Source organism: Erythrolamprus reginae, chromosome Z, assembly GCF_031021105.1.
Source record: "Erythrolamprus reginae isolate rEryReg1 chromosome Z, rEryReg1.hap1, whole genome shotgun sequence".
Taxonomy (NCBI): Eukaryota; Metazoa; Chordata; class Lepidosauria; order Squamata; family Dipsadidae; genus Erythrolamprus; species Erythrolamprus reginae.
Window position 1 is genome coordinate 132,408,423 of NC_091963.1, and position 72,089 is coordinate 132,480,511.

At 42.7% G+C, this 72,089-nt stretch overlaps 1 protein-coding gene across 1 annotated transcript; it reads left to right on the forward strand.

Annotated features, from left to right (window-relative positions):
- The first annotated feature begins 5,682 nt into the window (after positions 1–5,682).
- On the forward strand, positions 5,683–58,546 carry GRIN2D (glutamate ionotropic receptor NMDA type subunit 2D). The gene is made up of 12 exons (XM_070727884.1): positions 5,683–6,104; positions 6,955–7,547; positions 12,541–12,655; positions 13,343–13,539; positions 14,107–14,260; positions 16,502–16,655; positions 18,958–19,083; positions 19,724–19,953; positions 29,792–29,952; positions 38,161–38,348; positions 48,365–48,597; positions 57,104–58,546. The coding sequence occupies exons 1-12, from the start codon at positions 5,706–5,708 to the stop codon at positions 58,544–58,546; spliced, it is 3,993 nt and encodes a 1,330-aa protein (XP_070583985.1). The 5' UTR covers positions 5,683–5,705.
- The last annotated feature ends 13,543 nt before the right edge of the window (positions 58,547–72,089 follow it).

Sequence of the window (72,089 nt, forward strand, 5' to 3'; positions counted from 1 at the left end):
TTAGAAATGATTTTTGCGTATTTTATTAAGGGTTTTTAAAATTGATTTTAAAATTGTTTTTAGATTATATTTTTGCTGTAAACTGCCCAGAGTCCTTTGGGAGTTGGGCGGCATATAAATTAGATAAAAAAAATAAATATGTTTATATATTAAGAGATAAACTTTATGATCAGCAGGATTATACACTGCAAATTTTCCTGGGTTGTGTTGCTGAATAAACGGGAATTTCATCTTTGAATGCTGCTTGTCTCGAATATTAAAATATAAGTATATTTTCATGAGGACAAAAAGTAGAGTACTCTCTCATCCCCCCCACCATCTCCCTAACCATCTTGTGAAGTAGGTCTGGTTAAAACCAAGTGGCCCAACATCAGTTAAATGAGATCCATGATCAAATTTGGTTGGGTGTCGGATAGGAACAATGGTAGAAGCACAAATGCATGTTTGAAATTCAGACATGTGGCCTTTGTTTGTGGTCCTCTGATTCTAAAGTAGCATTTCATAATGTCTGAATATCCATTTTTTAAAAAAAAAAACTTTATTAAATATATATTAATAACAAACATAGAAAAAAAAAGAAAGGAACACATACAATAAAGAAAACCAAACAGGACCAAACAGAAAAACAGTAATAGTAAAAACAAACAATAAAGAAAAAAATACATTTTCCATAGTGTAATGTAAATCAGTGTTTCCCAACCTTGACAACTTGAAGATATCTGGACTTCAACTCCCAGAAGTCCCCAGCCAGCATTCGCTGGCTGGAGAATTCTGGGAGTTGAAGTCCAAATATCTTCAAGTTGCCAAGGTTGGGAAACACTGATGTAAATGATAAACATCATAAAAGGGGTACTAAAGAGACAATTTAAAGCGTTTTCATTACATAAGAGTTTGTTCATAGTAATTTAGTCAATATATAAGTAAGTGTATAAAATATATTATTATTATTTGTATCTTCATAATGCAATTTACATTTCCCCCCTCCATTTTCTCTGTGAGTGAATCATATGTAATCATAATCATACTAATCTCCTTAAATTTATAACGTTACCATCCAAATCTTCCACATATAAAACAATTTTGTTCATCATACTGTATTTGTTGACAGCTATGTTGCGACTTGCTTTTATTTATTTATTTATTTATTCATTCATTCATTCATTCATTCATTCATTCATTTATTTAACTGAATACAGTATTCATTTTTATGTGGTGAAAGTGATGATATTATATACAGACAGTCCTTGTCTTACAGCCATTTGTTTAGCGGAAGGTTACAAAATGGGACTGACGAAAGAGAGCGTAATGGCCTCACACTGTGATAGCCAATCACAGCATCCCTAAAGTCATGTGATCAAAATTTGGATGCATGGCACCTGGGGTGTCTTTACAATGCGCCATGCATTCCGGGGACATGTGATAGCCATTTGCAACACTTTCCCAAGCAAAGACAACGGCGGAAGTCAGATTTACTCGGCAGCCATACAATTCACTTAATAACCATGGTAAAGAAAAGTTCATAAAATTGGGCACGAGTCACTTAGCTTCCACCTTGCTTAGCACTGGAAATTCTGGTCCCACTTATGGCGATAAGTCAAGGACCATCTGTACTTAACCAGAGTTAAGTGGTTATCAGTCCTATGTCATTTTAATCAACTCCATTGATCTACATTCAGCCCATGTTACGGTTAGCTTGATTTCCTTTAATTGGCCTAATCTTCTCCACTGCTTAGTAGTACAAATGTAGCAAAGGACTGACAACTGACGTTCAGGCTCTGAATTAGGTTCCATAGATTTGGGGTGAACGGCTCAGTTTTAGTTGGAAATGATGGGGTTTCAATCATATTGACGAGATTACTTACGGGACCGCCTTCTGCCACATAAATCCCAGTGGCCGATCAGGTCCCACAGAGTTGGCCTTCTCCAGGTCCCGTCGATCAAACAGTGTCGTCTGGCGGGGCCGAGGGGAAGAACCTTCTCTGTGGTGGCCCCGCCCCTCTGGAATCAGCTCCCTCCAGAGATTCGAACTGCCCCCACCATCCTTGCCTTTTGCAAGAGCCTTAAGAACCATCTATGTTGCCAGGCATGGGGCAACTAGTACATGCCCCCCCCTTCTGACCATTAAACGTTATGTGTGGATATGATTGTGATATATTGATTATTTTTTTAAGATGATGGGTTTTTAGTCATAGTTTTAATTATTAGATTTGTACTTATATTGTTGGGGTCTGGATGGGTGTCAAACTCAACTCTGATAAGACGGAGTGGCTGTGGGTTTTGCCTCCCAAGGACAATTCCATCTGTCCGTCCATTACCCTGGAGGGGGGGAATCACTGACCCCCTCAGAGAGGGTCCGCAACTTGGGTGTCCTCCTCAATCCACAGCTCACATTAGAGAAACATCTTTCAGCTGTGGCGAGGGGGGCGTTTGCCCAGGTTCGCCTGGTGCACCAGTTGGGGCCCTATTTGGACCGGGAGTCACTGCTCACAGTCACTCATGCCCTCATCACCTCGAGGCTCGACTACTGTAATGCTCTCTACTTGGGGCTACCTCTGAAAAGTGTTCGGAAACTTCAAATCGTGCAGAATGCAGCTGCGAGAGCAATCATGGGCTTTCCTAAGTATGCCCATGTTACACCAACACTCCGCAGTCTGCATTGGTTGCTGATCAGTTTCCGGTCACAATTCAAAGTGTTGGTTATGACCTATAAAGCCCTTCATGGCATCGGACCCAAATATATCCGGGACCGCCTTCTGCCGCATGAATCCCAGCAACCAGTTAGGTCCCACAGAGTGGGCCTTCTCCGGGTCCCGTCGACTAAACAATGTCGTTTGGCGGGACCCAGGGGAAGAGCCTTCTCTGTGGCGGCCCCGACCCTCTGGAACCAGCTCCCCCCAGAGATCAGAATTGCCCCCACCCTCCTTGCCTTTTGTAAGCTCCTTAAAACCCACCTCTGTCGTCAGGCATGTGGGAACTGAGATATTCCCTTCCCCCTAGGCACTATACAATTTATGCATGGTATGTTTGTGTGTATGTTTGGTTTTAAATAAGGGTCTTTTAATTATTTTAAATATTAGATTTGTTATATGTTGTTTCATTATTGTTGCTAGCTGTCCCGAGTCTACGGAGAGGGGCAGCATACAAATCTAATAAATGAATGAATGAATGAATGAATGAATAAATAAAATATTGTTGTGAGCCGTCCTGGGCCTCCGGAGTGGGGTGGCATACAAGTCTAATAAATAATAATAATATACAGGGAGTCCTCAGCTTACAACCATTCATTTAGCGATAGTTCAAAGTTACAATGGCACTTACAACCATTTTACACATGACCATGGCAGCATCCCCTTTTGTGACCTGACAAACAAAGTCAGTGGAGAAGCCAGATCCATTTAACATCTGTGTCACTAACTTAACAACTGCAGTGGTTCACTTAACAACTGTGGAAAGATTGTAAAGTAGAGAAGATTAGCTTAACAGCTGTAGTGTTTAGAAACTGATATGTTGGGCTCAATTGTGGTCTTAAGTCGAGGACTACCTGTGTATCTACAGGAGTGGAGTTCAGAAGGACTGATCTTCAGGGCAGAGAAATTGGGAAATATGAAGTTTGGGAGGAAGAATTACTTCGTTTCATTTGTTCCATGGATTCTCTTTTTGGTAAAAAAACAGAATCTGTTGAATATATGAAATTCCCAAGCTGGTCCGTTTAGCAAAGAGCAAGAATGATATAAATTTGGGGGTGGAAAGAATGTACCACCCGAAAATGGAATAATTAAGAAAAATTTAGGCTGTGTGGTATTAGATAAAATGACAATGGAATTAAATGAAAAAGAGGATTTGGAATATTATGAAATTTGGAATACATTTTATAATTGGCTTGAAAAGAGAAAGTAAAATAAATCTGTAAATAATCAATTTAGCAATATATGTGTGATTTTGATCCACCTTACTATAATCATGTATGAAGTAGAAAAGTAACAAGAATTATAGAATTATATTAAATATAACATTATATTTAATATAACTCTATAATTCTTGTTATTTTTCTATTACTATATTTAATTATATTATATTTATTATATTATTATATTTAATATAATTCTATAATTCTTGTTACTTTTCTACTTCATACGTGATTATAGTAAGGTGAATCAAAATAGGAACTGTATAAGCATGTTGATAGGAATTGTTGTATGATAACCTAGAGCACTGATGGTGAACCTATGGCACGGGTGCCATAGGTAGCACGTGGAGCTATATCTGCTGGCACACGAGCCATTGCCCTAGCTCAGCTCCAACATGCATGTGTGTGCCGGCCAGCTGATTTTTGGCTCGCACAGAGGCTCTGGGAGGGCGTTTTTACTTCCAGAGAGCCTCCAGCCCAGGGAAGCCTTTGGAGTCTGGGGAGGGCAAAACATGAGCCTATTGGGCCCACCAGAAATCGGGGGAAATGCCATTTCTGGCCTACAGTGGGCCTCTGGGGGGTGGGGGGAGTTGTTTTCACCTTCCCCGGGAATTGAATTATGGGCGTGAGCACTTGCACATGTGTGGTAGCGCATGCGCATGCTCTTTCGGCACCCGAGGAAAAAAAGGTTTGCCATCCCTGACCTAGAGGTTATAAATTGTAGATGTATATATGTTAATCTGTTGCTTTGCTTTGTTTATTGTTTGTATGTATGTTTTCTTTCTTTTTCTGTGTTGAGTGATTTTTTTTTAAAAAAAAGTAAATAATCAAATAAAACAAGGGTGGGGAACACCGGTCCTTTTATGACTTGTGGATTTCAACTCCCAGAATTCCTGAACCAGCCATGCAAGTCCACAAGTCACAAAGTGTTCAGGGTCCCCCACGTCTGATATTAAAAAAACTGGACACCCTCAAGTGATGCATGCTTTATGAGAAAAAAAAAAAGGCTAGAGTAGCCCAAACACCTTTCTGGCTGCCAATCCAAATTCTTTCCACTTGAGTTCTGAGGTCACAGTTGGCCTCTTTGATCATTTAATTTGTTTGTTTGTTTGTTTGTTTACTTACTTATTTTCTTTCCTTCCTTCTTTCCTTCTTTCCTTCTTTCTTTATTTACTTACTTACTTATTTTCTTTCCTTCCTTCTTTCCTTCTTTCTTTCTTTCTTTCTTTATTTACTTACTTACTTATTTTCTTTCCTTCCTTCTTTCCTTCCTTCTTTCTTTCTTTCTTTCTTTCTTTCTTTACTTACTTACTTACTTATTTTCTTTCCTTCCTTCTTTCCTTCCTTCTTTCCTTCCTTCTTTCTTTCTTTCTTTCTTTACTTACTTATTTTCTTTCTTTCCTTCCTTCCTTCCTTCCTTCCTTCCTTCTTTCTTTCCTTCCTTCCTTCCTTCCTTCCTTCCTTACTTACTTACTTACTTACTTATTTATTTATTTATTGTTATGCCGCCCTTCTGCTTAGACTCAGGGCGGCTTACAACATGTTAGCAATAGCACTTTTTAACAGAGCCAGCCTATTGCCCCCACAATCTGGATCCTCATTTTCCCCACCTCGGAAGGATGGAAGGCTGAGTCAACCTTGAGCCGGTGGTGAGATTTGAACCGCTGACCTATAGATCTACAAGTCAGCTTCAGTGGCACTCTCCAGCACTCTACCTGCTGCGCCACCCTTTGCTTCTCCTTCCCTAGTCTCTTCCTTCTTCCAACCTACTACAGGGGGAACATAGAGGTCCTGCGAGATGAGCCTGCCCCCGGGCACCCCCGCTGCTAGGATGCTCTTTGTGATGGCTCTGGCCTGCGCCAGCCCTTTCCTGGACCTACGGCGACGAACCATCAACATTCCCATTATTTTCAGTGGCTCAACTTACACACCAGAAAGTGCCCGGTTCTCACCTGAGGATTTTCGCAATTTCTCCATGGAGATCAACCCCATCCCTGTCGTTCTGAACGACACCAATCCTCGAAGCCTCATCGTACGGCTCTGTGATGTCCTCTCCTCTTTGCATATCCATGGAGTCGTTTTTGAGGACGATACACGGACGGAGGATGTGGCCCAGATCCTGGACTTCATCTCAGCACAGACCTCAGTTCCAATCATTGGCATCAATGGAGGATCAGCCATTGTTCTCACTCCCAAGGTAACAGAACGCCCTGTGTCTATTCCGCTACATGGATATGCATGCAGGCTCGACCACTTAGCAGGAATCTGCTTACTCGGTAGGCAAACAGTTAGGAGAAAAGGCCCAAAGGGGATAATTTAACTGGTTAGGTGTACAGAAATGCCTATACAAAGGAGAGGGGATATGGTAGAGATTAGAAATAATAGCAGAACTGGGGGGGAAAAAATCAATATTAACCAAGATATAATAGAATTACACTGCATATTCATTTTCAGTTAGAGGTAGGAATTAGTAGATCTAACAAGATGGTCTAATTCTGCTCATAAAGATTTGGGAATTGTTTTTGTAAAAGACAAGTTGCTGGGGAGGGCTGGGTTGATAGCAGAACTTAAAATGGAAAGCTTTTATCTCCTCGGTTGAAAACATTTGGAAAGTTTTAGGCTTTATTTAAATCTGGGTAGAAAATGAGTGGAAAACCTGTTTCATGATTGCAAGGTGTCCAGAGTTACCCTGTGATAAGGTGGGTGGCCAATAAAGTTTAGAAATAAACATTTGGAAAGTTTTATACTTTATTTGAATCTGGGTAGAAAATGAGTAGAAAACTCGTTTTAAGATGGTAAGCTGCACAGAGTTACCCTGTGATAAGGTGGGCGGCCAATAAAGTTTAGAAATAAACATTTGGAAAGTTTTATACTTTATTTGAATCTGGGTAGAAAATGAGTGGAAAACCTGTTTTAAGATGGTAAGCTGCACAGAGTTACCCTGTGATAAGGTGGGCGGCCAATCAATTTTAGAAATAAATATATGTGTATATAAAACCATTTCTGCTTTTCAGCCTGATCTCACTTTTCCCCTTTCTAAAATCCAGGAGAAAGGATCCACATACCTGCAGCTTGGTTCCTCAACCAAACAACAGTTGCAAGTGATGTTTGAGGTCCTGGAACAATATGACTGGACAGCATTTGCGGTCATTACTACCTTGTTTCCTGGCTATGAAGATTTTGTAGATTACATTGAGGTCCTGACCGATAGCAGCTTCATCGGTTGGGAGCGCCGCAGCACTGTGACCCTTAACCTCACCGATGACCCGGATGGAGCCCGCCTGAAACGCCAGCTCCGAGAAATAAATGCCCGTATTTGCCTTCTCTATTGTTCCCGCGAAGAAGCAGAAAGCATCTTCCGCGCCGCTCGTGAAGTCAAACTCACTGGTCCTGGGTATATTTGGTTCATGGCAGGCGCCAATTTTGGCAGAACTGCCTACCTGCCTGAGGAACTGCCCGAGGGTCTCTTCATGGTGCTTTCAGCAGGGTGGAAAGATGACCTCTACCACAGAGTGCAAAACGGTGTGGCCATAATTGCCAAAGGCGCTGAGGCCCTCTTCCAAGTCTACGGCTCAATTCCAAAATTCAACAGTGACTGCCGGGCACCCAACCTCACCCAATTCAATGAGAATATACATCGGTTAGCAGGGAAAAGAGGCTGGGTGGGATGTGGGGCGTTTTGGGTGGGAGGGTGGTGCAATTAAGAGGGATCTACTGTTCCCACCCACGAACAACTCTGACCTGTTCCCACCCTTTTTTTGTGCCTTTTTCTCCACTTCCATTCTTTTCTTGATTTGTAGATCATTCCACTCATTGAATTCCAAAAATCTGATGCCTGTTGGATGCAGCTTTTGCCTTTCCCAGCTGGCATAAAATTCTGTTGTATCCAATAGCCTCAGAATGGGTTTGCAATTTTGGTGTCCTCCTACACCAGTGATGACGAACCTATGGCACGGGTGGCAAAGGTGGCACGTGGAGCCATATCTGCTGGCACGTGAGCCGTTGCCCTAGCTCAGCTCCAACGTCCATGTGGGTGTTGGTCAGCTGATTTTTGGCTCGTACAGAGACCTTGGGAGGGCGTTTTTGGCTTCCAAAGAGACTCCAGGAGGATGAGGGAGGATGTTTTTACCCTTCCCCGGTTCCATGGAAGCCTTTGGAGCCTGGGGAGGGTGAAACACGAGCCTACTGGGCCCACCAGAAGTTGGGAAACAGGCCATTTCTGGCCTCCAGAGGGCCTCCGTGGGGCGGAAAAAGCTGTTTTGAATTGAATTGAACAGGGGAACGTGATCAAAACATTTAAATATGTTAAAGGCTTAAATAAGGTTCAGGAGGGAAGTGTTTTTAATAAGAAAGTGAACACAAGAACAAAGGGACACAATCTGAAGTTAGTTGGGGGAAAGATCAAAAGCGACATGAGAAAATATTATTTTACTGAAAGAGTAGTAGATCCTTGGAACAAACTTCTAGCAGACGTGGTTGGTAAATCCACAGTAACTGACTTTAAACATGCCTGGGATAAACATAGATCCATCCTAAGATAAAATACAGAAAATAGTATAAGGGCAGACTAGATGGACCATGAGGTCTTTTTCTGCCGTCAGACTTCTATGTTTCTATGTTTCTATGAACTGAATTATGGGCGTGGGCTCTCGTACATGTGCAGTAGTGTGCACATACACTCTTTCAGCACCCAAGGGAAAAAAGGTTCGACATCACTGTCCTAGAGACTCACAGCTAAGATTAGACCAACATTTGACAGCTGTAACTAGGTGGACCTTTGCACAGGTTCGCCTAGTGCACCAATTGCGACCCTACTTGGATCAGGAGGGTCTTCTCACAGTCACTCATGCTCTTGCCACCTCACGGCTCAATTATTGCAACATGCTCTACCTGGGGCTACCCTTGAAGGGTGTTTGGAGGCTACTGTTGGTCCAGAATGCAGCTGCATGAACTGTTATGGGGGCAGTTAGGTACCCTACATTACACCAATCCTCCACAAACTGCACTGGCTCCTGATTGGTCTCTGGATGCAATTCAAGATGTTGGTCATTACCTTTAAAACCCTACATGGCTTAGAAAAGCGGTCTTAGGAAAGCGAACATAAGAACAAGGGGACACAATCTAAAGTTAGTTGGTATCTTCAAGACTGCCTTCTACCACATAGCTCCCAGCGACCCGTAAGGGCCCACAGGTCTGCTCCCATTAACTAACAGTGTCAGCTGGCGGGTGTGCGGGGAGGGCCTTCTCTGTGGCTGCCCCAGCTCTCTGGAACTGGTTACCTCCTGAGATGCGGACTACCCCCACCCTGTTGGCCTTCCAGAAAGGAGTAAAGACCCGGCTTTTCTGATAGGCCTGGGACCGTTGATCTTATGGTAGTAACCAGTGAAATACGGACATGAATGTTATGCAGGGGTTTAACTGTTTGTATTGTAAATTGTTTTAAAGTTACTTTTAAAGTTTTTTGTACTATTATTGATAGTGTTGGGCGAACCGAACGGTGTTCGGGTTTGGCAAGTTCGGACAAACTTTACGCAAAATTCGGCCAAACCCAAACCAAACCCGAACTGGGAATCCCACCAAGAGATTCCGGGGGCGAAGCTTTGACGTCACGTATACTGGCAGGTTGCTAAGGACGCCAATGTGATCACTTCCTGGATTCCAGGGAATCCAAGAAATGATCACCTTGGCGTCCTTAGCAACCTGCTAGTGACATCAAGGCTCCGCCCCCGGAATCTCTTCGTGGGAGGGATTCCCCAGCTCCTTCAAAGGGAGGTCTTCACGTAAAAATAAACATTGTTATTTTTATGAAAAAGGATGCCGCAGCGGCGCTGCAAGAAAAGGGCGGTCCTTTCACGTAAAAATAAACATGTGTTCGGGTTCGGCAAGTTCGGACAAACTTTACACAAAATTCAGCCAAACCCGAACCCGAACAGGGAATCCCACCAAGAGATTTCAGGGACGTCACGTATACCGGCAGGTTGCTAAGGATGCCAGGATGATCACTTCCTGGATTCTAGGGAATCCCGGAAGTGATCACCTTGGCATCCTTAGCAACCTGCCAGTGACGTCAAAGCTCCGAATGCCGAACGTGACCCTGAACTTTGCCCGAAGTTTCAAAAAATTTCAGGTTCGTGTTCAGCATACTGAACACTGCAAAATTCAGTATGAACCTGAATTGTGCTGGTTCGGTTCGCCCATCACTAATTATTGATGTTTTATATTTTTGCTGTGAGCCGCCTAGAGTCCCTAGGGCAGTGATGGCGAACCTATAGCACGGGTGCCACAGATAGCATGCGAAGCCATATCTGCTGGTATGCGAGTTGTTGCCCTAGCTCAGCTCCAATGTCCATGTGTGAACAAGTTGATTTTTGGCTCACACAGAGGCTCTAGGAGGATGTTTTTGGCTTCCAGAGAGCCTCCGGGAGGATGGGAAGGGTGTTTTTACCCTCCCCCAGCTCCAGGGAAGCCTTTGGAGCCTGGAGAGGGTGAAACACGAGCCTACTGGCCCCACCAGAAGTTGGGAAACAGGCCATTCCCAGCTTCCAGAGGGCCTCTGTGGGAGTGGGGGAAGCTGTTTTCGCCCTCTGCAGGCATTGAATTATGGGTGTGGGCACTCATGCATGTGCAATAGTGTACTCACACTCTTTCAGCACCCAGGGTAAAAAAGGTTCACCACCACTTCCCTACACCATATTAATTTAGTTGGCAGACTCACAAATGGAGACTCCTAAGAATATGAATCCCAAAGTCAGAATCAAAAGAATTTATTTGAAAAAGAAGAATAGAATAGAATATTCCTTACTGGCCAAATGCGATTGGAGCCATGAAACATAGAAACATAGAAGACTGACGGCAGAAAAAGACCTCATGGTCCATCTAGTCTGCCCTTATACTATTTCCTGTATTTTATCTTACAATGGATATATGTTTATCCCAGGCATGTTTAAATTCAGTTACTGTGGATTTACCAGCCACGTCTGCTGGAAGTTTGTTCCAAGGATCTACTACTCTTTCAGTGAAATAATATTTTCTCACATTGCTTTTGAAGAATTTGTCTCCTGTGCATAAGCTCTCCGGGGGGGTAGGAGAAGCTGTTTTCACCCTCCCTAGGCATTGAATTATGGGTGTGGGCACTTGCGCAAGTGCAACAGCGCACACCCTCTTTCAGCACCCAAGGAAAAAAAAGTTCGCCATCACTGCCCTAGGAAGTTGGGCGGCATAGGAATTGAAGAAACAAACAAATACAATTGGAGCAGGATCATCTTAAACAATGAAAAGTCTTGCATTAACTTTGTTCCTCTGTTACATTTTTGAGCATAATCATACCATGCTCCTTCCTTGGCACTGCAATACCGCTTCCATTATGGAATTCCAAACTGTATTTATACTTTCAGAACCAGAATAAGTGATGTCAAAGTGGCTTTGTTTGCTTGATTACAAGCATTGCTTGATTATTGCCATTCTCTAATTTAGGCTAGGGAACGGGATAAGGTCAGGAATGCCTTCCTTCTTCTCTGGTCTGATTTGCTCCTCTGGACCTTCTTTAATCCACATTATTTTTACTTGAAGATATTCAAATGCAGAAGAAATAATAATAATAATTAATAATAATTTATTGGATTTGTATGCCGCCCCTCTCCATAGATTCGGGGCGGCTAACAACAGTGATAAAAACAGCATGTGACAATCCAATAATAAAACAACTAAAAACCCTTATTATAAAACCAAACATACACACAGACATACCATGCATAACTTGTAATGGCCTAGGGGGAAGGAATATCTCAACTCCCCCATGCCTGGCGGTATAAATGAGTCTTGAGTAGTTTACGAAAGACAGGGAGGGTGGGGGCAATTCTAATCTCTGGGGGGAGTTGGTTCCAGAGGGCCGGGACCGCCACAGAGAAGACCCTTCCCCTGGGGCCTGCCAAATGCACCACTGGAGAAAAGACAGGAAGAATGTTGAAGCCAGACCCAGGGAAGTTCATGTTTTTCCCATTGGCCAAGAATAAGAGGATAAAAAGGGGATAATAGATGCAAAATCTGGACAGGAACACAACTCATGTGGTCTATAATGAGTGGCACATTCACAAATCAAGACAAAACCATTTGACCACTAGGTGGAACAGATGGGAGGAAGGCGTGAGATGGATTAGCAATGGGCACAGCGTGTTGAATGCTGATATCTTTTTCGCATTGTTTTTAAAGTGGGTAGAGAATATCCTACATTATTAGTGGGAAAAGTTGCTAAGATTTAATTGAAGGAGGGCCAAAAATTAGCTAGCTTTTCTGCAGAAGTCAAGGAATAGATCTGTTTTTTTTCACGCTGCAATTTTATCTGTTTCACCTCGTATTCGCAAATCGAATTCCTTCCACATGTCATCCATTTATACTTAAAACTTGGTTTTTTTCTTAGTTTCTTTCAAAATTTGTTTTTCCCCCCTTAGTTTCTTTTAGAAGCGTAGTTCACATCTTCCCAATCCACATTTTTTTAGAAGCCTGGTTCATATCTTCCCAGTCTCAGACATAAGATAAAAGACTTTGGGATGAGGCTTGGGGACAAGAGAAAAAGTAGTGGTTAAAACCACAGATTGGGGTTGTCCGGAGATATTTTATTCTGTCTTCTCACACAGATATTTCATGAATGTCACATGGGGTGACAAGGACTTCTCCTTTAACGAGGACGGCTACCTGATCAATCCGTCTTTGGCTGTAATCTCACTTAGCAAACATCGGACTTGGGAAGAGGTGAGTTTAAAGAAGGGAGGGTGAAATGAGCTGTAAGTTGGCAGGAAAGATAGCTGAAGGGCAGGAAGGTTTAGAGAAGAAGTAACATGGAGTGAAGGTGACTTTGTGGAAAACATACATGTGAATTTGGAGTTGGGGCAGGTTTCTGGAAGCTTCCGACAAGTAGAGGCAGAGAAAGCGCCTTCCAGTCTCATTCTGCCCTTGTCACATTTGCATTCCCTGCAGATAAAAGAGACCAAAGAACTTTTTAATTACATAAACAAGCTAAATCAAACCAGATTTTATAACCACTATGTGGCTTCTGGCCAGTTAAAAAAAACGTAGTGGGCTAATGTATACAGTCCTGACTCCAGCTTTGGAAATTGCTGAGGCTGGACACTGAGCCAAGTTAAATCACGGAGCGATGCCAGAAGACATGTTTCTTGTCTACCCAATATTTTTACCTCAGTCAGATGTTCCCAGAGGACATTTAGTTGAAGGATGAATGTGATTTTACGGGAGAGGGGCTGAGGGGGAAATCCAAAACTTAATATAAGAAGCCGAATTTGGGAGCTTTTTTTCCAAAAGAAATGCCTGTTTGTTTTGATGGGTTGAAACAGTCCTTGTGTGTTGAATGAATTTGGCATCACCTTAGGGACTGTGGAGATTGGGATGTATCTAATTTCTTTTCTTCGCCTTGGGAGGCAGGTGGGAAGGTGGGAACGACGAATCCTGAGTATGTCACGCTATAGGAAGTTCCTGCAACCCGTAGATGACAACAAGCACTTGATGGTGGCAACTTTGGAGGAAAGGCCCTTTGTGATTGTGGATGACATTGATCCTGCCACTAAGACTTGTATCCGTGACTCGGTGCCCTGTCATCACCCTCTCAACCTCACTGACAGGTATTTTCAGTATGTTTGAGAAGGGTTCTTACAAGCATAGCAAATTATTCCTAGACTTTAATACTCTTCTTCCTGAAAAATAGCAGAGCACCTCATGGAGTTATGTACATAATTCCAGTTAGATTCCACTTTTTTCTTAAGAAATCTAGAGAGGTACATGTTATTTTCTTTTCTAGCTCCATATTTTTATCATTTTTATTTATTTATATCCCACTTTCCTATTTTTTATAAATAATTCTAGTTAGTGAACATACTAATACTTCTTCCTCTTCCTGTATTCCTCATAACAACAACCCTTTGAGGTGGGTTAGGCTAATAGAGTGTGACTGGCCCAAAGTCCGTCCCCTAGCTTTCATGCTAAGGCGGGACTAGAACTCACAGTGTCCTAGTGATTGGCCCAAAGTTACTCAGGTGGCTTACCCAAAGTCCCAGCGAATGAAATTTATGATTGACTGAGGAATTGAATTCCACACTAACTACAGTGCTACGCTGATTCTTATTTAATTTCTGTGACGTTCCTAAATTACTTGCTGAGTTCCTTTTTCCCTTTCCTCGTCCTGTTCGCAGCAATCAATTAAAGAAGAGATGTTGTAAGGGGTTTTGCATCGACATCTTGAAGCGTTTGGCGAAAACTCTGGGATTCACCTATGACCTCTACCTTGTCACCAATGGCAAACATGGGAAAAAAGTCAACGGCATGTGGAATGGCATGATTGGAGAGGTAATTAGAGAACTAGGTGCTTCAATTTCCACACAAAATCTAAGAAATGCAGGTTATTCCTGTTCCTGTTCTCAATTCCTGCTGAACACTAGCCATTCCTATTCTTCTCGACTCTTTAAGTCCTTCTATGTCAGGGGTCCCCAAACTTGGCAACTTTAAGACTTGTGGACTTCAACTCCCAGAATTCTCCAGCCAGCATATCCGGATGGAGAATTCTGGGAGTTGAAGTCCACAAGTCTTAAAAATGCCACGTTTGGATGCCTCTGTCCTATGTAGTAGCCCTCCATTTGTTTAGCATCCATTCGAAGTTAAAATGGCATTGGAAAAGGTGAGCAATATTCACATTTGCCTTTAAGAACAATCACAACACCCCCCCCCCCAGTCACATGATTAAAATTGGGGTGCTTGGCAACTGGCGTGGTTGCAATATCCTGGAGTCACATGACCGCCATTTGCGACCACCTCGCCCAGTTTCCAACAAACGAATCCAGTGGTGGAAGCTGGATTTGATTAACAGCTGCATAATTCACTTAACAATTTCAGTGATTTGCTTTACAACCATGGCAAAAAAAAAAAGATTGTAAAATTGGGTGCGATTTCATTTAACCCCCTTGCGTAGCAACTGAAATTCGGATCGGGGGGGGGGTTCATATTATTATTATTATTATTATTATTATTATTATTATTATTATTATTATTATTATAATATATGCCCATGTTACACCAACACTCCGCAGTCTGCATTGGTTGCCGATCAGTTTCCGGTCACAATTCAAAGTGTTGGTTATGACCTATAAAGCCCTTCATGGCATCGGACCAGATTATCTCAGGGACTGCCTTCTGCTGCACAAATCCCAGCGACCAGTTAGGTCCCACAGAGTGGGTCTCCTCCGGGTCCCGTCAACCAAACAATGCTGCTTGGCGGGACCCAGGGGAAGAGCCTTCTCTGTGGTGGCCCCGACCCTCTGGAACCAACTCCCCCCAGAGATTAGAATTGCCCCCACCCTCCTTGCCTTTCGTAAGCTGCTTAAAACCCACCTCTGCTGCCAGGCATGGGCGAAGTAAGATATGCTTTCCCCCTAGGCCTTTACAATTTTATGTATGGTATGTTTGTATGTATGATTGGTTTTTATATAATGGGTTTTTAACTGCTTTTTAGTATTGGATTTTGTTATACTGTTTTACTGCTGTTGTTAGCCGCCCCGAGTCTGCGGAGAGGGGCGGCATACAAATCCAATAAATAAATAAATAAAATAAATTATTTATTAGATTTGTATGCTGCCCCTCTCCGTAGACTCGGGGCGGCTCACAACAGTGATAAAAACAATACATGGTAACAAACCTAATGCTTAAAATCTAAAATAACAGTTTTACATTACAAAGTCTAAAAAAACCCCCAAAACCCCAGTAGATAAAATACATACACACAGTCATATCATGCACAAGGTTACGTAGGCAAGGGGAGATGTCTCAGTTCCCCCAAGCCTGACGACAGAGGTGGGTTTTAAGGAGTTTACGAAAGGCAAGGAGGGTGGGGGCAGTCCTAATCTCTGGGGGGAGTTGATTCCAGAGTGGTCAAAGACTACCTATAGAGCTCTCTGGATACCATATGAAAGAAACGGACTGCCTTAACAGCTCATTGACAGTGATGGCTTATCTAATTTTCCGCACAGTTTATGGGAATTCTGCCCCTGCCTTTCTTAAAACCATATACAGTGTTCCCTCGATTTTCGCGGGGGATGCGTTCCAAGACCGCCCGCGAAATTTGAATTTCCGCGAAGTAGAGATGCGGAAGTAAATACACTATTTTTGGCTATGAACAGTATCACAAGCCTTCCCTTAACACTTTAAAGGCCTAAATTACAATTTCCCATTCCCTTAGCAACCATTTAGACTATTACTCACCATGTTTCTTTATTAAAGTTTATTAAAAAAAATATTTACTAAAGGCAGACGAAAGTTTGGTGATGATATATGACGTCATTGGGCAGGAAAAACTGTGGTATAGGGGGGAAAAACGCAAAGTATTTTTTAATTAATATTTTTGAAAAACCGTGGTATAGGCTTTTCGTGAAGTTTGAACCCGCGAAAATCGAGGGAACACTGTATTCCTACTTCTTAACATATTATGCCTTAGGCAGCGTTAATCTTTTCATCTGGCTCACAAATCTCAGGATATTTATTTGTCTCCTGCCTCTGAAAAACAAACCCGCTCTCCTGTGCTGTCTGTTTCCCCACCAGGTGTTTTACAAGCGAGCTGACATGGCAATTGGATCCTTGACCATCAATGCAGAAAGAGCCGAAGTCATAGATTTCTCCGTGCCCTTCGTGGAGACAGGCATCAGCGTCATGGTGTCCCGCAGCAATGGAACTGTTTCACCTTCTGCCTTCCTAGGTGAATGGGCGGGATGAGGTTTGAGCAAAGGAAAAAAGCAGGGGTGGGGCTGGGGGTGATGGACAAAGAGGCTGCATGTCACTCTTATTCCGAAACATTACACTAGTGATCGGAGGTAAGACCCTTAAACTGCCCCATGGTAACATTGACCGATTTCCGAACAAGGGCTTAAGTCAGTCTCGGGGAAAGCACCGGAAGGCAAGAAACAGCGGATGGAAACTAAACAAGAATAGAAGCAACCTGGAATTAAGGAGAAAGTAATAGTGAGGACAATTAAACAGTGGAACAGCCTTCTTTCAGAAGTTGTGGGTGCTTCATCACTGCAGCCACCAATTAGAATAGAAATAGAAATAATAGAAATAATAGAAATAATAGAAATAATAGAAATAATAGAAATAATAGAAATAATAGAAATAATAGAAATAATAGAAATAATAGAAATAATAGAAATAATAGAAATAATAGAAATAATAGAAATAATAGAAATAATAGAAATAATAGAAATAATAGAAATAATAGAAATAATAGAAATAATAGAAATAATAGAAATAATAGAAATAATAGAAATAATAGAAATAATAGAAATAATAGAATGGAATGGAATAGAATAGAATAGAATAGAATTCTCTATTGGCCAAGTGTGATTGGGCACACAAGGAATTTGTCTTTGGTGTACAGTGATCCCCCGTTTATTGCGTCCCCAACCATTGCGAACAGGGTACTTCGCTATTTTTCAACCCGGAAGTCAAAAATACCATCTACGCATGCGTGCCGGGCACGCATGCGTAGATGGCAGCGGCTTCCCTGGGTCTTCCCCCTCTTGCTGGCGTCAGCGAGGAGTTTCCCCACCGCCCACGCAAACTCCTCGCTGCCGCCCGCCCTTCGCCCGCCCACGCCGTTCATTCTCGCCGCTTTTGAGCTGAGTCCGGGAGCGAATTCGCTCCCGGACTCAGCTCAAAAGCGCCGATAGCAAGCGGCAAGGAACGGCTTGTCTCGGCGCTTTCGAGCTGAGTCCGGTCAGCTCGAAAGCACCGAGACAAGCCGTTCCTTGCCGCTTGGTATCGGCGGTTTTGAGCTGAGTCCGGAAGCGAATTCGCTCCCGGACTCAGCTCGAAAGCGCCGAGAGCCAGCGCCCCCCGGACCCCCAACCCGGGTTTGGGGGGCTGCTAGGAAGCCCTCCATGCCGGCGGCAAACAGCCGCCCCGCCCCCAATCTTCGGCTCCTCGCTAGCGCTGTGGGAGTAAAAACGCCATCTGCACATGCGCAGATGGTGTTTTTACTTCCGCAGCGCTACTTCGCGAAAACCCGCTCGTTGCGGGGGGTCCTGGAACGGAACCCTCGCAACGAGCGGGGGTCTACTGTATACGCTCTCAGTATACATTTATGTATACTGAGAGCATATGCACCAAAGACAAATTCTTTCTGTGTCCAATCAAGAATCATGAGGTATAACACTTAATGACTGTCAAAGAGGTTAAATAAGCAATGAAGAAATAATCAATATTAATAAAAGTCCTAAAGATATAAGCAACAAGTTACAGTCATACAGTCATAAGTGGGAAGAAATGGGTGATAGGAATGATGAGAAAAAACTAGTAGTAATAGTAGTGCATTTGTGAACTTGTCTTGGTGCATATGCTCTCAGTGTACATAAAAGGAAGTATAGATTTGTCAAAAATCATAAGGTACAGCACTTGACAATTGTCACAGGGGTCAAATAAGCAATGAAGAAATAATATTAATAAAAATCATAAGGATACAAGCAACAAGTTACAGTCATACAGTCCTAAGTGGAAGGAAAAGGGTGATAGGAATGATGAGAAAAAAAACTAGTAGAAATAGAAGTGCAGACTTAGTAAACATATATATATATATGAAATGGTATAGTCTGCTTCAGCAGGGTGTTGAACTAAAAGACTCCAAGGTCCCTTCCAGCTCTATTTTGATTGATTGATTGATTGATTGAATGAATGAATAAATAACAGAATAGCAAAAATTGGAACCCCCTGCCCAAACAGGAAACCCAATACCACTTCAGACAAATGGTCGTTCAATCTCTTCTTAAAAACATCCGGTGTTGGAGCATCCAGAACTTCTGGATGGCTGTCATTCCACCGATTTAATTGTTCTAACTAATAAGCTTGTGTCTCAATTTTTTTTGTTAACCCTCTGTAATTTGGTATCCGTAATCTGATTGGGAGACTGGAAAATGGCGGAGGTGAGCATCTTAATTCAAGAAGGAAAGGGGATTTTTTTTAAAAAAATTGCCAGTTGAGCATCCGTTCCATTTCTCTTTCCACAGAGCCTTACAGCCCTGCTGTTTGGGTGATGATGTTCGTCATGTGCCTGACGGTCGTTGCAGTGACTGTCTTCATCTTCGAATATTTCAGCCCAGTGGGCTACAACCGCAGCCTCAGCAATAGCAAACGTGAGTATACCACTGCTTCAGGGAGAGAGAGAGAGAGAGAGTGGAAATTTGGACTGCCCCTGGAAGTCCCCCTGTTACTTACGGGACCGGCTTCTGCCGTATGGATCCCAGCGGCCGGTCAGGTCCCACAGAGCTTGCCTTCTCCTGGTCCCATCAACCAGACAATGTCCTTTGGCAGGGCCTAGGGTAAGGGCCTTCTCTGTGAGGGCCCCGGCCCTCTGGAATCAGCTCCCTCCAGAGATCCGCTCTGCCCCCACCCTCCCTGCCTTCCGTAAGAGTCTCAAGACTCACTTATGTCGCCAGGCCTGGGGCAACTAGATCCAGACCCTCTGACCAAAAAAAGTGATATATAGCTGTGATTGAATTGGTTGATTGATTTTAATATACTGGGTTTTTAGCCCCGTTTTTTTTAACTAATTAAATTTATTTTGTATGCACTGTTTTATATCGTATCCTGTGAGCCGTGCCAAGTCTTCGGAGAGGGGCGGCTTTCAAATCAAATCAAATCAAGTCAAGTCAAGTCAAGTCAAGTCAAGTCAAGCAGTGCATCTTATTGGTTTTCAAACTTTTCCAGATCAGTTTAATGTTTTAAAGTTGTTTTCTCCTTCCGTTCCCTTCCCCCCCCCCCTCTGCTTTCTAGGCACTGGAGGCTCCAAGTTCACCATTGGAAAATCAATCTGGTTGCTTTGGGCATTGGTGTTCAATAATTCTGTGCCTGTGGAGAACCCCAAAGGCACCACCAGCAAGATCATGGTGCTGATCTGGGCATTCTTTGCCGTAATCTTCCTTGCCAGCTACACAGCCAACCTGGCTGCCTTTATGATTCAGGAGGAGTACGTTGATACGGTGTCTGGGCTGAGTGACCAGAAGGTGAGAAGGAGATGGGTGGTTGGGATTCATGAGGAAAACCCCTCCGCTTAGGCCAGTGTTTCCCAACCTTGGCCACTTGAAGATATCTGGACTTCAACTCCCAGAATTCCCCAGCCAGCATTTGCTGGCTGGGGAATTCTGGGAGTTGAAGTCCAGATATCTTCAAGTGGCCAAGGTTGGGAAATACTGGCTTAGGCCTTCAGTCTCCAGGCAGATTATCTATACACAGTTGCACTGATTCCATTTCACGTTTCCTCATTTATTGGGCTTTTCCCCTTTTCTTCATCCTTAAAACTGTTTTGCTTTTGTTAAAATAAAATAAGATCCCAGGTAATGAAAGGTGGCCTTCTGTCAGGTCAAATGGATTGAAAATTCTGTTACTTTTTTTAAAAACTGAGGTAGAAATGAAGGCTCTGGTGATTGAAAACATGTGTAGTCCATTGCTCTGATATTTTGACTAACTTAAACATCAGGGAGAGGTATGCTACTGGTGTAGTTTAAGATTAAGAGCAGGGTTGCCTCTTTGTTTCTCTTTACCGTCCGTTTCTGTTCTGTCGGGCTTTCTGGTAGAATCCTCCTGAAAATTCACAGGTACAAATTTCAGACACACACACGTTTGAAAATTCAAAACAATGTTCTTTATAATGAAAATTCACTTAAACTAAGCCCTCTTTTGGTATAGCAAAGAGCACTCGTCTCCAAACAAACTGGTAATTTGTACAAGTCCCTTATCAGTTCTGAGATACTTAGCTTGCAGCTGTGAGGCAATTCACAGTCCTTCTTCTTTCACAAACTGAAACACCCTTTGCTCTGGTTTAGTTTCAAAGCGGGGAAAAAGCAACACACCAAGGTCGAAGTCAGCAAGGCAGGCACGAAACACAACAATCAGATAATCCTCTACAATGGCCAAACCCACACACTGCTACTTATAGCAGCCTCACTAATTACCACAGCCCCACCCAACCACAGGTGGCCTAATTTTCTTTGATAATAATCTCTCAGTTGTTGCTGCCTATGCATCGCTCTCCGCATGCGTGGCTGTATCATTAACTCTTGTTCTGAATCCAAGGAGGAGCTAGATAATTGATCTCCTTCTGAGCTGTCTGCCACACTCTCCTCCTCCCTGTCACTCATGTCTTCTTGGTCAGAGGAGCCTTCATCATCAGATTCCACCGGGAGCAAAACAGGCCTGCGGCATGTGGCTGTCTCCCCCACATCCACAGTCCTTGGGGCAGGAGCTGGGCCAGAGCTAGCCACAACAGTTTCCATCTAACATTCCTGAAGAAATCAAGATCTTTTTTTTCCCAGTCTGCTCACATTGTCTTAGATCTGAGCTCTGTGAATTGTCTTGCAAAGCAGCTTGTCTTCCAAGATAACCTTCCTTTGATTGAGCTATTCAGACTTTGCAAAGGTTATTTTAAATAGTGTTTAGAAGATGTACCTGGCTGTGATCAGGCCAGCTCGGAGAAAGGGAGAACTTGCTCTGTATTCTAAGGAGAGGCTCAGGAAATGTCAGTCAAAGAGAAGATGGAATTATCCTGAATAAGACAGAGAGGCAGGGACCTATAAAGATTTTTGTTTCCCATTGCAAAATACCAGAAAGTTAGAAAGTCTATGATTGTTGGAGAACTGTTTGTAAAGACCTTGATGATATTGAATTTCAGACTTCCTCCATAGAAAGCAAATGTGTTCATCATATTATAGTTTGCACTACCCATCATGTGCTGCCTTGAATTCAGTAATCTTTCCTTTGGAGAATCAGAAGAGGCCCTGACGTCATGGCTATTTGAAAAACAGAAGAACTCAAACTCTGCACCTGCCACAAATCAAAGATGGTTTTGTATTTTTAAAATATTATACCCTTCTGTCTGTCTCATGAAAAGGCATCTCAGTAGCCAATACAGGTAGTCCTCAGCCAATAACAGCAACTGTGACCAACTATGCTGCCAGGTCTCAGGCCATTAGACTCTAACCCCCTGGTCAAACGAATGATATGTACGTTGTTGAGTGGGTATGATTAATTTTTAACAATGAGGCTTTTAGTTTAGATTAGTGGGTTCATATTAATTGGATTTGTATTTGTATTGCATTTTAAAAAATATTTTTTTATATGTCGTGAGCTGCCCCGAGTCCTCAGAGAGAGGTGGCATATAAATCCAATGGATGGATGGATGGATGAGTGATGCAATCATTTAATGGTCATCTTACATAGCAATGGCAGTTTCAACAGCTCTTGCTGTTGTTAAGCAAATTCTATGCCATCATTATGTGAGGAAGTCACACTATCACTCTACTAACAAATAATTCAACACTGTCAGACTTTCTACTAAATCTGCACTTCTATTCTACTAGTTTTTCTCATCATTCCTATCACCCATTTCCTCCCATGTTGACTGTATGACTGTAACTTGTTGTTTATATCCTAAGATTTTTATCAATATTGCTTCTTCATTGCTTATTTGACCCCTATGACAATCATTAAGTGTTGTACCACATGATTCTTGACAAATGTATATTTTATTTATGTACGCTGAGAGCCTATTCACCAAGACAAATTCCTTGTGTGTCCAATCACACTTGGCCAATTCTATTCTATTCTATTCTATTCTATTCTAGTCACTATTGTGACCTCCTGCAGCTTCCCCGTTGACTTCTCTTGTCGGAAATTAACAAAGGAGTCTCGGAGAGGGGCAGCATACAAATCTAATAAATAAAAATAAATAAATAAAATAAATTGGCAACTAGGTGACCAATGTAGGGATGCTTAAGAGCCGAAACATCTAAGACTGATCATAAGTACCACTCATTGAAGTGCAAGTTAAAATAGCCATTGAACAAGTGGTTGTTAAGTGCTTCTCATTTCAAACATTGAGAATATATATAGAGAGAGGGAGAGTGGAGAGGAAGAACCTAGAACTAAGGAGAAATTTCCTGACAGTTAGAACAATTAATCAGTGGAACAGCTTGCCTCCAGAAGTTGTGAATGCCCCAACACTGGAAGTTTTTAGGAAGATGTTGGATAACCATCTGTCTGTAGGGTTTCCTGCCTAAGCAGGGAGTTGGACTAGAAGACCTCCAAGGTCCCTTCCAACTCTGTTGTTATTATTATTATCATTAAGATAATTATAAAAATATATTAACTTTGTATGTAGCTTGATTGGAGTGACACTAGTTGGCTCACAATAAACAAAGAAATTACAATAAAAGATTAAAAATGGCAAACCTGACAGGAAGGGGGAACAATCTGAGGTTAGTTGGGGAAAGATCAGAACCAATGTGAGAAAATATTATTTTATTGAAACAGTTGTAGATGCTTGGAACAAACTTCCAGCAGACTTGGTTGGTAAATCCACAGGAACTGAATTTAAACATGCCTGGGACAAACATGTATCCATCCTAAGATAAAATACAGGAAATAGTATAAGGGAAGACTAGATGGACTATGAGGTCTTTTTCTGCCGTCAATCTTCTGTGTTTCTATGGAAGGAAGGAAGGAAGGAAGGAAGGAAGGAAGGAAGGAAGGAAGGAAGGAAGGAAGGAAGGGTTGCCTCTTCTCATATCCGTTTATTAAAGTGTAAACTCCCAACCTGGTGCCTTCAAATGCTTTAGGCTTCAACTCCCTTCCTTCTTTCCAACATGGGGACTGAATTCCTTTGGAACATACCATGTTACTGGAGATGGACAAGCTGTTGGACCCATTTGTCAAATTTAGAAGCTCCACAGGGCCCTCCACCGGAAACCTTGTTGGTACCCAGCATGTATTGGATGTATTTATAAACCAGACGTGGCTGATTATCGCCTGGTAATTAGCCCCTGACGAACAACCACAGCTGTGGGAAGGAGGGGGCCACGCAAATCGGACCAGCTGTAGCATGGCAGCCCAGTTCCCACTGAATCCCTTTCGTTAAGAGCTAACAAGCTGGGGTGTAATTAATAGGCATAATTAATGTCCAACAAGAAACGCAATCTCAGATAAATATTAAACAGCTCAGTTTAACAAATTCACACTGGGTGGGGAGGGAGGGAAAGTTGGTAATTGGAACAGAGAAAGGAAAGTTTTGCGAAATGTGCTTGAAATGGGCATCGCTGGATAGATTTCATACTCTGAATTAAGCCACACAGAGCCGGGTGGCTTTCTTCCTTGGCAGGCGTATCTGGGACTGCAGATTTAGTGGTGTAAAATTCCACAGCGGAGGCCTGTTAATGTCTTACAACACTCCAGTGAAGAATCTTTCGGTAGCAGTGAGAAACAAACAGATAAAATTGGAGATGTTAGCTTTGAAGGAGCAGCATTGCTCTTCTGGAACTTGCCATGGGGAAAGGCACTGGATTTTGTTCTTTTGTGGCTGAGGTCTCAATCCTCCGGCCTCGTTTCAAAGCCCCCAGAAAAGAGTGTACTGTAATCAAGAGAAATGTGCCCCAGAGGTGGCTGGGGCAATAAAAGAAGGAAATGGGGGAAATTCTTGCTTTGGCTCTTACCCCACTATTTGCTGGTTTCTGACCCTGCCATATGTGTCTAAAACTTCCCCAGTATTACTGTCTATTAAAACAGAAGCCTTGGCAAAGCTGTGCAGTCCATAAAACTTAACCAGTAGTGATGGGCGAACCTAACCTGCACAATTCGGGTCCGTACTGAATTTTGCGGTGTTTGGTATGCCGAACACGAACCTGAAATTTTTTCAAACTTCAGGCAAAGTTTGGGGTCATGTTCGGCGTTCGGAGCTTTGACGTCACCGGCAGGTTGCTAAGGACGCCAAGGTGATCACTTCCTGGATTCTATGGAATCCAGGAAGTGATCACCTTGGCGTCCTTAGCAACCTGCCGGTGACGTCAAAGCTCCATCCCCGGAATCTCTTTGTGGGAGGGATTCCCCGTTCAGGTTCGAGTTTGGGTTTGGTTCCGGTGAATTTTGCATAAAGTTCGGCCGAACTTGCCGAACCCGAACACTACGCCTATCACTACTAACCAGCCAGTTCATCTCAAAGGTATCACAAGCCTCTTCCATGTTCTTCGAGGTCACAAACATTTCTCCATCTCTGCCATCCTGCCATCTCCTCCTGCTATATATTCTTAGCCACCTCCATTGGTCTTTTCTCTATTCCTTTTTCCCCTTGTTCCTTGATTATATCCACAGTTCTATCAAATTCCAGATAATCTGAGCCATCTCCTGTATTCCTTTCCAGCCTTCTCTAGAGACGTTTCTTCCTCTAATGCAGTGTTTCTCAATTATTTTCTGTTATGCCCCCCCTAGGAAGAAGTAAACATTTTGTCCCCCCCCCCAACTCTCTGCCAGGACAATTGTTTGCAATATTTGGCACATTTTTGCTGAAAAAACCTATCAGTGTGATAGGGGTGTAATGTGTTTAAGTGACACCTTAATTTATTTGGCTTCATGCTATCCATGGCCAATATTTTAAAACCCAATAAACCTATTGGTCTTTCCTCGTCTCCCACTGTAGTCACAGTGAAGCCAAGTGCTACATATGATTCGTCACATTTCTTCATTTTCGCTTTCATGAGACTTACGTTTGTCTCATTATCTCCGTCTCTCTCCTCCTTTCTTTTCATCCCTGTTAAATATTTTTCAATGGTATCTCTTAAGGGTCTGTTATATGTACTTCATATCTCCTGCTCTGTGCTGCGTGCTATTGTTTAGGGAAAAAAACCCCTACTCCCTGTAGCAAAAAACCCCATATTCCTTGGGGTCCCCCACTGGCATTGCTCCGTGCCCCCCACCAAGGGCCCCCCGCCCTACTATTTGAGAAACATTGCAAGTCTAATGGAAGGCTGGTAAACCATGGCCATTTTATGACTTGTGGACTTCAACTCCCAGAATTCCCGAGGCAGCATGGTTGATTCAGGAATTCTGGGTGTTGAAGTCCATAAGCCATAAAAGGCCCATGATGCACCACTTCTACTCTAATGGCTCCTCAGCCATTTGCCACAAAAATTAACCTTTTTTCCATGACCCTCATTTAGAGGAATCGATCCCTTTAGAGTACTGATGCTCTGACTTTTGTCCCCAACTAGGGTTGGGTTTTTAAATTGACCGCTTCTTCCTTATCTGTGCCATGCTGAAGAAGGGTCCCAGCAACCGGTTAAGCCCCACAGAGTAAGCCTTCTCCAGGTCCCATCAACTAGACAATGTCGTTTGGCGGGACCTAGGGGAAGAGCTTTCTCTGTGGGGGCCCCAGCCCTCTGGAATCAGCTTCCCCAGGAGATTCGCACTGCCCCCCCACCTTCCATAAAAACTTAAAGACCTATTTATGCTTGAGGCCATTAGACGCTGCCCCATACGACGAGTGTAGTATGTTTCAATATGTGAATGATAATGGATGATTTTAACTATTAGTATTTTTTAAAGTCTTAAGTTATATTAATTGGATTGTTTTAGTTATGTATACTGTATATTGTTTTTCGACATGTTGTGAGCCGCCCCAAGTCCTCGGAGAGGGGCGGCATACAAATCCAATTACATAAATAAAATAAATAAATAAGGGCTCTCCAGAAGGGCAACTTGTTATAGGCAACCAACTTGATGAGGCTTGAAATGTGACGAGGATGTTTTTCTCTACAGCTTTCTGAAAGTCCCCTCTTAGAAGAGAACAAACAGTTTGTCCCTGCCCTTGATCCTTCTAAATGTGTCCCTGTCTATTTCCGTATTGCTGATCTCTGTGCACCTCTCTGTCAACAATCATTTTCTGACAACTGCTGAATCCTTTTGTATCCAGAATTTATCTTTCTGTGGCATCCATCTATTTTCAAGACCATTGGAGGCTTCGCTTCCACCCGTATGTCCATCCCCTGCTTGGCTTTCTAAATTATTTGCTCTCCTCTTCTTTTGAATAAAAGACAAAGTTAGCTGTTCGCCCCAGAGTTTAAATATAGGTATACGAGTGTCTTGAGTTTAAATGCATGTATGTCTGTATCTTGAGTTTATATGTATGCATGTATGTTGAGTTTAAACGCCCATATGTATAATATATAGAATGCATCTTGTTTAAATGTATGTATGTTGAATTTAGATCCATGCATGTAGAGTATGTATGTATCTTCTTTAAATGTATGTATGTATGTACGTATGTATGTATGTGTGTGTGTGTGTATGTATGTACAGTATGCAAATGAAAAGAAATGCAAAAAAGTTACAATATTTATACAGGTACTTACCAGGACACATCTAAATTATATTAAAATAACCAAAATATCCCCATTACATGTCACAACTTTTGAGCAATCCTAGATTTTGGAAATTGAAAGTTGAAAAAATTGACATGCCCTAGACTATGCATGTACCTTTGAGTTTAAATGTGTATATGTAAATTGAGGGGGGTTGTGTTTGTGTGTGTGTGTATGTATATATATGTACATATCAAGTTTAAATATATGTATGCATGTATGTTGAGTTTAAACATATGAGTGTATCATGGCTGGGTTCCAGTTATCTTCCCTACTGGTTCGCATTGCATTGAAACTGTGTGTTTTCAACATGCATGCTTTGTGTACATACCTGTGTACATCACACCTACATCAGGTTAAGGAAGTGACCCTCTGCATATAGGCAGATAATTTTTTGCTAGTCATTTTGCAGTAGTGGTGACCAGAGAACCAGTTTGGGGGCAAATTCTCTGCCGGTTTGGGGGCAAATTCCCGCCACCAGTCTGAACTGGCACCAACTCACCACTGGTGTGAATGGAGAGAGAATCAGATTAGATTAGATTAGATTAGATTTATTGGATTTATATGCCGCCCCTTTCCGTAGACTCGGAGCGGCTCACGACAATGATAAACAATACATAATCTAATCACAAATCTAATATTTAGCAATCTAAATTACAGTTTTAAGTTAAAAAATCCAAAAGAACCCCAATATATAAAAAAACAAGCACACAGTCGAATCATACACAGAAACTACATGGGCAAGGGGGAGATGTTTCAATTCCCCCATGCCTGACGGCAGAGGTGGGGTTTTTTTTCCAGCCTGGAAAAGCTTTATACAAATTTTTAGCAGCCTCAGACTACCTCCAGAATTCAAAGTCTGTCTAGGCTTTTCCTAGACACCACTTTCCTAAGTGTTCTTAACTTTTAAGCACCCAAATTGTAAACCTAGTAATTGATTACAACCTGTAGAGCTAATAGCCCGTTGTGCTGAATGAAACTGACATGGAGAGCCATTTTGAAGTACAAAGTAGATTCAAAATATAATATTTACAGCAGTGAAATGCAATCAACAGTGTTTATCTTTCTTTCTTCCCGACTGTTACTATGTGACTTGGAGTTGCACATACAGTATAGGGCTGAGGTTTTTTTCTGCTAAGGGGATACAAAAGCTTATTTGGCCTCATGTATCTTGACTCCGAAAGCCTCTTTCCCAAAGCTGTTTTTAATTACAAAATGATATTGGAGCTCAGTTATACCTGCTTATATGTGACAAGTGAGGAGCCCCTGGGACTTTTTCTCAGATATGCTTTCAAGAAATACTAACATCATTCACCTGGATTGCCAGAAAAATTAAAAGGAGAAATTCTATGACTAAATCCTTGGAAAAATCTTTCCTAATAGCTGATATTTCTCAACATTTTTTTTCTAACCCTCAAAGTCTTTTTGTCAGAATAAAATATAAATAGTAAAAAGAGAGATTAGATCAATATATAAACATATATTATGTGTGTAAATAAGCACCTTTGAATTGGACACAACTAGTGGAGTAAAAATCCACAGGTACATCTATCTATCTATCTATCTATCTATCTATCTATCTATCTATCTATCTATCCATCCATCCACCTACCTACCTTCCACCCACCCACCCACCCACACATACACACACACACCTATCTATCTATCTATCTATCTATCTATCTATCTATCTATCTATCTATCTATCTATCGCCAACCCATCCATCCATCCATCTCTCATCTCTCATCTATTTCTCTAGCTTTATCATCTATATATCTATCTATCTATCTATCTATCTATCTATCTATCTATCTATCCATCCACCTACCTTCCACCCACCCACCCACCCACACACACACACACCCATCTATCTATCTAATCTATCTATCTATCTATCTATCTATCTATCTATCTATCTATCTATCTATCTATCTATCTATCTATCTATCACCAACCCACCCAACCATCCATCCATCCATCCATCTATCCATCCATCCATCTAGTCTGTCTGTCTGTCGGTAAAGAAGGGCCTATGGATTTTTACTCTGCTAGTACCTCCATTTCAAGAAGATTGAGCCAGCGCTGAACCCCAAAACTTCTGTAGTCATGTGCCCAGCATGACATCACAGAGCGCACTTACCTTCCAGCTAAAGTGGTACCTATTTATCTACTTGTATTTGCATGGTTTCAAACTGCTAGGTTGGCAGAAGCTGAATCAAGGACAAGAGCTCAACCTATCATCCTTGCTTCAACTTGTATATGTGTGTGTGTGTATGTATGTATGTATGTATGTATGTATGTATGTATGTATGTTGTGTGTGGGGATACACACAGTCATATATTACAATTAAGATTAATAAAACTTTTTTTTTTAAAAAAACCATTCCAGTAATGTGCTGTCCTTTTAACCATCCATCTACCAAGCCAGCCAGCTCTAGATTTACCCCGACATAGCAGGAATCTCCTAATATCTAGAAATCCTGATTTTGGATATGATTTCTATTGTAATCAGGGCTAGCCAAACTTCATGTGTTTCACTCAGCCAAAACCCAGGAGCTTCCAATCCTCTCCGACAGGATTAGTCTCTTACTTCCTGAGTGTGTTTCCATTTCTAAGGCTGGGCTGGCAATGCCTGTTTCATTTGTCTACTCTCCACAGTTCCAGAGGCCCCAGCACCATTATCCTCCCTTGAGATTTGGCACCGTTCCTAATGGGAGCACCGAAAAAAATATTCGGAACAACTATGGAGAAATGCATGAATATATGGGCAAGTACAACCAGCGCAGTGTGGAAGACGCACTTCAAAATCTGCAGACAGGGTAAGTGAAGGGGGAATGGCAGGAAAGACCAATATAACATTGTGAGAATAGGAGTAGGGAGGGAAGACAAGATTGTTGTTGTTCCTACCCATGTCTTCATTTAGCCACTCCACTTTTAATACTTTCTCCTGCGATCTAGAGTAGATGGTCTGTGGTCACTAACATACCAGCTGGTGTTGTTAAGTACAAAGAATCATATTGATCATGCCTATTCATCAGAAGCTAGTCAAGTACCATATTTTGGGGGGGGGGTATAAGATGCACCTTATTTTGGGGGGAGGAAAATAGGGAAAAGAATCTGCCTACCAGATATTCATCTGGCTAGTGTCCTTAGTCTGTTCAGCTTTAGCACATTGTTATCCCCTGGTTAGGGCTAAAAAAAAACCTTTTTCAGAGGGAGTAGGAATGAAAACAAGCCTGCAAAGGGCAGAAAAAACTGCTTAGGATGGAATAGGACTAATTATTATTATTTATTATTATTTATTGGATTTGTATGCCGCCCCTCTCCGTAGACTCGGGGCGGCTAACAACAATGATAAAAAACAGCATGTAACAATCAAATTAATAAAACAACTAAAAACCCTTATTATAAAACCAAACATATACACAAACATACCATGCATAACTTGTAATGGCCTAGGGGGAAGGAATATCTTAACTCCCCTATGCCTGGCGACAAAGGTGGGTCTTGAGTAATTTACGAAAGACAAGGAGGGTGGGAGCAGTTCTAATCTCTGGGGAGAGTTGATTCCAGAGGGCCGGGGCCGCCACAGAGAAGGCTGTTCCCCTGGGGCCCGCCAAACGACATTGTTTGGTCGACGGGACCCGGAGAAGGCCAACTCTGTGGGACCTTATCGGCTGCTGGGATTTGTGCGGTAGAAGGCGGTTCCGGATGTATTCTGGCCCAATGCCATGTAGGGCTTTAAAGGTCATTACCAACACTTTGAATTGTGACCGGAAACCGATCGGCAGCCAGTGCAGGCCACGGAGTGTTGCAAAAACATGGGCGAATCTAGGGAGCCCCACGATGGTTCTCGCGGCCGCATTCTGCATGATCTGAAGTTCCCGAACACTTTTCAAAGGTAGCCCCATGTAGAAAGCATTTCAGTAATCGAACCTCGAGGTGATGAGGACATGAGTGACTGTGAGCAATGACTCCCTGTCCAAATAGGGCTGCAACTGGTGCACCAGGTGAACCTGGGCAAACGCCCCCCTCACCACAGCCGAAATAATAAATGCTGCAAGCCAGGAATATCATTAGTACCACATCAGGGCTGAAAAAGCCTTTTTCAGAGAAAGTAGGAATAAAAAGAAGCCAGCAAAGACTTAGGGCAGGGAAAAACCTTCTTTGGAGGGAATAGGAAGCCGGGAAGATTATAAGTACCCAGTTAAGGGCTGGGGAAAAATGCTACATTCGGAGTGTAAGACACACCCAAATTTTCAGCCTTTTTTAGGGAGGAAAAGGGTGAGTCTTATACTCCGAAAAATATGGTAATACTACTAAATTGCCACTAGATCAGAGTTAATGGAATTCAAGAGGGGCTGGATTTAGATTGTAGGAATTTAAAGATTCCAGGCTAATTACTCACTTGACTCCTCCTCCAGGGTCTGCCTGCTCTTCTGCTAGAGGTGTAACATCTGAAGATTTTATCAGCAACCACATTTAAGGAACTTTTAGACCGTTACTCACATTCTTTCTACTAGCTGGCTGCTTTTGGAGTGCAGTCATACACCCTGAAAAAGGGGCCATGTTTCCCCCTGCCTATGCAACTCACAGCTGCAAAGGGATATTAATTGCTGTGGCGATTATAGTGTGACATTTGATTAAGCAAGTGTCATGGGTGGCTGTTGGATGTGGCTGGTGACATGGCTGACTCTCACACCCATATTATTTTGTGACCTTGTAACACAAGTTTGTTAATTGGTTTTTATTAAATAAATCTTAGTCAAGTTAATAATGTGAGTTTTGGTCAATTAATCAGTGAGCCGGTTGAAAGACTCATAAAAAAAGGAGCTCTAAAGGCAAAAAAAAAAAAAATGTTTTCAGAGCATACACAATTGGGATAGAGAAAAAAACTTCTTAGATGTGTTCTTCCCTTGCAAGAGGACTGTCTTCAAGGATTTGTGTTATTTAAAAACTAAAAATGTTAAAACCTGCCAGTTTATTTATTTATGAGATTTTTATCTTGGCTTTATTGCTTTATTGCCCAAGGGGGTGAATATAGATACAGTGATTATGATTGATTTGATGATTTATTAGATTTGTATGCCGCCCCTCTCCGCAGACTCGGGGCGGCTCACAGCAATAATAAAAACAATGTACAATAACAAATCTAATATTTAAAAATATCTAAAAAACCCATTATTTAAAAAGAGACATACACACAAAAATACCATACATAAACTATATAGGCTAGGGGGAGATGTCTCAATTCCCGCATGCCTGACGGCAGAGGTGGGTTTTATGGAGTGGTACCTCTACCTGAAAATGCCTCTACTTACGAACTTTTCTAGATAAGAACCGGGTGTTCAAGATTTTTTTGCCTCTTCTTAAGAACCATTTTCCACTTACAAACCCGAGCCTCCAAAACTGTAACTGGAAAAGGCAGGCAGAAGTCTCTATGGGGCCTCTCTATGAATCTCCTAGGAGGAAACAGGGCCAGAAAAGGTGGGAAGAAGCCTCCGTGGGGCCTCTCTAGGAATCTCCTGAGAGGAAACAGGGCCGGAAAAGGCGGGCAGAAGTCTCTGTGGGGCCTCTCTAGGAATCTCCTGAGAGGAAACAGGGCCAGAAAAGGTGGGAAGAAGCCTCCGTGGGGCCTCTCTAGGAATCTCCTGAGAGGAAACAGGGCCGGAAAAGGTGGGCAGAAGCCTCTGCGGGGCCTCTAGGAATCTCCTGGGAGGAAACAGGGCTGGAAAAGGTTGGCAGAAGCCTCTGTGGTGTCTCTCCAGGAATCTCCTGGGAGGAATCAGGGCAGGAAAAGGCGGGCAGAAGCCTCCATGGGGCCTCTCTAGGAATCTCCTGGGAAGAAACAGGGATGGAAAAGGTGTGGAGAAGCCTCCGTGGGGCCTCTCTAGGAATCTCCTGGGAGGAAATAGGGTTTCCATCCTCCCTGTGGTTTTCCCAATCACACACATTATTTGCTTTTACATTGATTCCTATGGGAAAAATTGTTTCTTCTTACAAACCTTTCTACTTAAGAACCTGGTCACGGAACAAATTAAGCTCGTAAGTAGAGGTACCACAGTATTATACCTTCCTGCTTCAATTTTCCCCACAACAACAACCACGTGTGGTGAATTGGGCTGAGAGAGAGAGATTGCCTCTAAGTCACTAGTTGGCTTTCATGCCTAAGGCGGAACTAGAACTCACAGTCTCCTGTTGATTGTTCTGAAATCACCCAGCCGACTTTCATACCTAAACCAGGGCTAGAGTTTATAATCTCCTGGTTTTTAGCCCTACATCTCCACTATACTAGACTGTCTCTTACCATTTTTATCAATGATAAATGGATGCTTTGGGACAGTTAAAATATTCCGAATCCTTTCAGTTCAACCAGGTGTCCCCACAAATCTTCTGAATACAGTACATAGGAGTAAGTCTGTTAAGAAATAAACAAATCTGCGTGTAACTTTCTTGAGTCTTGCCATGAATACATGTTTGTCCAACAGTGCCTACTACTAAACAGGCTTCCTACTGTTTGTCACAACAGTGTTTTCTGTGAATGTCTATGAATTCTGGCTGATTTCTTTTAGAAAGGAACTAAATAAAACGAGCCCTACCCCATGTGGTACCCATTGCTAAAGGAATTGTGCTGCATTATGCTTTTAGTAAAACTGCTATGGGGGGTTTATACATCTGAATTTTTTATATGTGAACATTTTGCAACTTAAATATTATTTTCCACAATGCAAGAGGGATTATAGCTCATTCAGCCTCCTTTGAGCAGACATATGGGTAGGGCCTTCATTGCTATTGGAACAGCTGTCAAGCCTGCTATCAATTTAAAAAGCCAACTGGCTGGGTTATTATAAATATATGATTTACTATTTAATCCTATATACCAAGATCACATTCATATATGCTGCTAATTAAGACAGATTAACAGCTACTCCATGATTCTGTAGAAAATTATGAACACTCACTCACTCACTCACACACACACACACACACACACACACACACACTAGTCTCACTAGTTTAGTCAAATGTGAATTTTATCCTGAAGGAAATTTGTTACATTTTATTATTTGTATTGCTTTTTAAATTCCTTCAGACTTCTTTTGATTCTGTATGCAGCTCAGTAGCATTTCTAAACCCTCCCCCCCGCCCAGACTTCAAATCCAGAAATGGTTCTAGGCATGGCAGTGTTGTGGTGATGTGCAAAAATATTGTAGAACAGTGTGTCAGAGTTCCAAATAGCATCTGAAATTTAATCAGAATCCGAGGCATAGTGTTCCTCAAAGTTTATTAGCAGAATATTCCCAGAGCACGAATACAGTCGAAGGCATAATTTGTGGCAGCGCAAAGTCTCCAAATCAAACGATGGTTTCGGCCTGGCACAGTGTCTCCAACCTTAGCGATTTTAAGTTGTGTGGACTTCAGCTCCCAGAATGCCCCATTCTTCTCATTTCTGATTGGGGTATTCTGGGAGTTAAAGTTCACACATCTTAAAATCGCTAAGTTTGGTCTTGTTATAAGGAAGCAGAACTTTAGATATCTCCCCAACCCGGCCTTCCCAAAAGTTCATTGTAATAAGAACATCAGGCTACTATGCATACAAGGCAGTAGTGGGTTCAAAAATCCATTTCTACTGGTTCATGCGCATGGGCAGAAGCATCCCGGGTGGGTAGCCTCCCGCTACCTGTGCTACCTTTTCATAGAACCGGGCTGAACTGGGAGCAACCAGATATAAGGAACCAGAAGTGGCAATATTGTATTAAGAGGAGATAAAAAGATGGAGGGGTAGTAAACATCCTTGAAAAGGGGTCATGTTTCCTCCTGCCCCCTGATTCATGGATATATCAGTGAATCAGTCAAATTGAGGAAATAATGAAGAACAAAATGGAGGACAGGATTTATTCTAACAATAAATACATTATTTATTTATTTATTTATTTATTTATTTATTTATTTATTTATTTATTTATTTATTGATTGATTGATTGATTGATTGATTGATTGATTGGATTTGTATGCCGCCCCTCTCTGTAGACTCGGGGCAGCTAACAACAATGATAAAAACAGCATGTAATAATCCAATACTAAAACAACTAAAAACCATTATTATAAAACCAAACATACACACAAACATACCATGCATAAATTGTAATGGCCCAGGGGGAAGGAATATCTCAACTCCCCCATGCCTGGTGGTATAAGTGAGTCTTGAGTAGTTTACGAAAGACAGGGAGGGGGGCAGTTCTAATCTCTGGGGGGAGTTGGTTCCAGAGGGCCGGGGCCGCCACAGAGAAGGCTCTTCCCCTGGGGCCCGCCAAACAACATTGTTTAGTCGACGGGACCCGGAGAAGGCCAACTCTGTGGGACCTTATCGGTCACTGGGATTCATGCGGTAGCAGGCGGTATTATTATTATTATTATTATTATTATTATTATTATTATTATTTATTAAATTTATATTTCAGCATATAAAAACAGTATACATTGAGATATGAATAGATATAATAAGATATATTATGAATTGTATTCCCAGTGCTTTAAATCTCTGCCTTTTAAAAAATTATTTGAGAGATATTAGTCATAAAAAGAGCCAGTTTAGTAGTTAAGGCACCAGGCTAGAAAGTGGGAGACTTTGAGTTCTGGTTCTGCCTTAAACACAAAAGCCAGCTAGACGACTTAGGGCCAGTCACTCACGCTCAGCTGAACTCATCTCATACTGTTATTGTGAGGAAAATAGGAGGAGGAAAGTGTCTTGGATATGTTTGCTACCTTGAGTTGTTTGTAAAAATAATAAAGATGAAATACAAATAAATAAAATATAAAAGTGGGATACAAATAAGTAAAATAATATTTTTGTGTGCTGTTTATTAATATAGACTGAGGATTAAGATATAGTAATGTAGGTTGCAAGATTATATGCTAGCTTCTTCCTTCTAGCCATCTATAAACCAGCCACATTTTGTCTCTCAAGAGAACAATTTTGCATTTTCTATGCCTCTATCAAACCAACTTACTTTTAAACTCTGTGGATTAGACGCCAAGAAAACTATTCTTTCAAGATTCAAAAAAGTATCTGTGGGGTTCCTGGTGCTCTCTGAGTCTGGTTGTTTTCTTCCAGACATTTCATTACCCAACTAGGTAACATTATCAGTGCTAGGTGCATCATGAGAGCTAACAGTGATTTATGTTATGTAATGAAACCTCTGCAAGGAAATAACCAAGCTCTGAGAGCATCAAGGGAAACACAGTTCAGCACCTGAGCTACAAATATTGTCTTCTATTAAAAACAGGTGTCAGGTTTATTTGGAACAAATACAGTGATCCCTAATTTTTTGCTGGGGATGCGTTCCAAGACCACCCATGAAAAATGAATTCTGTGAAGTAGAGGAAATATTTTTTTAATGTATTTAACGAGTATTTGGGACTTTTAAAACCCACCCTTTGCATTAAACAGTCATTCTATAATGTTTCTCAGCTTAAACTACATGTGATATCATACCAGTTTCTTTATAATAGAGTACAGTAGTACTGTAAAAATTTTTTATGAATTTTTAATGGATTAATGGATCATCCAAGGGCATGGGGTGAGGTATCATCAATATGCGGATGATACCTAATTGTACATCTCCACCCCATGTCCAGTCAGCGAAGCAGTGGAAGTGATGTGCCGGTGCCTGGAGGCTGTTGGGGACTGGATGGGTGTCAACAAACTCAAACACAATCCAGACAAGACGGAGTGGTTGTGGGTGTTGCCTCCCAAGGACAATTCCATCTGTCCGTCCATTACCCTGGGGGGGGGAACTACTGACCCCCTCAGAGAGGGTGCGCAACTTGGGCGTCCTCCTCGACCCACAGCTGACATTGGAACATCATCTTTCGGCTGTGGCGAGGAGGGCGTTTGCCCAGGTTCGCCTGGTGCACCAGTTGCGGCCCTATTTGGACAGGGAGTCATTGCTCACAGTCACTCATGCCCTTATCACCTTGAGGTTCGATTACTGCAACGCTCTCTACATGGGGCTACCTCTGAAAAGTGTTCGGAAACTCCAGATCGTGCAGAACGCAGCCGCGAGAGCCATCGTGGGGCTTCCCAGATTCGCCCACATTTCTACAACACTCCGTGGCCTGCATTGGCTGCCGATCAGTTTCCGGTCACAATTCAAAGTGTTGGTCATGACCTTTAAAGCCCTACATGGCATTGGACCAGAATACCTCCGGAACCGCCTGCTACCACAAGAATCCCAGCGGCCGATAAGGTCCCACAGAGTTGGCCTTCTCCGGGTCCCGTCGACTAAACAATGTCGTCTGGCGGGCCCCAGGGGAAGAGCCTTCTCTGTGGCGGCCCCGGCCCTCTGGAATCAACTCCCCCCGGAGATTAGAACTGCTCCCACCCTCCTTGTCTTCCGTAAACTACTTAAGACCCATCTATACCGCCAGGCATGGGGGATTTGAGACACCTTTCCCCCAGGCTTATTATAATTTATGTTTGGTATGTATGTGCTGTTTGGTTTTTTAAATTGATAGGGTTTTTAGTTTTTTCTTAATATTAGATTTGTGCCTGTACAATATTGTTTTATCGCTTGTTGTGAGCCGCCCCGAGTCTTCGGAGAGGGGCGGCATACAAATCTAATAAATTATTATTATTATTATTATTATTATTATTATTATTATTATTATTATTATTATTAAAAATTTTAATGGATTTAAACCCGCTTTGAAAACCCGTGAAATAGCGAATCCGTGAAAGATGAACCGTGAAGTAGTGAGGGATTACTGTACTTTAGAATAGGTTTCAAAAGAGAGAAATTATATTTTTTCTTCTATTCGTTTCTTTAGTTATATATCTATTCTCTTCAATGTGTATTATGTATTGGACTAAATAAATAAATAAAATAAACAAACAAACAAACAAAACAATTAATTAATTAATTAATTGAATGTGTAGTTCCTTGCAGTCCACCCTCTCTGGGGTGCATTTTTCTCTGTGTGCTCCTCAATTCATCTCAGATGGCCTTTTTTTCTTCCGTCTGCAGGAAGCTGGATGCTTTCATTTATGATGCAGCTGTCCTCAACTACATGGCCCGCAAGGAAGAAGGTTGCAAGCTTGTCACCATCGGAAGTGGGAAGGTCTTTGCCACGACGGGCTACGGCATTGCCCTGCAAAAAGGATCCAAATGGAAACGGCCCATTGATCTGGCCCTGCTTCAGTTTCTTAGCGATGGTAAGACTTCATGGATCAGTCCCAGGTTCTAACAGAGGACGCTGGAACTGACGTGGAAAGTCTGGGTTAGAAGCAAAGGGGAACAGAAAGAGATGTTGCAATGGGCTTTTTAGTATCTAAAATGAAGAGTATTGTGCATTATTCTCCATACTCTCAAGTTAGTGTCACTGGAAAAAAGGGTTTTTTTTTAACTATATAGCCCAGAGATCTAAAAAGAAATAAAAAATAAATGCGGTTCAGAGTACCTGTAAATATGCATGTAGCATGCCGGGAGCTCCTTAAAGCAAGGTAGGCTCTTTCTTAAGATTGACAAATTCGGGAAGATGCACAATAACTTTTGAGGCGTTCCAGAGAGATACTATAAGTCAGGGTTGGGCAAATTACTTGTGGACTTCTATTACTTGTGGACTTCAACTCCCAGAATTCCTTGTGGCCCTTCTATTACTTGTGGACTTCAACTCCCAGAATTCCTGAGCCAATCATGCTAGCTCAGGAATTCTGGGAGTTGAAGTCCACATGTCATAGAAGAGCCATCTTTGCCCGCCCCTGCTATATGTGGTCCCCAGCATGCTCCAAATCAGGGATGTCAAACTTGATTTCATTGAGGGCTGCATCAGGGTAGTGCTTAACCTCAGAGGATTGAAGTGGGCGTGGCCAGTTTGACATCACTTGTGTCGGAGGGGGAGGCATTTGTGATGGCCAAGTGCTAAGGCAGGATTTCCCTAAGACCCTCCCTCACGCTTATTATAATCTTCCTTCCTTCCTTTCCTTCCTTTCCTTCCTTTCCTTCCTTTCCTTCCTTTCCTTCCTTTCCTTCCTTTCCTTCCTTCCTTCCTTCCTTCCTTTTTTCTTTCCTTTCTTTTTCCTTCCCTTTTCCTTCTCCTTTTCTTCTTCCTTCCCCTCTTTCCTTATTTTTTCATCTGTGCTCTCCTTCCCATCTTTCTTTTTGTCCTTTCTCCTTCTTGTATGCTCAAATGCAAAAAGGGGAAACATTTTTCTCTTTGTTTTTATTTTATTTTACTACCCCTCTACCAGCGATAACAGAGCCGGGGGTGGGGGGAATACACACTGCCCCCAGCTCCATTTTTGCTGGCAGAGGCACCGCAGGGGAGTCCTGTCCTGCAGGCTTTGAGTTTGACACCCCTATTTTAAATCATATTTTGCCCTTAAGAGCCAGATCTCCATGGAGTCATTTCCCAAAATGTATAGCCTAAATGGGTAATACCTTCTGCTGTGCGACATCTGGTATCTATTTCTAAGGCATATATTTAAAATAACTCCTAAAATTATGCTTAGCTTATGCTTAGGCTTATGCATGGGCCATGTTTTCTTCTCAGATTGACAAACAGCAATCTACTTCATCTGTCTGCCATCAAATTGGATTAAGCTGCATCATTGTGATAAGAAAATATTTCTTGTCCTCAGCTAGAAATGGGGTGTAATGCTATTTTTCAGTACACAAATTCTTTTTTTAAATACTTTTTTATTAATAGGTCTTATATATATAGTAAGAAGCATATTAAAGGAAAAAGATATAGCAAATGTGAAAGAGGAAGAAAAGAAAGAAGAAAAGAAAAAAAGAGATGGAAAATAAAACATGAAAAGCGATATTAAAAATAGCTTCCAATTTTCCGCTCAGCAATAATACATACAATTCTAATCAAATCTCTCTCCAAGATTTCATTATAATCAGTATTGTTTCTAATCATCTAAACCATAAGTTACAAAATCGTTTTCTTTTTTACACACACAAAAATCCATAGTAGGTTTCCAGTGGTTGATGAATGTCAATAATGACCTTTCTTTAATCAGAGAAACCAATTTAGCCATCTCAGCAGATTGTGTCAATTTCATCTGATGTTCCTCCATGGTGGGTAATGCCGAAACTTTCCTCTTTGTACATATGATAATTGCCATAGTAATCATATAATGAAATAATCTTCCATGGTTCTTTTTAAACCCTTTATCCTTTATCAGTCTCATAGGGAAAGGTTCTGGCTTCAGTTGAATGTCTAAAATCCTCTATATATACTGATTTTATTTTGGGTTTTTTTTTTACATATCTCTCAAGCATGATAAAATGTGCCTTCAAGTTGTTCACATTTCCATATGTTTGAAATGCCTTTATACCTTTTAGATCAGTGGTGGCGCGCGGAGCGATATCCGAGGGCACGCAAAGCATAGCCTAGCACGCTGACCAGCTGATTTTCAGCCTTCTTTTGGGTTGTTTTCACTCTCTCCAGGCTTCAAGAAAGTCTCCTGAAGCCTGCGGATGGCAAAAAGTGGTCCAACAGGCCAACCGGAAGTATGAAAATGAACTTCCGGTTGGCCCATTGGCCCGTTTTTTGCCACCCCAAGGCTTCAGGAGGCTTTCCTGAACCTTGGGAGAACAAAAAACAGCCCAACAGGTCTAGCAGAAGTCCAGAGCCTTCATTGAAGCCTGTGTGCATGCCCGGGGGGGGGCATCATGGGTGTTGTGCACCTACACGGGGGAGGGCATTGTATTATGGGTGTTGGGAGGTGTGCACATCATTTTGGCGCCCGAGCCAAAAAAGATTCGCCATCACCATTCTAGATAATTTCTCTGGTATCGTATGCCCATAATACATCACTTTCATAAAAAATGTTTTTAAGATCATAACAATGTAAATTTCAACCTTTTTGACCACATGTTGCTATATGGATCTATCTGTAGATTATTAGCCCACTTTAACATACATTTCTTTAACCTGCTTTTCTTCCATTTCAGATTTCAAGAAAATTTTAAAAGTTTTAGCAATTACATGTTCATCCCTAGTATATAATTGCACTTCAAATTCTGTCTTCCTTTTCTTTATATCATGTCTCACAATCTGTTTTGAATATTTCTGATAACTGTAAAAGGGAAACCACTGACAATTACCTTTTCCCCCATAAAAGAGGCTGCAAATTTGGGTGCACCTTATACTGCGAATGTAGCTTTTAATGAGCTTTTTTTCAGCCTAATGAAATGCTATTGTGATTTTCAGGGCTTTGCTAGCTGTGGATCTTCCCTTTGCCTGGTTTTTTTCATTGCTGCTCCCTCTAAGCATCAAGACAATCAGCTGAGCTTTTTTTCAGTCCTAAGGAGGTGCTAAAAAGTGAAGTGATACTCTTTGCTTTGCTAATGAAATGATCTTCCCTTTGCCTGCTTTCTCATTGTTTCTTTCTCTAAAGAGAGAGAGAAGTGAAGTGTTTTAGAAACTGCTTTAAAAAAAAAAAAATCCCCAATAAGGGAATAAAAAGCTGTGCATTCAAAAACAGAAAATTAATGTGCTGAAGCTGACCGGGTAAGGACTAGCCAGATGAATACCTGGTAGGCAGATATTTTCCCCCTACTTTCCTCCCCCAAATCTAAGGTGCGTCTTATATCCCGGTGCCTCTTATACTCTGAAAATTACAGTACAGTGATACCTTGTCTTACGAACTTAATTGGTTCTGGGAGGAGGTTCGTAAGGTGAAAAGTTCATAAGACGAAACAATGTTTCCCATAGGAAACAATGGAAAACCGATTGATGCGTGCAAGCCCCCCCCCAAAAAAACACAAAAACGGGCGCTCTGCTGGGCACCGCCGCCCAGGCACTTCTCAGCGCTCTCCCAAATCTGAACCCGGAAGTTCAGCAAAAGTTCAGGTTCGGGAGAAGCCCCGAGAAGCGCCGCCGCCCGGCTGCCACCTTCTGAAACAGCCGGGAGCTTCTCAGCATTCTCCCGAATGTCAAACCTAGAAGTTCAGCAAAAGTTCAGATTCGGGTTCGTGAGAACGCCGAGAAGCACCGGCGCCCGGCTGTCACCTTCCCAGAAGAGCTGTGGAGCTTTCGGCTGGTCGGGAGGCTCAAACGTAGGTGGGGAATCCCAATAGGGAATTCCAGGGGCAGAGCTTTGACGTCACGGAGACATCCTTCCTGGAGTCCCCATTTCGGCCAGCCAGGAAGGATGTCTCCGTGATGTCAAAGCTCCGCCCCTGGAATTCCCTATTGGAATTCCCCACCTCCGTTTGAGCCTCCCGACTGGCCGAAAGCTCCACGGATCTTCTGGGAAGGTGACAGCCAGGCGCCGGCGCTTCTCGGCATTCTCACGAACCCGAACCTGAACCTGTACCCGAACCCAAACTTTTGCCAAACTTCCGGGTTCGGCATTCAGGAGAACGTCGAGAAGCGCTCCTGCTGTTTCAGAAGGTGACAACTGGGCGGTGGCACCCAGCGGAGCGTCCGGAGGTGGGGCATCCCGCTGGCGGCGGCGGGTTCGTAAAGCGAAAAAAGTTTGTAAGAAGAGGCAAAAAAATTCTGAACCCCGGGTTCGGATCTTGAAAAGTTCATATGATGAGGGGTTCGTATCACGAGGTACTACTATATATCCTACTCCATTACTCTCTTGATTTAATGTTAAATTCCGCTTGCTGATTCTCCAGTAATTTCTAGTATGTTAACTATGTATCTTTGCTTGTAGAAACAAATATGTAAAATGTTTTTTGTGCTGAGATCCATAGAGATGTTTTGGGGGCACAGCCTTGCTTTATATCTATTTCATATTCTCAGTATGGTGTTTAATAGAAACATAGGAAATTGATGCCAGAAAAAGACTTCATGGCCCATCTAGTCTGCCTTATACTATTTTATCTTAGGATGGATATATGTTTTTCCCAGGCATGTTTAAATTCAGTTACTGTGGATTTACCAACCATGTCTGCTGGAAGTTTGTTTCAAGCATCTACTACTCTTTCAGTAAAATAACATTTTCTCATGTTGCTTCTGATCTTTCCCCCAACTAACCTCAGATTGTACCCAAATGTGTTTCAAATGAAATGATTTTTAAAATCCACATTATCATTGCATAATGCTGCCCATACGTTAGATCATGTGCTTCTAATTCTAAAAGTCTTTTCTTTCTCAGTAACACCATTCTTTCATACAAACAAACAAACAAACAAACAAAGAAACAAAGAAACAAACAAACAGAATGCTCCAAAATACAATTTCAAACATGGGAAACCCAATCCCACATTTTCCTTTGCATTTTGTTAGCACTCTGTATTTAAATTGTATTTTTTCCACTTGCATACACATTTAGATATATATTTTTGCCTTTGCCTGAATGGTATATCAGTTCTCAAAACAGGTATAGTCTGAAGCAAAAATATTCTAGGCAGAATATTGATTTTATTTGTTTGTTTGTTTGTTAGATTTGTATGCCGCCCCTCTCCGTAGACTCAGGGCGGCTCACAACAACAATAAAACAATATACAACAAATCTAATAATTTAAAAGGCACTAAAAACCCCTTATTAAAAAGCAAAAACATCACACAAACATACCATCCATAAACTGTATAGGCCCGGGGGAGATGTCTCAATTCCCCCATGCCTGACGGCAGAGGTGGGTTTTAAGGAGCTTACGAAAGGCAAGGAGCATGGGGGCAATAATAATAATAATAATAATAATAATAATAACAACAACAACAACAACAACAATAATAATACAATAATAATAATAATAATAATAATAATAATAATAATAATAATAATAATTTATTAGATTTGTATGCCACCCCTCTCCAAGTACTCGGAGCGGGTCACAACAGGACAATACACAATATACAAATCCAATAGTTAAAAAACAATTTTACAAACCCCCTATAAAATTAGTCATGCAACTCAAACAAACCATACTTAAATTATAATAGCTGAGGGTATATTAATTTCCCCATGCCTGGCGACATAGATGAGTTTTCAAAAGTTTACGAAAGGCAAGGAGGGTGGGGGGAGTTCTTATCTCCGGGGGGAGTTGGTTCCAGAGGGCCAGGGCTGCCACAGAGAAGGCTCTTCTCCTGAGTCCCGCCAGACAGCATTGTTTAGTGGACAGAACCCGGAGAAGGCCAACTCTCTGGGACCTAATCAGTCGCTGGGATTCATGCGGCAGAAGGCGATCCCGGAGGTATTCTGGTCTGATGCCATGTAGGGCTTTATAGCTCATAACCAACACTTTGAATTGAAGACCGGAAACTGATCGGCAGCCAGTGCAAGCCGCGGAGTGTTGACGAGATATGGGCATATCTGGGAAAGCCCATGATTGCTCTCGCTGCTGCATTCTGCACGATCTGAAGTTTCCGAACACTCTTCAAAGGTAGCCCCATGTAGAGAGCGTTACAGTAGTTGAACCTCGAGGTGATGAGGGCATGAGTGACTGTGAGCAGTGAGTCTCAGTCCAGATAGGGCCGCAACTGGTGCACCAGGCGAACCTGGGCAAATGCCCCCTTGCCACAGCTGAAAAGATGGTTCTCTAATGTAAGCTGTGGATTGAGGAGGATGCCCAAGTTGCGGACCCTCTCTGAGGGGGTCAATAATCCCCCAGGGTTATAGACGGACAGATGGAATTGTCCCTGGGAGGCAAAACCCACAGCCACTTATAAAATTCTCCCCAGCAGTGACAATTTAATTTTTACCATCTTAAAATGTCCTTCTTAATTTCATTCCATACCTGGGCATAATTTATTTTGAAATAATATACAGTCACATTAATACTCCCAAGTATTTTACTATTTCTCAATATTAAACTTTATTAGTTCTACTTGATCTTCTGCTTTCATATTTTTTGTTAACATCTTTGGGTTTCCATGCATTGATTCTAAACTTTACTTAGCACTGATTAGTTTGCTTTTAACACACACTAATTATTAATTCACATTTGCAGCCAAGATTGCCAAATACAGGACTGCATTTTTCTTCTGTACTGAGAAGTCCATGTTTAGTTTCTTTCCGATGAAATACAACTGGTAATATCAATTTGATTTACAAGTAGAGTGTAATAGAAGCAAATGGATATTCCTGTAGCAAGCAGCAAATGCAATGATCTTGTCCTGAAAAATTAAGAGCGAAAGAACAAGGCACTGGCTGATTCACCTTCAGTTAGCAAAATTCAGCTTTATTCCAGTTTAAAAATGCAAATTAGGTTTTTATCATCACTTCTGGAACACTAATGATACTTGCATTTTTTTAGTGTTGCAAACTCAAGTTCATTATAGCCAATGAAAATTTATTTTTGAAGTCCCTAAATAATTATGGAAAGGAGCCCCTTAGTGATCTCCTTTTACTCTCAGCATTTGCCTAATTCCCAAATATGTCATCCAATTAGTCCTCAATTTACAACCATTTATTGAGTTCAACGGTTCAACGGCATTGAAAAAAGTGACTTATGACAGTTATACACATGCATGACCATTGCAGCATCTCCATGACTACATGATCAAAATTAGGATGCTTGGCAACTGGCATGTATTAACGACAGTCCCAGCATCCTTGGGTCATGTGATCACCTTTTGTGATCTGAGAAATAAAGTCAATGGGGAGGCTGGATTCACTTAATTGTGTTACTAATTTAACAACTGCGCTGATTCATTTAATAGCTGTGGCCAGAAAGGTTGTAAAAACAGCAAAATTCACCTAACGACTGTTTTGCTTAACAATGGAAATTTTGGGCTCAATTTTGGCTGTATGTCGAAGACTATTTTTAACCTCTATGGTCACACATCCACTTTTTTGTTAAACAGCAGAAAGAAACAAGTTCTGGCCCTGACACCTCTAATTTGCATCTTGTCTAAACTTCAAGTTTCCTATGGGTGGAAATTCCCACTTCATTCCAGTTCCCCATCACTGCTGATAAGATTCCAGTGTTGAAGTATCACGGTAGTTCTTTGATTGTCTTTGCCATGGTTATGCTGGTTATTTAGACATCGTTAAATAGGCAGAACTTTAAAGTTTGATGGGAAGCCTGGCATTGATTGGATGCCACTTTCTTTGTCCAACAATTGGGGTTCACTCATATGATGCTGTTTACTGCTGAGGTTGAAAGCAGAGAGAAGAATTACCGGGCAATGTTAAAAGCGGGTAAAAGTTTGAAGAGTGAAAATGAGATGTGGAAGGGCCTTCCAATATTGTTGTGGTCCCGAATTAGCTTTCCCAGTTGTCTTTGTGAATACCACTGGCCGATTTCTCTAGCCATCCTACATACAAATAATTCTCAATTTACAACGGTTCATTTAATGACTGTTCAAAGTTACAGTGGCACTGGGGAAAAAAAAGACCTATGAACATAGTTACAACCTTTGATTCAGTCTCCATGATTATGTAATCAAAATTCAGGGGCTTGGCAACTAGTTCATATTTACTTATTTATTAGTTTGTCAAACGTACAAGATAGCAAATAATGAAGCAAATGAATGAAAATAAACTGGGACAGTAGGACGGGGATGGTAGGCACGCTGGTGTGGTTATGCACGCCTCTGTTACGGACCTCTTAGGAATGAGATGAGGTCCACGATAGACAATTTAAGATTGAAGCTTTGAGGATGTAACAACAGAGTCGGGTAGAACATTCCCGGCATTGAACACTCTGTTGCTGAAGTCTTATTTTCTGCAATCGAGTTTGGAGCAGTTTACCTTGAGTTTGTGTCAACCATTTGCCCATGTATTATTGTGATTGAAGGTGAAGAAGACGTTGACAGGTAAGATGTTGTAGCAAACCATTTTGAGTGCTATGCTTAAATCAGACCACAGGAGGCGCCATTCCAGATTGTCCAAGCCCAAAATTTCAAGCCTGGTGGCATAAGGGATTCTATTGGGAGTAAAGGAGTGCTCTCCTCGTGAAATATTTCTGAACCTGCTCAGATTAATGTCCAATATTAATATTCATCATATTAATGTCCAATATCCAGTGTGAATTCCAGGCTGTATGGCCATTGCCATGTCCTAAAGTCATGTGATCCCCTTTTTGTGAACTTCTTACAAGCAAAGTCATATTTGGGGAAGCAATATTGATAACCAGGTTACTAACCTATCGACTGCGATGATTCTCTTTATATGATGATTTTAAGGCGCCTTGAGTTGCCATGTGCGAATAGGCGGCAGTATAAATCTCAAACAAGCTGACAAGAAAGGTCATAAAATGGGGCAAAATTCATTTAACAGATGTCTCACTTAAGAACATACATTTTGGCTCAGCTGTGATCATACGTTGTGCACTACCTATAGTGCTAGTGCAACTAAGGGGTACCAGTTTAAGGACGGCTGTGCGAGACTGTCACTGCTATTTGGTCATTTCAGGCCTTGGCAATCAATTTCTGTCCAGAACAAGAGAATTTACATTTTAAGTAAGTAAGTAAGTAAGGAAGGAAGTAAGTAAGTAAGTAAGTAAGTAAGTAAGGAAGGAAGGAAGGAAGGAAGGAAGGAAGGAAGGAAGGAAAGGACAGGGGAGAAGGTCAACTGCCCAGTCCTGTTATAATGGTAGGTGGCAGTGACTTTGGGAGACAAGGAAGAACTGTGGACTAGTCCAGTGTTTCCCAACCTTGGCAACTTGAAGATATTTGGACTTCAACTCCCAGAATTCCCAGCCAGCATTCTAACCTATCAACTGCGATGGCTGGGGAATTCGCTGGCTGAGGAATTCTGGGAGTTGAATAGGTGATAAACAAAAGTCTGAATTTTAAGGAGGAGAGTGGAGAAAAGTAGCTCAGAAGGGACCGTCACTAGTTTTCAGCAGAGAAGAGTACAGGGTTGGAGAGATATTTTCAGACTTGAAAGACCAACTGTTTGAGTATTAATACTTCTTTTATTGCAAAAAAACTTTACAATAAAGGGAGTATTAGTACTCAAACAGTTGGTGCTTCTGGGCTACCTCAAAGGGATGACACCAGGAGTGAAATGCTACCGATTCGGCCCAGTTCTGGTGTACCGGTAGCGACCTGCGCTGGTGGGTTCAGAGAATGGGGTAGTGGCGGCAGTGTGAGGCTCCGCCCACCCGCCCGGATACTGCCATTTTCTTTTTCTAAACTCTGTACATGCCTAAAGCCACCTGTGCATGTGCAGAAAATGAAAACGCACGTGCACAAATGGGACGGGGATGAAAAAAGCACGAGAAGTGTGCACTTCCGAACTGGTAGAAAAGGTAAGTAGGTTTCAATCGCTGGATGGCACGCGTTGTTTTCTACCACTGCCCTTCTTTGTTTCAGATGAAATCGAGCTGCTGGAGCGCCTGTGGCTGTCGGGCATTTGCCACAATGACAAAATTGAGGTGATGAGCAGTAAACTGGATATAGACAACATGGCAGGGGTCTTCTACATGCTTTTGGTAGCCATGGGGCTGAGCCTTCTGGTCTTTGCCTGGGAACATCTCATCTACTGGAAACTGCGCCATTGCATGAGGCACACTGGGCGGCTGGACTTTCTACTGGCCTTCAGCAGGGTGAGTTTTGAAAAGAGGGCGCAATTCCCACATATCCCTCACAGCTTTTTCCTTTGCTTTGCAGACTTCTTTTTCTACTTCTCCCCTTTTATCTAGAGCTACATGAATTCTATGATCGCATGGCTCAAATATTCCAAGGAGAAGTGGATACAGAAACCAGCAATTTTTTTTTAGAATTCTTTTCCCCCCCAAAACTTTATTAATTTTCAATAAAAAGACATACAAACTTACAAACATTTAAACACATAGTAGGGGTTACAATTACCCCTCTTTTCTTGAAGTCAATTTTTAATACAGAAAAAAGGATAAAATCTTAAATCTTTAAGTCAAAATAATATTCTAATTGAAAAGAAGAATTTTGTTTACATATTCTAATAAACATAGAGTTAAATTGATAAAAAAAGAAAAACCAACAACAATAACAACAACAACTAAGAATATCAATAACATTTGATTATATTTGTACAGTTTTCATAACCTTATATTCAACTTTGTTTTAGAATTCTATGGGTTAAACAACCCCCCATAGGTTTCTAGAGGCTATGGAGGATAAGGTGTGCGTGTGTGTATAGACAATTTGACATAAAATCTCATAAACAAAGGCATCAAGAGCTCATCAAGATTGAAAGTGCAACCGTTGGGTCTGACGTTACCTAAAGCTAAATTATGCAAAGGAAATCAGCTTGTATATCATTTGTACAGAACATGGAAGCTAGCTACGTGAGATAAGAATCGGTTATTTTTAGGTCATGCATTCCTGCTTCTATCTTCCTCAGTTCCCATCACTTTATCCAGGCATGTCTATAGATGTCCATAAATTCAGTAGCAGTCCACTTTTCAAAACCTACACAACATGTTTTTGGTCACAAAAGGGCATCTCTTTTCTAAGGAAAGTTCACTGTAGTAATCTGTAGCAAAAATTAGCTGGCAATTGTTTGCGCCTTTAATGTAAGAAAAAACAACCCTCGGCATTTAAAAAAAAATTGCACTTCTTTTTAAATTAAGGCGGACTATTAGCATGCTGTCGAATAAATCTGTTTTCATTCAACTTGAGGGGGAAAAAACTGGCAAGCTTTCCTGAAGAACTGGAGGTGGCCTGGTGCTGATTTGTATGTCTATCAAATGTAGCGACACACTGGGAGAGGAGGCAGACTTGCTCCCAGAAAAAGGGTAGCATAGGAAGAAATACATCAATCAAATGTTAATATGATGTTAGTCTGCATCCTAAAACTCCAGGCCTCTATTATAAAAAAGAAAAAAAGAAATATAGATTATTGCTGACTGATTTCTAAGAAGTTGGGGACAAGGAGAAAGAAAGAAGGGGAGCTATCTATTTGATTTTAAAGCCTAGTTTTGGGATTTTACAAAGACCACTAAAGGAAGCCTAGGCGGCATCAAGCTTTGATGTGGTTTTAAGAGGAGCAACAGGTAGTCCTCAACTTACAACCATTCGTTTAGTGACTGTTCGAAGTTACGTTAGTGTTGAAAAAAGTGACTTATGACTGTTTTTCACACTTATGACTGTTGGAGGATGCCTGGCAACTCTCATGTATTTATGACAATTGCAGAGTTCCGGGGTCATGTGATTACGATTTACAATCTTCCCAGGGGCTTCCAAAAATCAAACGCAATAGACTAGACTAGACTAGACTAGACTACAGTAGAATAGACTACAGTAGAATAGAATAGAATAGAATTTTATTGGCCAAGTGTGATTGAACACACAAGCAATTTGTCTTGGTGTATATGCTCTCAGTGTACATAAAAGAAAAAGATACATTTGTCAAGAATCATGTGGTACAACACTTAATGATTGTCGTAGGGGTCAAATAAGCAATGAAGAAACAATCAATATTAATAAAAATCTTAGGATACAAGCAACAAGTTACAGTCATATAGTCCTAAGTGGGAGGAAAAGGATGATAGGAATGATGAGAAAAATTAGTAGAAATAGAAGTGGAGATTTAGTAAAGAGTCTGACAGTGTTGACGGAATTATTTGTTCAGCAGGCATTCGGGAAAAAACTGTTCTTGTGTCTAGTTGTCTTGGTGTGCAGTTTGTGTCCAGGATGCGAGGTATCAGTAAATATTTTCATCACCCTCTTTTTGTCTCGTGCAGTATACAGGCAGGTTAGCAGCAATTGTTTTTTCTGCAGTTCTGAAGAATAGAATAGAATTCTTTGTTGGCCAAGTATGAGTGGACACACAAGGAATTTGTCTTTGGTCTATATACTTTACGTGTACGTAAAAGAAAAGATACATTTGTCAAGAATCATGAGGTACAACACTTAATGATTGCCATAGAGTACAAATAAGCAATCAGGAAGCAATATTAATATAAATTGTATTGATATAACAACAAGTTACAGTCATAAGTGAGAGGAGTTGGGTGATAGGAATGATGAGAAGACTAATAGGTAATGCAGCCTTAGTGAATAGTTTGACAATGGTGAGGGAATTATTAGTTTAGCAGAGTGATTACATTCTGGAAAAACTGTTCTTGTGTCTAGTTGTCTTGGTGTGCAGTGTCCTATAGTGTCATTTTGAGGGTAGGAGTTGAAACAATTTATGTCCAGGATGCGAGGGGTCAGTAAACATTTTCATAGCCCTCTTTTTGACTGGTGCAGTATATAGGCCCTCAATGGAAGGCAGGTTTGCAGTACAGTAATTGTTTTTTTTTCAATGGGGGAAGTTGGAGTCTTATAACAACAGCAACCCCAAAGGTTGTAAAATCAGGTGTGACTTGCTTCCAGCTGTAGCTGTAAATTGAGGGCTGTCTGTAGTTTGTATTTGCCCAAGTTGATCACTTTATAAAATCAATTAAAGTTACTGTTGTCTAGTACTGAAATTAAGTTTAAAAATGGTGGAAGAGAGTCCGTTTATCCACGTGGCAGAAATCCGATCTCCCATTTGATTTCTCTGCTTGCTGCCCTGATCCCTTGTAATCTTCATTATCCATTGTAATTGGATTTCTTCCTTACCCTACCATCCCTCTTTCTATTCTTCCTCTTTCTGCTTCTCTCCATTCATTAGCCTGGTGATCTTCCCCTGCAATCGTTTGTCCATACTGAAGGGCAAATTCAACAACATGATGGAAGGAGGCCTCTGATAGTAGCAGAAGGCTGTTTGTAGGGGGAATTGATTCTTCTTCACTTCAGGGTAGAAGGTTTCCCATGGTGTTCCCAATAAACCGAGTAAGAGAGAAGATGGGAAGTTGTAGAGATTACTAGCAGAGCTTGCGTGGGAATTCTGGGAGTTGAAATCCACCCATCTTAAACTTTAAGAAACACTTACGTACAGGATGCGCTTGGCAGACAGGGAAGACCCAGGTTGACCATCTAATTGGCTGGAGCTTAAGGGCAGTCCTCCACTTACTACTATACCAGAACTTTGGCGGGTCCCAGGGGAAGAGTCTTCTCTGTGGTGGCCCCAACCTCTGGAACCAGCTCCTCCCTGAGATTAGAACTGCCCCTACCCTCCTTGCCTTTTATAAACTCCTTAAAACCCACCTCTGCCGTCAGGCATGGGGGAACTGAGATAACTTTCCCAGGCCTATATTGTTTATGTATGGTATATTGTGTGCATGTTTTTTTAAATTATGGGTTTTTAGTTTTAATTATTAGATTTGTATTGTACATTGTTTTTCTATTACTGTTGGGAGCCGCCCCGAGTCTACGGAGAGGGGCGGCATACAAATTTAATAAATAAATAAATATAAACTTCCCCATTACAGTTGTATGTCATGACGATGGTCAAGCAGGCCACTGACCTGATTTAATGACCTTCCATTACATTGGTCATTAAGCAAAAAACATGGTTGTTAAGTGAACCACTTTTTCGCTATGGGCTGGTTTTGCCAAAACCTTTTGTATTTCCTTCCAGTTTGCAGGAACAATATTGTATAACACTTCCATATGACTGGGATGCAGCAAATGGCCAAAGATGCGAGCCGGTTGCCAAGCTTCCAAACTGTGGTTGTGTGGAAGCCACAGATCTTCGTAGCTCTGGAACTGAGCTAGGGAGATTTGTTGGTAGTTTATTAAGAGACTGTTTGTAAGTCAAGGACTAGATCAGTGATGGCGAGACCTTTTCCCCTCGGATGCCAAAAACACACATGCGCATGCTATTGCGTGCATGTGAGTGGCCACATCCATAATTCAATGCCCACCTGCCGACTGTGCATGCGTGAGTGATCCCCCCCTTTGCTCCCCTACCCCCTGTGGATCCACACACAGTCCCCCCCACTCCCCCATTTCCCAACTTTGGGTGAGCCCAGTTCATCCTCCCCAGGCTCCAGCAGTTTTCTTGGAGGCTGAGGAAGGCTAAAATGGCTTTCCCCAATCCCCGGAGGCCCTCCGGAGGCCAAAAACACCCTCCCAGAGCCTCAATGCAAGCTGAAAATCATCTGGCCGGCACACATATGCGCACTGGAGCTGAATTAGGGCCACGGCTCACATGCGTGCCGTAGTTTCACCATCACTGGACTAGCTTATACAAAATAAGATAACAGGAAGTCCTCAACTTTTGACCACAATTGAGCCCAAAATTTCTGTTGCTGAGTGAGACATTTGTTGCGAATTTTGCCCCATTTTATGATCTTTTTTTGTGTGTGCAACAGTGGTTAAGTTAATCACTGCAGTTGTTAAGTAAATAACAATGTTCTTATATTAATCTGGTTTCCCCATTGACTTTGCCTATCAAAAGATCGCAAAAGGTGATCACGTGACCCCAGGACACTGCCACCATCATAAATATAAGCCAGTTGCCAATTGGGTGGATTTTGATCACATGACCTTGGGGAATGCAACAACGATCATAACTGAAAACCTGTCATAAGTCACATTTTTCAGTGCCATTGTAATTTTGAACAGTCACTAATAGAATAGAACAGAATTCTTTATTGCCAAGTATGATTGGACACACAAGGAATTTGTCTTGCTCAGTGTACATAAAAGAAAATATAGATTTGTCAAGAATCACGTGGTACAACACTTAATGATTGTCATAGGGGTCAAATAAGCAATGAAGAAACAATCAATATTAATAAAAATCTTAGGATACAAGCAACAAATTACAGTCATACAGTCCTAAGTGGGAAGAAATGGGCGATAGGAATGATGAGAAAAAACTAGTAGAAATAGAAGTGCAGGCTTAGTAAAAGGTTTGACAGTGTTGAGGGAATTATTTGTTTACTAGAGTGGTGGCGTTCGGGGAAAAACTGTTCTTGTGTCTAGTTGTCTTGGTGTGCAGTGCTCTGCAGCGACATTTTGAGGGTAGGAGTTGAAACAATTTGTGTCCAGGATGCGAGGGGTCAGTAAATATTTTCACTGCCCTCTTTTTGACTCGTGCAGTATGCAGGTCCTCAATGGAAAGCAAGTTGGCAGCAATTGTTTTTTCTGCAGTTCTGATTATCCTCTGAAGTCTGTGTTGGTCCTGTTGGGTTGCAGCACCAAACCAGACAGTTATAGAGGTGCAGATGACAGACTCAGTGATTCCTCTGTAGAACTATATCAGCAGCTCCTTGGGCAGTTTGAGCTTCCTGAGCTGGCGCAGAAATGAATGAACTGTTGTAAGTCGGGGACTATCCCAACTTTATCCTCAGAACCCCTCTCCCAAAATTCACTTGAAGATAAAAGAGGGAGGAAGGGAAATACACTCAGACTTACAAGAGCCTGTTACTATATCCATTCTAATAAAAGTAGATGTAGGCTACAGAATGTCTGTTTCTTAGTCTGGTCTACTTTATAGGGCTGACCAGATAAAAAATTCCTATTCTTCTATAATTCATAGTGCTGCTTTGGCACATCTTGAATAGATATGTTATGCAAAGGTTCATTAGGATGACGCTTGTCAAATGGGAGATTTGATATAAAGACTAAAAAAGATAAATTGGCCAAGGAATTTGATGCTGTGTTACTTTGCTCAGAGTAATGCAGTTGGGTGGCAGAGATGACATCGGAAATAGACACATGGAAAAGAAGCAGCGGTGGTTTCCTCCCCTCTGGTGATGTCATGATGACGTCACAGATCTGTTTTGGTTGGTGGCGGTTCGTGGGCGCCGCCATCTTTTTTAAATTTTTTAAAATTACTTTACCTTTTATGATGTTTTTAAATGTCTTTTTTATATCCTGTTGTAACCCGACCAGAGCCCTTTGAGAGTTGTGCGGCATAGAAATACAATAAATTAAATTAAATTAATATTTTTCTGAGCATGCACAGAAGCTGAATTTCGGGCCCTGTGCATGCAGTTGCCGTCTTGCTTTTGGCTTCTTCCCCCCTGGATTTTTTGGCACTGCATGTGTGCCTGCCCAAAACACGCATGCGCCCACAAGGCCCACCCACACGGCGCGGGAGGAAGCGAACCTGTAGCCAGGTAAGTTAGAATCCACCCCTGGGAAGAATTGATACGGTCGGTGAGAGGAGTCATCTGCACCCCATTGAAATTCTTAAAATGCACTTAAAACAAGATAATTTTGTAAAGCTGGGGAGCAGGGATTTATATTGTCATTGTTATTGTTATATGTCAGGAGTTATTTCAGGTAGATAAAAAGGTGTCTGAACTTAAATTAGATCCCCAGCTCAGCTAGCTTGGATATCGTCACTCTTATCTCAGCAATCACTATGAAGGCAGATGGTTTTTTTTAACCTATTCAAAAATTATGCTGAGAACTCAACTTAGAACTTTCTTGATACAGAACTAATGCAGATAGTTCTTGACTTAAGAAGAGATTGGAAAACCATTTGTCTGAAATGGTATAGGCCACTGATGATGAACCTTTCTTTCCTCGGGTGCCGAAATAGCATTTGTGCACAGTATTGCTCAAGCGCGAGTGCCCACGCCCATAATTCAATGCCTGGGGAGGGTGAAAACAGCTTCCCTGTCCCCTGGAGCTCCTCTGGAGGTCGGAAACGGCCTGTTTCCCAGCTTTTTGTGGGCCCAGTATGCTCATGTTTCACCCTCCCCAGGCTTCAAAGGCTTCCATGGGGCCGGAGGAGGATAAAAGTACCCTTCCTCACCACCCCAGAGGCACTCTGAAAGCCAAAAATGCCCTCTCAGAGCCTCTGTGCAAGCCAAAAATCAGCTGGGTATCAGACACGTAAACTTTGGAAGTGGGCTGTGGCAACAGCTCACGTGCCAGCAGATATGGCTCTGCGTGCCACCTGTGGCACCCGTGCCATAGGTTCGCCATCACTGGTATAGGCTTTCCTGTTTGAGCAGAGGATTAGACTAGAACAGTGATGGCAAACCTTTCTTTTCCTCGGGTGCCAAAACCTTGCTTACGGGGTCGCCTTCTGCTGCACGAATCCCAGCGGCCGATTAGGTCCCACAGAGTTGGCCTTCTCCGGGTCCCGTCGACTAAACAATGTCATCTGGCGGGACCTAGGGGAAGAGCCTTCTCTGTGGCGGCCCCGGCCCTCTGGAATCAACGCCACCAGGAGAATCGAATTGCCCCCACCCTCTCCGTCTTCTGCAAGATGGTAAAGACTCACCTATGCTGCCAGGCATGGGGGGATTAGCACCTCATAGCCATGTGATTACATTTTGGGAGCTTAGCAACTAGTCAATGTTTAGGATTGTTTGAAACATCTGACAGTCATGTGACTGCAATTTGCACTTTTTTTTTTTGCTGGATACTGATGTTTATTTACAGTTTTCTGAGAAAATGCCAATTGGATGCAATGGCATAACGACGGGGTGCAATTTGCTTAACGACTGCTGCAAAAAATGGTTATAGGAACCGTCAGGTGGTGACGTGCTGTAACAGCCAGGATGACATGACTGTAATTCTGAGCTTAATTACAGGTATAAATTGAAGACACCTGTATTTAATTGTCCTATCTGCCCAGGTGTCATTTTAGGGAGCACTCTCCTGTTCACAATTTTTCCAGTGTATGTTGTACACTATAGGAAAAAAACCATAGCTATAGCTGAAAAACCCATTGTTTGTTTGTTCAATTGATTGATTGATTGATTGATTAATTGATTGATTGGACTTATATGCTGCCCCTCTCAAAGGACTCAGGCCATTTTACAGCATATAAAAGCACAGAATACAAAAATAAATTCAAATTCAATGTCCAATATTAAATAATTTAAAAACCCAATTAATAATCTAAAAAGACCATTTAAAAACCATACACTCACACTCATTCACACCCCAATCATCTTCAAATTAATGACCGGAGCAAATGTTAAAGCTCAATGGCCCCAGGCCTGCTGGCACAAGTGAGTTTTTAAGGCCTTCCGGAAGGCCAGGAGAGTGGGGGCAGTGCAAATTTCTGGGGGAAGTTGGTTCCAGAGGGTCAGAGCCGCCACAGAGAAGGCTCTTCCCCTAGGTCCCGCCAGCCAGCATTGATTGGCTGATGGGACCTGGAGAAGGCTGGCTCTGTGGTTCTGACCAGTTGCTGGGATACGTGAGGCTGGAGATGGTCCCGTAGGTAACTTGGTCCTAGGTCATATAGGGCTTTAATATTTTTTAATATATGTTTTCTCCCATTTCTTCCAGGGCATGTATAGTTGTTGTAGCAGTGAAGACCCCAAAATACCAGACCAGCAGCAGTTGCCCATCCTGAATCACACCTACGGACCATCGCGAGGCCCACCCCCAGCTCTGCCCAGTCCTCCTGGGCCTCCACTTCCCTGTTCCAGCTTCCTGCCTCGCGAACGGCGCATTGTGGAACGGTGGCGTCACGCCCGTAGTCCCAACTGTTACAAGGATTTGTACCCCCCTACCCCTGCAGAGCTCCCTACCACTAAACCACCACGCCACAGCCTCAAGAGTCCTTTCTCGGATGGCTTCCACCGTTTCTATGGTCCCATTGAACCCGAAGGGCTTTCAGATCATGTCAGTAGCCAAAAAATGGCACCCTGTCAGCTCTCCCCGCCACAGCCTTCCCGTGGGCTGGAAAACCCTCCATCCTACTTTGCTATAGTGAGGGAAAAAGATTCTCCAGATATGCCGCCGGTGGCATCAGGTTGGCAACGTAAATCTCTCCGGGGTTTGTATGAAAGTTTCCAAGCAGGGAAGGGAGCTGGCCGAACTTCCGAGGTGAAAAAATATGACGGTCCTTCAAGCAGTTATCCCACTAAAGGCCCTTGTGAGTTGGAGAGGAGCACATCCCGGTCTTTCGGGAAAGAGCGAAGTCGCTACGGCTACACCCGGCTGTCCTATGAAGATGAACGTTCCCCACCGGTGCCCCGTTACCGACATGCTGAGGAGGCATCCCTGCCACGAGCTGAGCCGGAAGCGAAATGCCCAACCACGTCGAGCCGCGAGAGGAGCTCCCGGGCTCACATCTGCCGCAGCCATTCCCACCCGCTTGCCGTCGGTGCCAGCTTGCACAGCCAAAGTCATTACGTGGACTTCTCAGACTCTGATTCCGACATCTGTGAGAGGGATAGTGACGGCCACAGCTGCTGGTACCAGTCGCCAGATTATTTCTGCACCTACCCCTCCCGCGAGAGGCAGCTCTTCGCCACGCACAAGCCTCTGCACTACTGGTCGGCAGACAAGTTGGCCAAGTGCCACGGGTGTCACGGTCCTTGCCAGCACTGCCTGAGTCTAGAAATGCTCCCGCCACCTACTCCGCCGTGCCGCAAGGAAGCCTTGCATTATTTGAGCTGCTCGGAAGAGCATTTGGAACGCCGGCTGGACTGGGAGCACCGACACTGTAGCCACTACAGTTGCCTGGTCCCTCGGCATCGCCACGGCTTCCACCGACGCTGCCACCATCATTCCTGTGAGATGGGGCCAGGGGGTGGAGTCCTCCACCCAACTTCCCGTAGCCTGGAGGACCTCAGCTCCTGCCACATGATGCGCTGTGGGGCTTCCCATCGACACCAGGGTGGCTTCTCCCCGGAGTGGCTGCCACGCCGGGTGAGTCGAAGCGGGGAGCTTTTTGCCAGGCGTGGTTCGGCCCATTTCTCCAGCCTAGAGTCTGAGGTATGACCAGTGCCAGGTGGGGCGGGCGTGGGGGAGGGGTAGAGAAAGACATTTAAGATGAAATAATAAGAGGGAGAAAATAAAGACTGGATTGTGATTGAGACTCAAGAGGGGGAGAGATGGCACCGTGGCCCAACTAAAGAAATGAAAGGCAATACCACGAAGATGGCCACGTAGCAGGGATGCAGATCAGGGCCACCAATGAACCCACCAAGGGCATGCTGCCAGGATGCCACCAAAATGGCATAGTGTCATATCTCCCTGCCACAGAGGGAAGGGAATTGTTCAACCAAAAGAGTATCACAGATAAACCACAGTGGGGGACTGGAACCACTAATATTCTCATTAAAAGAATAAAAAAAACAAATAATAATAATCAGAAGGGAGAACAGAGACAACATCTCAGAGAGAGAGGGGCAACACTCTGCTACTGCTACCCCAAGTGCCACCAGAATAGCCCCCTTGACAAAAAACCCCGATCCCTTGCACCAGCCAATTTGCAGTGGGGGGGTGGGGGTACAGGGGAGCTGTTCCCACCTGCGTTTCCATAACAGACCTTTTATATCCAGAAAAAAAGGGCTTTCCTGCCACTCTGTGGCACATCGATGTGGTAGGGTCCCTCTGGTCGGTGGCAGTGGGCTACTTGCAACAGCAGGGCCTCCTCCTCCTTTGAACAAGCACCAAGTGAGGGTCCCAGCAGGTGGGGGCGACTCCCTGGTCTCCCAAAAGATTGGCAGCTGGAGCAGCCAGTGCCATCAGGCTCCAGGGCAAGGGGTGGGTGGCGGAGGGCCCCCCCCCTACACACTACTGTTCGGACCTCGCGGTTGGAAAGGATATTAGGAGACAAAACTGTGACTTTGTTCAAACAAGAAAACTGTGATATTTTTGTCCCCTGCGCATTTTCCTCTTCTCCCATTCTCCACTTTCTTTGCTCTTCTTGCGCCTACCTGTTTATTTCTTCCCTTTCTCCATCGCATATATATATATATATATATTTATATTAAAACAAAACAAAAAATCGCAATCACCGGCCTCCGTCGTTAGGGAGATAGCAACCCACAGCAAACAGACACCAACCTCATAGGCAGAGTACACCGCAGACTCATCTGTTTGTGCGCTGCGATGGACGTAAATAAGTAAACGAAACAATCGCAGCCCCGCACTCCACTGCATCCCAACTGACTCATATCCGAAAGGGTCCCTTTTCACAAACCTCAACAACTGCGTATCCACCAGTGAACAGAGGCTCTGCCAGCTAAGAGAGCGATTATAGGAAATGGTAGAAAACAGGAGAAGGATGCTCTTCAAATTGACTGAGAGGTCACAGCGCTTCAGCTGAGCAAAACAAAGCCAAATAGAAGGAAAGTCTGATGCGATAGATAAAGTGCTGGATACGGTCATTTCCATCTACTCTCTTAATTGTGCAGGGCTTCTCTGCGCACACTGGGGGTGTGCGCGAATGGGCAGGCCTCCTCCCCCTGAAACGGAAGATGTGCACCTGATTGTATGACTTAGCCCATCGCCCCTTGCTTGCAAGGGGCATTTTTGTGTGTGGGGCTGGTGCTCTTGCAGACATTTCTCGCGCTTCCTTCCCTACGAAAGGAGCACAGAATCACCCTGCAGGTAGTCCTCGATTTACGACCACAATTGGGATTAGAGTTTCTGCTGCTAAGCAAGGCGGTTGTTAAGTAAGGCTGCACCCAGTTTTATGATCTTCTTGCCCCAGTTGTTAAGCGAATCACTGCAGTCGTTAAGGGAATCATACAGTCATTAAGTGAATCCCAGCTTCCCCCATTGACTTTGCTTGTCAGAAGCCGTCTGGAAAGGTTGCAAAGGGTGATTAAATGATTCCAGCCTGGTGCAATATAGTCAAAAATACGTGGAGCCAAGTTTTATTCAAATGGCTCTGGAGATGCTGCAACGGTCATAAGTGAGAGGACGGTCGCAAATCACTTTTTTCTGTGCTGTTGTAACTTTGAACAGTCACTAAATAAATGGCTGCAAGTGAAGGACTATCTATACTTGAGAGCGCTAAAAGGAATGGAAATTTGTCTTCAAGTCCCAAGATCTTGATCCAGAGCTCCTGGAAATAAACAGGCATGAAATCTGACTCCGGGTGCCAAATGTACCAGATAAAACTTAAGAAAGATCCAGGTTTTTAGAGAAATGTGTGCTGGCGTTGATTGGTGGAACCTACTCCAACAGATGTGATTTGCTGCCATTGTTGCATTTTTCTCAAGGAGTGAAAATGTAAATTAAATGCCTGCAGTGTGAATGATAAGTAGGTATGATAGGAGGAAGTGTGGAATGACAATAATCCAGGAATCGGCAAGGATTGAAAGTGCTACAAAAAGTGATGTTATTCTTTGCTTCCAGTGTTATTTAGAACTTTTCTCTAGCGTGATGTAGCATGAATCCTAATCAAATTTAGGGAGAAGTTAGATTTGGATGGTGGTACAGCTGTTCATTACTATCAGGTCACTGCCAGATTTCTGTAAAATAAGTCAAGGATCCTCAACTTTTCTGGCCATTTTGGGCTGCCATAAGGACGTCTTTCAGGAGTGTAGTAGTATGACCCATCTCTCCCCCTCCGCCAAGACCTGAAATGGAACAGACCAGACAAGGACATCAAGCAGGGACTATAAAGATTAGGAGGGATGGCAGAGGAGAACGTTTGGGTGAGGAAAGCTCCTTTCTAACCCAGGCATAGTTGTCATCAAAGTAATTTATTAGCAATCCATTTTCTCCGGATAACCTGATAAAAATATGTTACAGTGGTTCTCAACCTTTCCAATGCCACGACTCCTTAATACAGTTCCTCGTGTTGTGGTGACTCCCAACCATAAGTCTAGCACCAATTCTTCCAACAGAGCTTTAAGCTGATTGGCAGGAAAGTCAGAAGGACATTCCCACTGTAAACGCCTGATTGGTCGGATTGTAAAATTATGTTCCAAGGCGCCAGAATAGAAGCTTTAGTTCCTAATACCATGAGAGATTTGTCTTTTCCCATGGTCTTAGGTGACTTCTGTGAAATGGTCATTCGATCCCCCAAGGGGTCCCGACTCCCAGGTTGAGAACCACTGCGTTAGGATGAGAGGTTTTCGCTTTGGGGGATTGGACTGACAGGAAATCCAATATTCAACATCTTTATTTGCATTCATTTTGTGCTAATATTACCTTCTTTACCAGCCCTATTTTTTTTTGGATCATTTCATATGGCCCCTCTTCTAACGCCTAGCTCATGAAACGAGCACATTTATTTTGATGTGGAGCGGTTTATTCCAAGACCTGTTTCCATTTCCATAAATAGGGCAATCAGAGATCCTGGCAAGGAAAACCTTGTGTGGAGGTGTGGATCCAGTCACAGGCGTTGGATCTGCCCAACTCCTATTTCACAATGTCTGAGCATATCTGTACACCATTCTAGGCAGGCTCAGTACTGTCTTCAGTGTCAGGCCCAGATTTAGATATCCCGAACTTTCTTAATATTTATGGTCCATGTAACTGGAAGAAGGCAGTTCTGAAGAATAAGCTATGTCTGAAGATAAAAGGGTTTCTCCAGATTTGTTGGTGGGAATTCACTAAATGGATCCTCCTTGAGTTGTTTGACTTCAGATTCTGAGGCTTGATGAAGAGCAGCTCGAATTAATCTACTGTTATATATTTTCTAGATTGCATTGCATTTCAGGGAGCGGGGTGGCTTAAACATTCTTATTTCCCAGAATAATGCTTTGATTGCAAACGTAGCACTCCGGAGTAGGGTGCAGGCCTCATTTGATGCCTAATGCTGGTTTGAGGCCTGCTGACCAAAATCTGCAGAGCTTAGTAAGATTCTGGATGTGAAGGAAGACAAAACTTGCCGGAGTTCCTTTTCTTTCTGGGTAGAAACGGAACAAAACCGCCAAGCAAATGCTGGATCCTTCTGTAAACCTTCCAGCAGATTGCCAATTTAAATTTGCCTCAGTGCAGAAGGGGGGAACCAAATTTCCACACAGTTTCTGCCTCTCAGACAGGACTCCCTGGGCTAGATAGGCCATCAGTCAGACTTAGTAATCAGATTCTCTCCTTGCGCCGTTCCAGAGCCAAGTGGTGCCTGCTCGCAAGGCCTTGTTTGAAGCGTTGCACTTCATTTGAGCCCCTTAGTCAGAGCAGGAGCTTGACAAATTGAGAAAGATGCAGAAGGCAGCAGCAAGGATGATCAAAAGGTCCAGAAGAGGCAAGTTATACATTGAGACGCCGAAGGAACTGAGGCTGCTTAGCCCCAAGAAAAATAAAATGTAGTTGCTGGAGGGAGAGAGAGAGAGAGAGAGGCCTGGTGGCGGTTCTCAAACCTGCTTTAAAGTGTTGGAAAAGAACCCATGAAGGAGACTCCGAAGAAGATGTTTTTTAATGAACTGGAAGGCGAAAGGAGGCCCAAGACATGAGATCTGGACGTGTCCCCCTCATGAACATCGCTGGGATTCATAGGAAGCATTGATTTCATGACATTTTGCCGCCAATAATGAAAAACACCGTGGTGTCAGTTGTTTCCCGTCCTCCCGCCATTTTTTTTCCCCTCGAGGTGCTTGTGTTCTTAAAAATTAATAGAGTCCTAAGGGGGAACGTTAAGGGGAGTAAGACTGTTTCTGGGAAAACCAGCTGGTCCTGGCACACCCTAAACTACTCAGCCATAGAACATGCTAAGCTGGTGGGGCGCTGGCTTTAGGAACAGAACATCCTGTCTCAGGGCTGGGGTTGGATCTGAGGGGGGTCTGCAAAGTCCCACCCAACCCTCCACGTTCTCCAATACAGTAGCAACGAGAGTGGCCCACTGCCAGGTGCCACAATAATACACTGTCACTCCCAAACTGGTGCACACACTGCCAAACAGTGAATTGCAAGAATATATATATATATGTATACATATATTATACTATATATATATATATATATATATATATATATATATATATATATATATATATATGTTTTCGTAAATTTTCACGGGTATATGTATGTAGATTGTTCTGAGTTCGGGTTTTGCCCTGTGCAAATATATATATATATATATATATATATATATATATATATATATATATATATATATATATATATATATATTTTTCTTATGTCGGATGACCCTGGTATATTTCCAAGGAACGTCACAGCTCCTCTTTTTTTGCCTATAGGCCCAGCCCAGGGCCACTGCAAGGCAGTAATATATCTATAGCCGACAAACTATATTTTGTATGTGCTATAAACATTTAACATATATATATATATATATATATATATATATATTATACACACATACACACTCCCAGTTACACAGCCACAGTCAAGCACAAAGGCATACAAGCACACACTGATCATGCCAGCAGACAGAGTAGTCCAGCTCTGCAACCGAAACCCATGTTGCACCAAACGGACTTCGCGTGCAGCTGAACGGAGCCTGCAGAGCAAAACAAACAAACGAAAAAAACCCCACACACACAAAGGAGCCGCAGTCAATGTCACAAGCACAGCGCCTCCATCCCCAGCGCAGGAAGGCAGGGTCACTGTCGCCACCCATGCATACAGTCGATGCTGACAGTGCATTCTCGGAGTAGGACTGTGGCACTCTCGATGTTTTCCTTCTCATGAGGTAAATGTGTCCCGCTGTCACTTGTGAAATGTAGCAAAAAAAAAAAAAATTCCCTCCGTTGTGCGTTCCCTGGGTCTGGACTCTGTGTCTTTGTGTGAAGTAGCCCTTTAGTCTAAATAGCAGCCGAGGATGGATGGCCATAGCATCCCCAGAGAGAAGGACCAACTCGGATGCCGGCGATTCGTTTCATGTCCCGTGAACGCTCCAGTGACACTGCAGTAAGAACTGAAAGAAACCGTGGCCTATTTGAAAAACGTGGCAGAATATGCACTTCCATGATATACATCTCAATCCTTAATTAAGAGATACAACCTGACGTGGAAATCCAGAGCCACACACAACAAACAATGCCCCTCACATATAGACACCCATCCAGGAGTCCATAACTTCTGCCTCACTCTCTTCCAATTGTGCTTTTACTCTCTTCTCTCTCTCTCTCTCCTCTTTCTCTTTCTCTCTTTCCTCGTGTCTCTCTTGGTCCCTTTTCCTGGGGGGGAGGGGCAATTTAGTAATAACTTTAGAAATGCTGTTTTAGGGAGCGGGTTTAAGGGGATGTGGGTGGTATTTCTTTTGAGCGGGAGGGGTTTCGCTGGGGAGGGGTCATGGGGCAGTGCCCCGCACTAGATGGGGCAGGGCTTGGGTGGGGCAGGGACCCAAGAATCCAGATTGGGGGGGTGGGGTCCGGGGTTTTCGATACTATTTTAGGGTGTTCATAAGAAATAAAGGCTTTTTTAATCCCGCTCAGATGTTGACTCATGTGGTGTTTTTGGAGTGTGCGTATCAAATAATAATTTCTTTATTTGACAAATAGTTCCATCTTTTTTTCTTTTTCTCCTCTGCAGTCTTTGTTCCCTTTTCCCACCCACCCCTCCCTCCCTCATAGTCCTTTCTAGTGTCAACAATACGCAAAACAAAAGAGCAAACAGAAAAACTGTGTAAGCTTTGTTAAATCCTGTAAAATAAGCAACATGCAACTTCAGTACATGTTTTAATTATGTAGCATCTAGCTCTCCTCACTAGATAGTTTAAGCTATGCTGATCTGGATTTTTATGAAATTGGCACAGCCTATTTATGGTTAAACATGCCTCATTCATCTCTGAAAAACACAGGGTAGCGTACTAAGACTTGGCTTCCCTTAGAAGAGAGATAAACGCGTAAATTGCAGTACATTAAATTTGTAGTTCTCAACTTACGACCATAATTGAGTCCAGAATTATGACCATAAGCCATGGCAGTTGTTAAGTGAGTTATAATGTAACCATGCCAGATCTATGACCTAACTTGGGGTGCTTGTTAAGCAAACCATCATAAAGTGAATATCATGGTTAAGTGAATGCCACAGTTGTAAAACCAATACTGTGGTCATTAAACAAAGCCATTGTCTGCAAGGGTGTTTTTTCGCCAGAAACTGAATATAAACACCGGTTTTCAGCAAAAATGGTTGTAAACCATGTATCATGTGAGCACAGGATGTTGGAAATGGCCCTAAATGTGGACCGATTGCTAAGCAACCAAAATGCCATGTGACCGGGGGGCAGCCATCAGAACTTCAAATCCAGGTCATAAGTACCTTTTGGGTAGGTCCACTATAACTTTGAACAGTCACTAAGCCACCGATCATAAGTTGAGGACTACCTGCCCATTTTTTAATACACAGGGTGTATCAAAAGTCCGACCCCATAGACAATTTGTTTTATAAATTACATTGCGTGTTCAAATTGTTTGCCATTTTCCTCAACAACTTTTCTCGTTTGACGCATTATCCTTGAAACCTTCTTAAGAACGGCAACATTTTCTCTTAGGCTTGCAAATTTTGATGTGGTGTTCTCCTTCAGGTCCTCTGTTGCAGTGTTTTTCAATCTCAGCAAGTTTGAGATGCTCGGCTGGGGAATTCTGGGAGTTGGAGTCCACACATCTGAAAGTTGCTGAAGATGAGAAACACTGCTCTGTTGTTGGTCTGTGGGGCACGGCGTTTGGCGCACCCTGAATACAATAAACAAATCCTACTGGAAGTAAGCAGATGATAACGCAAGCATGATATTGGTCAGTTCTACATAAAATTCTACACAGAAACCGCTCTAGCTCTAGCCATTCTTCTTTACAATAGAAAAAGCCTCTGATTATTTGCATCTCCGTCCAATTCAATTATGTCACAATTTCCTTTGCCATTTAATTTTCTGCAGAGTGTTGAGAGCCAGTCTGGTCTAGTTATTAAGACAGTGGCCTAAAACCAGGAGACTGTGAGTTCTAGTGCTGCCTTAGGCATAAAACCCAACTGGGTTACTTTTGGCCAGTCACTCTCTCAGCCCAATCTTCCCAACAGTCGTTGTGGGGAAGATAGGAAGAGGAAGGAGTTATTAGGTATGTCCACCACCTTCTGTTCTAAGAAACCGGTTACTAAAAGCATGGTAAATTATTTCATCTTTAAAAGAATATTGTTGTTCGCTGCCATTAACACATAATTAATGACAAATAGCTCCATTTCTCCATGCGAGGGCATATTTTTCCCCCCTCTCCTTGTGTATCTCTCTCCTCATGTTCTATCTGCATTGTAAGTTCTCAGTACAGAGTTGAAGAATGATGGCTTGCCTGGTATGTGCCTACCACATGTATGTATGTATATAGAAGTCTTGTTTATAAACCACTGTTTGTAAAACAAACTGCTGTGTACTATAGATTGCTCCTGGGTTGTCTCAGAATCGTAGTCAGGAAGTTCAGGCTCTGACAAGTTATGGTCCCAGTCCAGAGAGGAGGTCAGAGCGACTAGAGAAAGACCAGAAAGAAGAGAAACCCACTGAGAGCTTGCATCAGAGACAGAGGGGTTATGCAACGTGGTTTGATAGTGGTTAGTGGCTCGTGAAAGAAAGCAGGCAGCATGGCCTCCGTATGTGTAATGGGAGGGGGTTTCTTGGGCGTCTCGGCTAAATGAGACAAACTACCTCTGCTGGAATGTGAGGATGGAGATGTACCTGAGGAAGGGAGCGTTGTGGATGATTGTTACTAATCCACCAGCAGTCCTAGATAACGGGGGCCGGAGGAGAAATGAAAAGGTATTAGCCAGCGTAATTCTGACTTCAGAGGTCAGTCAGCTGATACACGCGAGGGATCTCCAGTCTGTGAAAGAGTGCTGGGAGGCGTTGTTGCGCGGTGTGTATGTTTAGAGAAACTACGTGCAGTAAAAGTGTTGCTGACAAGGAGACTGTATAAAGCACAACTGAAGCTGGGGAGAGCACGTCCACGCACATCTGCAGGCTGTGAGAAAGATATTCCCTGAATTACGAGTAAAGTGGAATGACATTTACTGAGGCACACAAGGTGTATGTGTTGCTCAGTTCCTTGGACAGTTCGCGGGACATTCTTGTGACTAGCCAAGAGTCCATGCAAGTGTCGGACTTAACTTTGGCATATTTGACTGGTCAGTTGTTGGAGGAGGAGCGGAAACGGCTGGAGAGGCAAACAGGAAAGAGAGGAGAGAACGCACTGAGCGCAGACCAGCATTTGCCACAGTCCATGATACCAGCCGAGCAGCTGAGACAGTTCAAACAGTGAAAAGTTGCTACACATGTGGTTCTACTGAGCATCTCCAGAGACGCTGCCCAGAGAGGAGAAACAGAGGAGCAGTGGACTACTCAACACACGAGGAGAGGATCTCCAGCATTGTTTTCCCTGGCAGCGACAGCATCTGAAAACACCAGCAACGCTTGGTTGTTGTTGGACAGTGGGGCGAGTCAACCTATTGCAAATGACCCACAAACGTTGTCTGTTTTGAAACCAACTATGCAAACGTGTTAGCCTGGCTAATGGTCGAAAGAGCTGCTACAAAAGGGAAAGGTAGCCTGTATGTATCATAGATAGGAGAAACGTTGTACAATGTCCTATATGTACTTGCATTAGATCGTAATCTCTTAAGTGTATTCCAGGTTAGACAGGCAGGGTTATGAAATCACTGTTTGCAAAAGGTCAGTTCTCCATTACTAAAAGCGTAAAGTGCACGAGGGGTGAAGAAGGATGGCCTATGTGTTTTAGGAAGGCAAAATAGTTGTGCACATACAAATGCTACCACACATGGCAACAGTGTACATTTGCTGCGTAAGGGGGTGGTGCATGCGAGTGTCACAGGGTCACATAAGATGCCAGAGCTAGTTAGGTGGCATGCGCCACAACTGAAGCCGAAGCAGGGCAAGATGTAAGTAGAGTGCGCTGTTTGCAAGGAGAAGAAATACAGGGTGTATCCTGTGATTAAGAAAAACGCAAGGCAAACAGTGTTATGCCTAGGAGAGCTGCATGGTGTTATAAAGGTGCAGTGCTTGAGAGGTTCAAAGCTGGTTTGGTTAGAGTAGCTGGTATTCATAATGAACCAGGGGTGAAATGCTACCTGTTCTCTTGAACTGTTAGTAACAAATACTGTACTTCTAGTTCTCCAAACCAGTAGTAAAATGCTTTTAAAAAGTTTTTTTTTAAAAAAAAATTTGCCATCATCTCCCGCTGGTTGTCACAGCTGATGATTTATTTATTTTTTTACTTTTTAAAACTCATTGTTTTTGAATTACCTGGAACTGTGACACTGAAGTTCTTGCTTGTTGTTGCAGAGGCCATTTTGTGTACTTTTGTATTGTGTGTGAGACAGTTGTGTAGCTTTTTGTGTTACTTTTGTGCAAAGTATGATAGTTGGTTTTTGAACACTCTGTGACTCTGGAGGTTCCTTCTTGTTGTTGCAGGGGCCATTTTGTGTCCTTTTCCAGTTGTGTATCTTTTGTGTTATTTTTGTGCAAAATGTGAAAGTTGGTTTTTGAGCTTTTTGTGGCTCTGTGAGGTTCCTACTTGTTGCAGGAGCCATCTTGTGTGATGTCCAGCTGCTTTTGCTTTGTGCGTGAGCCAGTTGTGTAGGAGTCAGTTGTGTAGCTTTTGTGTTATTTTTATGGTTGGTTTGGAGAGCTGTGACTGTGAGGTTCCTGCTTGTTGTTGCAGTGGCCATTTTGTGTGAGGTCCAACTGCTTTTGCATTGTGTGTGAGTCAGTTCCAGTGTTCCCTCTAATTTTTTTGGGGGGTGGGCGGAAAAGTATAGTGTCTGAGCGGCAGTCCCTTTGAGACTGGGCAGCACAGAAATAATAAATAAATAAACAAACAAACAAACAAACAACCCTGTTTTGCCTCAGAGAATTTCAAAATAAAATACTGTACTGTGTGTCTATAACAGTGAGCTCATAATAGGGCAACTCTCTCAATATCAAAATGCCACTTAAATAGTTGAGCTAGTTTCAAACTAGATTTTGATTTTCTTTCTCTCTTCCTTACTCCCATTCTTTTTCTTTCTCTTTTCCTTCCTCTCTTTTTTCTATCTGTTTCTCTCTCTTCCTCTCTTCCTCTCTCTCTCCTTCCCTCTCACTCTTTCCCTCTCGGCTTCTGGGCAGGTTTGGAAAACTCTGAGTTGATGATGATTTTTAAGTGAGCGATTGCTCACTGCTCAGCTTAGAGGGAACTATGGTCAGTTCTGTAGGAATCGGTTTTGTAGGTTTTATATTATTTTTGTGCAAAATGTGAAAGTTGGTTTCTGAACTCTTTGTGGCTCTGTAAGGCTCCTGCTTGTTGCAGAGGCCACATTGTGTGAAGTCCAGCTGCTTCTGCATTGTGTATGAGTCAGTTGTGTAGGATTCAGTGGTGTAGCTTTTGTGTTATTTTTGTACAAGATGTGATAGTTGGTTTTTGAGAGCTCTGTGACTGTGAGGTTCCTACTTGTTGCAGGGGCCATTTTGTGTGAGGTCAAGCTGCTTCCGCATTGTGTGTGAGCTAGTTCTGTAGGAGTCAGTTGTGTAGCTTTTGTGTTATTTTTGTGCAAAATGTGATAGTTGGTTTTGGAGAGCTCTGTGACTTTGTGAGGTTCCTACTTGTTGTAGAGGCCATTTTTTGTGAGGTGCAGTTGCTTCTACATTGTGTATGAGTCAGTTCTGTAGAAATCAGTTGTGTAGTTTTTGTGTAAACTGTAAAAGTTGGTTTTTGAGCTCTTTGTGGCTCTGTGAGGTTCCTGCTTGTTGTTGCATGGGCCATTTAGTGTGCTTTTGCTTTTACATTGTATGTGATTCAGTTGTGTACCTTTTGTGTTATTTTTGTACAAAATGTGAACATTGGTTTTTGAGCTCTTTGTGGCTCTGTGAGGTTCCTGCTTGTTGCAGGGGCCATTTCGTGTGAGGTCAAGCTGCTTCTGCATTGTGTGAATCAGTTGTGTAAAGTGCAAAGTGTGATAATTGGTTTTTGAGAGCTCTGTGACTTTGTGAGGTTCCTGCTTGTTGTTGCAGGGGCCATTTTGTGTGAGGTCAAGCTGCTTCTGCATTGTGTGTGAGCGGGTTCTGTAGGAGTCAGTTGTATAGCTTTTGTGTTATTTTTGTGCAAACTGTGAAAGTTGGTTTTTGAGCTCTTTGTTGCTCTGTGAGGTTCCTGCTTGTTGTTGCAAGAGCCATTTTGGGTGCTTTTGCATTGTGTGCAGGCAGGGGTTGCTGTTGCCACCGGTACCAATATGCTGCGTGTGCAAGTCTGCATCCCCAGAGTGCGCACTCATGCGTCCCAGTGAGATTTTGCTTCTGTGCATGCACAGGGATGCGCCTGTGAGATTTTGGCGAATTGTTTTTGCTTCCGCATGTGCGCTAAAGCAAAAAATTGCCAAAATGTTGCGGATGCACATGTCCCCTCGTGAGATTTTGCTTCCTGCGCATATGCACAGAAGCAAAATCTCGCTCGGACGCGCACACACCGAAGATGCAAAGCTGTGCACACAGCTCAATTTTCGCTACCGGTACGATGGCACCAACCTTATTGGTTGAAATCCGCTGCTGGTTGTGTATGAGTCAGTTGCGTGGCTTTTGTCTTTTTTTGTGCGTGAAGTGTGAAAGTTGGTTTTTGAGCTCTTTCCTGCTTGTTGTGGCATGGGCCATTTTGTGTGCTGTTGCATTGTGTGAGAGTCAGTTATGTATTGTTTGTGTCTGAAGTGTGAAAGTTGGTTTTTGAGTCTCACCTGGTCACATGCCCATGACCAACCAGTCACATGACCACTAAGCCATGCCCACAGAACCGGTAGGGAGTTTTTTTAGTTTTCACCACTCATATGTACCCTGTACGTACCAAGAGTCATGGTCATTGCCTTAGGAACAACGAGATAAATGGAGAAAGCCAAAATTAAAGGGAACGACAGGCAGACAGGTAAACCAAACTGAGGAAACTATGCTAGCAAAGTTAAAGTTGAGATATCCAGCCAAGGGATGGTAAACAGGATGTAATGGAGAATAATGCGATAGAGTGTGCAGAGTCACTAGATACTGACTGTAGGAGTAGTTCCAGCAGCTATAGCAGTAATGGTACTAGTAGTGTGTGTAGTAATGAGAGTAAGAACCAAAGCAGGAGGCAAGGACATAATAAAACAGAAAGCATCATAAATATGTTAAAGCATTCAGCTGTTCAGTTTTAAGTGGGAGGAATGTTAGGGTAATGATGATTTAAAGCTGATCAGCTGACATAAGGTTGTAAACAGAAATGTTCATGCAATGAGAATGAGTCAACAGCGTTAATGCCGCTTTAAGAAGCTGTCTATATAAGGGAGGCCATGAGCCGGTGTATCTCTCTCTCCTGGTAGTGTTCAATCTGCATTGTAGTTCTCTGTATAGAGTTGAAGATTGATTGCTTGCCTGGTATGTGCCTACCACATGTATGTATGTATATATATATGCCTTGTATATAAACCACTGTTTGCAAGACAAACTTCCGTGTCCTGTATTTTGCTTCTGGGTTGTCTCAAACTGTGCGCACTCTGACAAGATGGCTCAATCAATAACAGTGCGGTCTTGTCTGTTTAGTCTCTAGGGCATATCCCACTGTGTATGACCTACATGTTATTTAACCCATAACTACAAACCATCTTGGTAATTAAGGCATTTCTT

Excerpts from the sequence above, each read along its gene's own strand:
- GRIN2D (XM_070727884.1), top strand. The coding sequence starts at position 5,706 with ATGAGCCTGCCCCCGGGCACCCCCGCTGCTAGGATGCTCTTTGTGATG. Across the intron at positions 7,548-12,540 it reads TTCAATGAGAATATACATCG|ATATTTCATGAATGTCACAT; the intron begins GTTAGCAGGGAA and ends CTTCTCACACAG. Across the intron at positions 16,656-18,957 it reads TTCACCTTCTGCCTTCCTAG|AGCCTTACAGCCCTGCTGTT; the intron begins GTGAATGGGCGG and ends CTCTTTCCACAG.